At 40.2% G+C, this 72,089-nt stretch overlaps 1 protein-coding gene across 3 annotated transcripts; it reads right to left on the bottom strand.

Annotated features, from left to right (window-relative positions):
* Positions 1-7,681: 7,681 nt before the first annotated feature.
* On the bottom strand, positions 7,682-59,335 carry STK38L (serine/threonine kinase 38 like). Of its 3 annotated transcripts, none has more exons than XM_089524644.1 (14): positions 59,211-59,327; positions 28,858-29,002; positions 27,859-27,910; positions 23,676-23,798; positions 22,794-22,877; positions 21,304-21,427; positions 20,709-20,863; positions 18,673-18,775; positions 16,862-16,923; positions 15,696-15,813; positions 14,521-14,644; positions 11,413-11,508; positions 9,696-9,787; positions 7,682-8,092 (listed from the first exon to the last, which is right to left on the bottom strand). In XM_089524644.1, exons 2-14 carry the CDS (start codon positions 28,989-28,991, stop codon positions 7,965-7,967), a joined length of 1,395 nt encoding a protein of 464 aa, XP_089380770.1. In that variant the 5' UTR covers positions 28,992-29,002; positions 59,211-59,327; the 3' UTR covers positions 7,682-7,964. The 3 variants fall into 3 exon arrangements, with proteins under 3 accessions (XP_089380770.1, XP_089380771.1, XP_089380772.1); XM_089524645.1 differs by lacking the exon at positions 59,211-59,327 and adding an exon at positions 33,479-33,496; XM_089524646.1 differs by lacking the exons at positions 7,682-8,092; positions 9,696-9,787; positions 11,413-11,508; positions 14,521-14,644; positions 15,696-15,813 and adding an exon at positions 15,834-16,746 and having other exon boundaries at positions 59,211-59,335.
* Positions 59,336-72,089: the final 12,754 nt, after the last annotated feature.

Consider the following 72,089-nt stretch of genomic DNA (forward strand, 5'->3'; position numbering starts at 1 on the left):
TTGTGACTGGGAAGAGCTCCTCGCCCACCCTGGGGAGGTCTGAGTCAATTTTTGGCGGCTCAGCCGATGGCAGAGAGATGTTCAGAGTCTTAATGGTTTTTTTGATAAGGAGAGGATAGTCCTCTGGCCTAAGAAGGCGAGAAGACATGGGGACGTCCCTGGGCTCCTCCCCCTCCTCCTGGGAGAGCTCGCCTTCCTCGGATTCTGAGGCCTCGGACTCTGGGGCCCTGGGGGTCCCCCTGTCCTCCGAGGATTGGGATGGGGACCTCTTTCTTTTGGGCGACTCTCTGGCATATCTGGTTCTCTTAGCTGGCGGTCGATGGGAGTGGTCCGATTCAGAGTCTGAATCGGAGTAATCCCCCTGTCTGGATCTGGAGGAAGAGGGGCGATCCAGGGATCGGGGAACAGAGTGGTCCCTAGGGGCAATGTCGTCCCCCTCCCTCAGTACGTCTGGCTCGACTGGTGGGTCTTGGGGTTGAGAGCCACTGTAATAGGAGCGGCTGGCTGAACCTCCGCCCCGAGAATGGGGAAATCGGCGCCCCCTATGGCCGCTGCCATCACGGTCTCCCATGGTGCCCTGTCCCCCGCTGGAACCCGCTGCGCGGTCCCGTGACCCCGTTTGCAGGTCACGTGGGCCGTGGCCGCCGCCCTCCCTGAACCGTGAGCAAAGATGGCCGCCCCCATAGGAATCCACGTGGCCAAGATGGCCGCCGCCATCGCGGCCCACGTGGTAGGGATGGTGACCTCCCGCGGCCTCCGCACGTTTGTGCGGCCTGGCGCCGCGGGTCGGAGGTGGAGAGCCTGCCCCTCCGGTGGGGGGCCACCCAAGGCTGGGAGCCGCTAGCCAGGGGAAACCCCACTGAGGCCCGTAGAAACCCTCCCGGTTGTTAGCGCCTGACGGCGAACCTGAGGGAATGGGGGGGGGCTTGGAAGAAAGGCCCCGGCCAGCCAACGAAGGGGGGCAAAACGGGGGCATCAAGGGTCCGCTCCCCCACCCTGGTGTTTGTCTGGGGTCTCCCTCGTCCAGCAGTGCGTCCTGGGAGCCCCTGGGGAATGGGCCTGGGGAAGAGCGGGCCCGGCGAGACACCCGCGGGGGGCGGCTTACCTCGTCCCCCTCGGACTCGTCCAGCGACGTTGCGGGCTCACCCTGAGCCAACCCTGACCGGGTCGGCTGGGGGCCCCCGGCTCCAGCAGCGGGTCGCGAGGCAGCCGCCTCCGCCCGGTGCGGTCTCGCCTCCACCCCCTGGCCAGCTTCCGTGGCCGCGGTCCCTGGGCAGGCATCCGGCAAAGCCGGGGCAGGCCCGGACCGGGTGGAGGCTAGCTCGCCCTGTGCTCTGGCCTCTTCCCCGCTCGCCATGGGGAAGGGAAAGGAAAGCGGGAGAGAGGAAGGAGAGAGGAAAGAAGTTTTTTTTTTGTTTTTTTTTTTAGAAAGAAGAAGAAAAAGGGAGGAAAAAAGGGAAGTCAAGCCAGGCAAGTCTGGGGGAGCTACTCTGGAGAAAAATCTCCTAAAGATGTGGGAAGCGTCCTACTTGGAGCAAGGCAGGAAGCAGACTGAGGATAGCTAGGGGTCGCTCCGCCCACGATGGTGGGGTCAGGCCCCTGGCCTTTGTTTTGATTTATTTGTCCTGCCTACAGGAGCCTTTGCAGGCGGAGCTACCCAACATCAGGATGACCGGCCCCCTTCTCTGCTGGTAAAGTACCTTTGAGGCTGAAATAACAACATCTGGTAGCATAAGAAGATGAACTGAAGCACTTGGACTGGGCTCTACAGGCTAATGGTTTTTCCAGCTCAGACATCAGAGGAGTGAAGACAAGCAGCCACCCAAAGGGAAGGTATTTTTACCATACATCAAAGGAGTCACAGACAGAATAGGCAAAGTGGTGAGGAAGCACAACCTGCAAATAGTTTACAAACCGACGGGGGGGGGGGGGGCAGCAAATGCTTCGCTCAGCCAAGGACCAGAGAGACCCTCTCACAGCCGCAGGAGTTTACCGCATACCATGCAGCTGCGGACAAGTCTAGACAAGGACCACCAAACGCAGTGTGCAAATAAGAATCAAGGAACACAAGAGGCACTGCAGACTGGGTCAGCCAGAAAAATCAGAAGTAGCAGAACATGCCACAAACCATCCTGGGCATAAAAAACTGTTTGAAAACACTGAAGTTCTGGACCATGCCAACCGCTACCATGTCAGGATGCACAGTGAAGCCATTGAAATCCATAAACATCTGGATAATTTCAACCGGAAAGAAGAAACCCTTAAAGTGAACAAAATTTGGCTATCAGTCCTGAGGAATAGCAAAATGCGGACTCAGCAAATGCAAATGGAAAACCACTCAGAGTCAGGGGCTTTCCCAGCAGATAATGATCACCAATTAGCAGACACTAATCCTCTTTTGCATTAGCCTCCCAGCCTGAGGCCTGCCATCAGCAACAGAATACACATGCAAATCACTCCTGCTCACACAGTATATATGTATACCCAACTTTTTGCAGGAAGGATTCTCTGAAGATGCCAGCCACAGATGCTGGCAAAACATCAGGAAGAAAATCTTCTACAACATGGCCACATAGCCCCAAAAACCCACAAAAAATTGGTAGCATAAGTTTTCATAAGAGTTTATCACATGGGGGAAATCCCATGCAGAAATGGGATTTAAAAGATAGGGAAAAAAACCACAAAAGCAGGTTGATTTTCACACACGTCATTGTCAAACTTGTGTTAATCCAAACAGAAAGTAAACTCCATAGACCTATGCTCCACACTCTGATACTTGCTAGATGAAATGCCCAGAGTGCATGAGATGTCCAAAGTGCTTGGTGGTGTAGAAATAATGCAGTTTGACACCACTTTAACTGCCATCGCTGCATCCTACTATTTGTAGTTTTGTGAGGCACCAGCACTCTTCTCAAAGAATCTCCAGCAATGTTTTGCTCACTGCAAAGGACTGGGTCATGTTCTAGGGCAGTGGTCCCAAACTGTACCCTTTAAGAGATTTTGAACTTCAGCTCCCAGGAGCCTCAACCATGTTGGCCAATAGTCTGGGATTCGGGGAGCTGAAAACTCAAGTCTCTTTGGGGATCACTTAAACTTTGGCAGTACAGTACCCTGGCCCCTTGGTATCTGCTGGGATTTGGTTCCAGGACTCACAGTGGATACCAAAATCTGATCAAGTCCCATTACATACAATACTGTAGTAAAATGGTGTCCCTTATATAAAATGGTAAAATCAAGGTTTGCTTTTTGGATTTTATTCTTTTAAAAAATAATTTTTAAAGCCATGGAAGATCAAATCCATAGATAAAAGGAGTTGACTGCATTTTTATTACATTAATTAACCCAAACAATTTGTTTATTGCTTTTAATATACTGGGGGAAATATGTTGTGAACTATGCTGGAGTCCTGATAAAAGTTGAAAAGTGAGCTATAAATATTTTAATAAAATAAGTATCATAGCAGATTGGGCCCCAATTGGACTCATACAACCCTCAATGTTTTTATTCAGTTTAACAGGATCTCCTTGATCAGAAACCTGATAATGGCATAAAAACTGCCCAGGATAATAAGCTGGTTTTTTTTATTATAAAACTTTCCCTAAAGATATTGTGGGCCTGGGGGGGGGGAGGTACTGTTAGCTGCTATGCAAAATGATTAACCCCCAAACTGAGCTAATCCTTTGATTAGGAAGCAACATTAAATGCAATTTACAACTATCAATATTCTTCAGTTAAAGTAGTAGGTGTGTTCCTGGCCATTACTTTTTTAACAGAAACAATGGCAACTGAGGCACAAATAACATGGAAAAAAATAGGGATAGGGTCTTATAAAAAGGGAGAAACTAACAATATGCACACATGAAATGGAACAACTCGTTCAGGTAAGACTTAAGAGAAATATTCTGAAACTTAAGGGACCACTTGAAGGCTTTTCCCAAAGGGTATCCAGGAATGACTGTTTCTTTCACAAGCATCTGCTTTTCTTTTACTCACCAAACTTGTGTGTGTGTGTGTGTGTATAGATGTATGTATATATGTGTGTGTGTGTGTGTGTGTATTGAAACACACCGAGCGTAACTGGTGAGACAGGATTATCTGCTCTTCCGTTTTCTGTCGTTCACGAATGCTAATATGAGATTCTGGAGCAGCTGCTGTTTATTTTGCTTGTTGTAGGCAAGCGGACACCACTACAATATCAGTTCAAGTAGAATCCTATAGAATTACTATATGACGTGAATGAGCTTGATGTACCCAGCTCCTAACTATACCATCTGACTATTGGTAGAATTCTTCCGTTTCCTATTGCTCTCCATTCTGGCTCAGGTATGTTCTTAAACAGGTCCTCAGGAGCACCTGAATTTATTGTCACATCTTCAGTTGAAAAGTTCAATAAAAGCTATACCATTTCATATGGACTGCTTCATATTTATCTCTAGTAATAATCATGGGCGTTATCTAGTTTCAGACAACAAAATGTAGTTTAGACAGAGTAGAATTTTCACTGCATTACACCGAACAGTCTGGGAGGTGGGATATTGAGCAAAAATGAATGCTATTTGGGCAGAGAAGGAACTCCTTCTTCAATCTTTAATTGGAAGGCGACATGGTAAAGGTGTGCTTCAGGTGCCAAGTATTACCAACCCATGACCAAGTTAGAACTTACCTTTCAAAAGTACTGTACAATTTTAAAAAGGCTAAGTAGTGTTACTGCCAGAAGCAATGAAAGAGTATGCTTTCAAAGGCTCTTCCATGAAAAAGTGCACTGGGTACACAAAACATACATGTATGGTTGTAATTTAACTCCTTTTCTACAATCAGGAAGTTATGTTTTTGTGTATTTCTAGGTAGGACAGTAGACAGTCATGTAATCCTTGAACTGGCATTCTAAAGCTCTTATAAGAAGGCACTTTTGGAAAAGCAGCTTCAAACATTTGCACCACCATAATTTGAAGAATTTCTTTTCAGGAAAACAGTATTGCTGTGGCAATTTCACATTAAAAGATCCAGGCAATTTCATCCAGACTATTCAGTAGAGAAGAATAAGCCATTGCACATTGTGGTTATGCCCACTGATGGGAACGATACATACACAGGAACATAAGAGTATAAATCTCTTAGTATAAAACTCTATTATATGTGGATTGACCAAAAGGCTAAACAATTAGTGAATCAATCAAATTATAATTTTAAGAACCTATGTCACTGTGAACTTCAGTTATATATCGATCTATTATTTTTTAAAAAATATTTAACTGAAGAGTCTGTTTTCAGGATAGGAAGGCTTTTTGAAGAACATAGAAGGAACACACACAACAGGAACCTTTAAATCTGACAACACAAAAGAAAAGACATTCTCTGAGCATTAACATACTTTACAAATATAACTTTACAAAACAATGCCATGTTTATTTAATATGCTGTAAAAAGCCTTATATAAATCTTTATAATGCTTTCTATTGTAATTTCCCCCCAAACCACAACTACTGAATTTGTCTATTTTTTTAAAAAAAATTGTAATAGTTGCCATTCCATTCTTAAAAGTGAACTCTGAAATGTAATCAACATTAAATAAGGTCAGGGTACAAACTGTTTAAAATCAGAGGATTTTTGAAGCACTGCCTATTTTTATGGGGATGGAAATGTGTAAAACTGAAGGAGGAAAAAAATTAATCAAAGACCAAAAACCAGAAGCCTATTACAAGATTTTCTACATCCCTTCAGAGTGCTGCAGAGCTTTACAGCGTTGTGAATGCTTGTTTTGTAAAAAACCAAAGAGGGAGACTTTAACCATTAGATTAGCCAGTAGAACCAAGTACGCCAGATTTGGTCTATATAGGCCCACTTTCCTGCAATCTGTTGCTAGTTCAAAAGCAGGAGGAGAAGTGTATGAAAGGAATTGTGGCTATACCAGAACTTTCATTTGAAATGACAGCAGCGGCCACTCTCTTGTCCCTTCCACAAAATGGCTTCTCAGTAAAACTAGTTGCTGATCAAGACTGTGACATGGAGTTCAGGAACCTAAATTATAGACATGCTAGCCAGCTTATGAATCTGAAATCAAACTGTGACCAACCAGGGTGTGTATTCTTTTACAATCCACTCTCAATTTTAACCTGAGTTAATACCATTATCTTATCTCTCATCTTGGATCCAACGACTGATACTGAGTAATCAACCTACAGAATTTTTTTTAAAAGGTTACTTAACTCTTTAGCAAAACAAAATTAGCAGTGCAACTGTTCTAATATTCCATTCTGAATGCTAGCAATACTGATTGGTTTAAGATCTCCTCCATGTATAAAACCCTGCCTAATTTTTGTCCAGTTCCCTTGGGATTTTACCTTGTCATAAGGCAGATAGGAAATTAGATGTGGGCACTTGTACACTTGAAGGTATTCCCATATGAAGATACCTTGCCAGTAGAAAGCTAGCATGCAAGGGGGGGGGATTCCAGTCTTCTGTCCCACATGCTAATCAATTATATGCCAGAGCTTTCCTTGTATTCCCATCCCCTTTTAAACCAAGATGCTGTTGCTCCTTACAGCTTACCTTCTGAAGTGGTACAATGACCAGCAAGATATGTTGCATAATACTTCCAATTTTGCAGTTCACTTCTAATTCATGGCTATTTAAAATTAGGGAAATGAAAGCCCTGGAAAAAAAAAATACAGAAAAAATAGGGACTATCCAGCCTTGCAGAGTGGGCATGGAAAAATGTTGTAGAGGCATTCAGATTTCTCTTTAAAATATATTCCATATTCAGAAGTACAGATACACCATATCCAATCCTAACCTCAGTAACTTAGCAATCACATCCAAGAGTTCATTTCAGAAGGATTAATCCAATGTGGTTCAAAGCTTGTGAGTAAAAGCTTTTATCCTACTCAACGCCCCATTTTGAAAAGACGTGAAGCATATATATTTCTGGAAAACAGAACTGCATAAAATTTGCAATCAAGCCATCTCAGGATCTTTGGTACTCAGAAGGGGGGGGGGGGGGAGGGAATGGCACAAGAAACCATCACAGAAAAAAATGATTCAGGAGGACGAAATAAAAGAAACACTCAAAAGATATGCTATATATTGATTTTCAAAATCTGCTATTTCGTTTATCATTGTCCCAGCTTTTTTTTCTTGCTGTCCAGCTGGAAGGCAGAATTTAATCATGTTCTTAATTGACAACAGTGCCATCCCTCCCCCGGAAAATAAAAGAATTACAGTCCTCTCAATGGAGGTTTATTATGCTAAGTACACTGCGTCACAAGTCCCTGTTCTACACCAGCTGGACTCAGCTGCAGCCTGATGTACAGCTTCTCTTTACTGTTATATCTAGGAGCCCTGAGCTAGCATAAGCCATTTTAAGCACAAAAAATAACCTTGAAAAATTAGCTAGTGCGGACCAGGATATCCAAGTTGCTCCATGATTTCTTTTGTGTCACCACACTTCATTGGTAGGGAACAACATTACAAAGAGTGACCCCCAGATTTCATACTGTTATGTCTAAAACCTTACCCAGACTAACACACATGGGGCAATATTATTAAGAAATGGACATTGCCTCTTACATACTCAATTTTTTCCAACCCCTGGGCAAACTAGACATATTACAGTACAAACAGAGCCGTAACTGACCTTTGCACACGCACACGCACACACACACACAGGCAGTGTAGATACAAAGAAGATATCCATTCCTTTTTTTATTCCAGTACCTTTGTTATAATAAAGTTAACAAAAATATTTACTATTAAAAAAAAAGAAAAGGAAGAAGCCAGCTGGCACTGCCAACTAATTCTTGTAGTAGTCTTAGAAATCCTAATCCGGTAGAATTTCCTAATTTCTTGGTGAAGTCAATGTGCACCAGTCCATGTGAAAGTTTCAGTGTATCATGATCTATGCCAAGCGCATTGTGGTGATGCAGCAGCTACCTGAGTTCTTATTTATGTTTTACTTCTGCTGAGTTTCACAACTTCCCGGCTTTCATATAAGATGGGATGGAGCCACGCTGAGTGAGCCCTTCAAACCTCTTATAGGTGTAGTTAAGAAAAACCCAGTCTTTGGATTTGTAGTCAGGTTCTGTGGTGTTTGGCACTGGAATGAAAAAAAAAATTAAAATACATAAAAATGCCATCTAACACCAAGCAACATCAAGTTAATGTCAAAATATGGTGATAAATTTCAACTTCGGTAATTAGTGAGATGTCAAAGGATTATGGACATTTAAATCACAAAGAATAGAACATACTTTACCTGGGATATCCAAGGCAACAGCGACTTCTAACAGAAACAAAAGTCGGGAATCTTTCATAATGCTTTGAATACACTATTTCCCCCTCCATATTGTTCTATTCCCAGAATTCTTTATTTATCAACTGTCCACATTATTCAGCTGGAAACCCCTAGACCAAGCCTGGTCTTCTCAAGGATACCACCTCTACCTCACCTCCCATAAAATAAAATAAAAATTGAATTCTAAAAGGATAAATCAAGAAGCAAGAAACAGACAATGTACTAGTAAAAGCCTTGCTCTGTAAGCAATTACCTTAAAACTGACTTCTTTCTTAAAACCTAACTCTCAGGACAAAACATTTTGTCTGGAAGCCTGGATTATGGGTTAAAACTTCCCATTTTTTCAGTCTACTACACCAAGATCTTTCCTTGCATCATCTCTTGTTCAAAATGTTAAGATGATTATCCCACCTTCCCTGATCCCATTTGTCTCTCAAAAATCTAAGGGCTTTTCCTATGTTGCTCTGGGGGCCTAGAAACAGTTCTCTTTTAGCCATTCCCATATTTCCTTTACTCCACCTTCCCATATGATTTGACTGTTCCAAGTACAGCAGTATGATGGCTTCACTAGGCAGTCTGCTAGTAGTCTCAACTCTCCAGCATCCCATCTAGGTTATTGTTCTATCCAACTGTTTTGTTTTCCTCATTCTTTTCTCTGTTACATGATTCACAAGCATACCAGACTGGAACTTTATTGCTTTGGTGAAGCATCCTACACAATGCCAGATAAGTCCAATTCTTGCTAAGGACACTTCCTAAAATAAATATCTGGCTGGTGGATTAAAACTTCACGCTTCCTCTCTAGTTGTTCTCTCTCACACAGTTGTTTTCCTTTTCTTTCCTCTGGAACATGTTCTCTCTTTTGCTAAGTACTTCTGCTTCATTTATCCAGTTAGCTCAGTTCCTTTTCTAGGCTGCTCTCCCTCTCCCTTATCTTTTTTTAAAAAAATAATTGGTTTACAAATTTACAAACCAAAGTAATTCTGCTTTGTAGGATGTTCTCAGGTCATGGCATAAGAATCCCTTTGCCAGTCTGTGAAATAAGGGCCACACAACTAGTCACTGACAATTCTAAGTCACAGCATATTATGACACTGTCTTTCAGACTTCCCCAGCCAGTGACCATGGTGGCCACAAAGCTAATTTTTCCAAGGTTTGTTTTACATTCTTTAGACCATTACAGCAGAGACTGCTCTGAGTTATACAAAATTCACACTGTACACTAGTCAGGGGATCTGAATGCATTATATTCTTTCTCGAGTAGTGCAGAGACACAAGTAGGTGACTAAAATATAAGATGGAAAGTGGCCATCAAGATAACAGATACATTATCTTTAAAAACAAACTTGGGGGAAAAACATTACTCTCAAACTTAATGAGCATGACATCTTTAATACATTCTCACCTGGCTGTAAAATATCAGATTCTGGGAATTCATCGAAATTAGAAGTGTCATCGATGCTTTTGATTTCTATAGTGATTGCAGCCGGCCTCTCTCTAAAACACACACACACAAAGGTCAGAATAGTCAGCATAATTTAATCTTGCTTTCAAATAAATACAATAGTTGTACTGCAAGATTAAATTACTTTGGTTTGTAAATTTGTAAACCAAAGTAATTCCCTTTTGTAGGATGTTCTCAGTTATGAATCTCACTCATTACATGCAGCTAGAAGCAGAACTGTGGAAAGCCACTGACATTATAATTGCCAAATTTATTTTTATCATAGTTTGTGTGTTTTGACAGCACAAAACACACATCATCCAGGTCACATCCTTGTAAAGCAACATGAGACATGAGAAAGAACATGTTTCTTTGCCCGTGTCCTTGCAAGGCTTACAGAGGAAGGGACAGGAAAACGGGAAGGAAGACATCCTTTTTTAACCTTGATCAGCAGGATGCCAGCAAAATGTGCTAGGCTCACATCCATCAATAAACATTGGAAATTCATAATGTTCACCTCTTCTTTAAACGACAAACAATGTAATGCAACTCCCTTAAATCTTTTCTTTCTAGGATTAAAGGCACACCCAGAGAAAAATTCTCAGTGTAAGCCCATCATATGACAACACTTTCTGGATAGAAGCAGCAGTCCAACCTCTCTGGAGCCATCAGTGCTAGTCTTTACTGAATGAAGTTTGTTAAAAGAAACACTGGAAGAAGTCACAAGGGACCCATCAGCAAAAAGGTCCTGTGTATGAAGGGTTTTTGACCAGTATCAACCCTCTGTTTACATATAATGGCAAATACACACACACACACACACACCCCACTTGAGGGTGATGAAAGGTTGTTAAGTCTGTTGCTCCAAAAACATTAATTTGACATGTTTACAGTCCATAAATACCTATGCCAAACAAAGTCCCGGTACAGACCAGCACCATAGCACGTCCTGGCGATGTGCTAGGGTTGCCTCGGGGAGTCTTATAGACGCCCCACAACCCTAGCATGTCTTCCGTACATCAAAATGGCGATGCCATGTAGAGATGGGCGCCGCCATTTTGATGCGAAGGATGCCTAGCGTCCGCACGTCACAGCGCCATAATGACGTCACGAGTGTGACATTGTTGCACTGCAGCATTATGGCGCCACAAGAAGAACCCACTTTGGGGGGTTCTTTTTGCTCCGCGGGGAAGTCTTGCGGCCTGGAAGTTGTGGCTTCCCCATGGAGCAAAACTAGGCACTGGCAGACCGCCCTTTTTGGGCGGTCTGTACCGGGCCAAAACTTATTATCTTTAAGGCACTTGATCGCTTTAAATATGTTGTTTCCCTACTAATATGGAGATTATTTTCTTCCTACTGTGTTTTATAGTTACTAACATCCTGTTTTTCTCTATTCACCATCTGAAAACAGTAGCTTGTTTTTAAAAAATAATTTTCCAGTTTCCCCCATACTACTTGGAGTTTAGTTACTAGAAGGCTCTATTTATTCTTGGTCTATTTATGACTTAACATGAGTTTTTAAAAGATGTGTGTACATGTTTATATATTTGCACGTAGAAAGAACTGGTTCTCTTGCTACTCCAACATCAAAGATAAAGCTATCTATTAAGAATTTTGAGATCGAACAGAGTGATATCCACTTTCTTTCTGCTGTGGCTATATCTTTCACCACCTTTACCTGATATGTCCCCAATCAACACCTTCAAAGAACGGGTGAGATTTGATTTCCTCTACTCCATTGCTACCAACTCTGTTTTCTGCATCAGTGCAGAATCTGAAAGAAAGAGAAGATTAAAGAGTGGTCAACAATGATAAGCAAGTGTTTCAAGAATACAATGATGCTTTTCAAAAATGAATACAATACACAGTCTGGAATCCACAGGTCTTCCTGCCATTGGAGATCACCACCCTCATCAGGTGACTGACTGGTTCTTATCCATGCCTGGCATTTTTTTAAATATCTGTTCTTACAAGTTGTTACGAAACTGGGAAAACACAGACAGCTTGCAAGACTCTACCATGCTTTCTGAACTTCAACCATGCAGCCATAAAGGTCAAGGCCTTATGAATCCACTTAAACAAAAAATACAAAAAGGACTAGCAGAAGAAATACAATTGGGTAATCATAGTTCATAGATGGGTAACTGTCGGGGGTGGGTGCTGGATAGTCACTTGCCACATTTTAAAAAGTGGACCCAAAAGGACCTCCATGGGGCCTCCCTGTATTTCAGGCCCAGGCAAAACCTTTTTCGAAAACATAAAGACAACTGGAAAAGTGCCTCTCATGAGTTGAGGTCAGAATGTGAAGAAACTGGAGACATTTGGAGCCAATTTTATTCATTTCTGTTCTGAGGGGGGTGTTGGGAGGCCTTGGGTGTGCATGCAGCACTTCCCTCATTCCTGCTATGGCTAAATGCCTAATCCCAGGTCCAGAACCTTCAGTTAAAAAATTCTACCGGATGGCTGTGCAGCCAACTAGTTCAAGACAATACTGAGCTAGAAGGGCATTGATCCAACTTTATCTTAAGGCAGTAGAGATGTGATGGGTTTCTATCCATGCCTGGGGACTTCACTGTACCTTATATACCCTTTCTAAACATTAACAAATGAGTTATAAGGGGTTGTCTGGTTTTAGCAACCTGCAGGCATGAAATGCTTTGTACAAAACAAAAAACAGACTCAGTTTTTAGAATCTCAAAATACAGACTATTAACACACTGTAAATTTCCAGTAATATCTCTTATATGCCAAATTCTCTTGTATGCTACCCTACAGCAAGTTCAGACGAGTAATCCAAGTGTCTGACAGGACAGAAGCCTTTGTGACTGAGTTTTTAATACACCAATAAACTAAAGCAATTTTCTGCTAGCAGCTAGATAAAAGAGGGGTGGAAACACTTGGCAGTATGTTGCTCCAGAAGGGTGGGGCTCTTAAGTCTTGCCTTCACCATCACCACCTCAAGGGGAGGATGCACATGAAATGACAGGTGAAAGGAGGAGTGCACAACACACTTTTTGTTCTTTTTTTTTGGCAAACCTCACCTACTATCATCAGCCACTAGTGAATAAGAGACTGCAGTGCACACGGAAATGGTAGGGAAATCCTCTGTAAGTCAAGTATGCATGCAGGGGAACATAAGTAGTGATAGCCCAGGCTACAAACAGCATTAACCAACACAAAAATGTGAAAAATGGGTGAACGCCTTTGGATAAGTTTTTTAGCCCACCCTGACATCTAGTTTTCAAAACACATCAAAATTCAACATGGCACTTGTATTTAATCATCAAACTTGGGCATAGTGTTGTTTTCATAACACAGCCTTTTATCATTATGAAACTGTATGCATTTTAGTGGGTGGTGAAGGTGAGAAGAAACATATTTTCTAAGTGGGGAAATATTGACAAGGTTGTCATGTCTGACCACAGGGGGTGGTGCTCATCTACGTTACTAAGCCAGTGCTGTCAGACTACTCTGTGATCATGTGGCCAGCATGGTTGCACAGAATGCTGTTTATCTTCCCACTGGGGTGGTACTTATTTATCTACTTGCATTTTGCATGCTTTCAAACTGCTAGGCCAGCAGAAGCTGGGACTAATGACAGGAGCTCGCTCTGACATGTGGCACCCGGGCCTCAAACTGCCAACCTGCCGATCTTGCAATCAACAAAGTCAGCGTCTTAACCACCTGAGGCACCACATCTCCTGTCTTACAGAAGACCATTTTGTCCAGGCTGTCCAAGCTGAATCAGACCAAAGTTAGCCAGTATTTTTCTGAATATAATTAACAGGTTCATACAGTTATCTTGTGCAAAACATGAATTTCAGAACAGGTTCTAAAAATGTGTTTATTCTCAAAAAATATGAACAGCAAATTTCCAGGTGTTTTGAACCACAACTCTCCGTTTCCTGGCTTTTAGTCATATTGGCTGCAACTGAGACTGTAAGTGGAACAGAAAACATATGGAGGCCATCAGGTTGCCCACTCCTACTATTGAAACTCTTCAGTATCACACACCAGGGATGTCTGGCTATTTTTGTTGGACTTACACAACAATGGGCAACTGAATGTCCTTACAAAGCTCACAAAAAGAGGAAAATGGGGGCAAACAATTCCCCTCACCTGCCTGCAGTGAGAATGACAGGGAATGATCTAGCTACAGGAAATAGATGAGATTCCACGAATTCTACAGAGAAAGCAGCTCAGTTTAGTTTTTCCACTTCTTCAACAGCTATTGTATGCTGCCCTGATATCTCCTGATATAGGACAGGATGTAAATATTTTAACAAATAAATAAATAACTGAAATCTTATAATTATAACTACTTTGTAACTTGGCACTCATGCCCAAGATTACTTGGTTGCTTTCTCCTCCTCCTCTGGACTGATACCAGTACATGAGTCATCAACTGCTAATGCCAGTGGGTTTCCAAGAAAGAAAGAAACAATGGCAGCTAATGGGCACAAATATGGTGCTGGTTCTTGAGGATGCTGGAAAAAATAATAATTGCTCATCTCCCATTGGATAGCTTGGGCCGGAGGTTTTCACACCAGTGGTTTTCAACATTCAGACCTCCAGATGTTTTAGACTTTAGCTCCCAGAATCCTACTTAACTGGCCATGCTGACAGACGCTTCTGGGAATTGAGGGACAAAGGATCAAAGTCTGAGAACTTCTGTTCTAGATTGTAAGCCTCTAGGCAGACAATGTAAACAAGCATCCACGTTTCCTCCACATGAAGAAAAGGGTAGTAGAAAAAGCATTTTCAGTATTCAGAAGCATCTACTCACTTTAGAATCAAGTCCTTGGCTTTTTCTGAAATGGGCACCTCAGGTGGAAATACCAGTGTCTCTTTCCAATTCATAACTTTCCTATATGTTTCTTGCGGTGTTTCAGAGCAGAAAGGGGGATAGCCTGTAGGAATATTTTTTAAAAAATAAAAATGTAAGAGCTATTTGGACATCAAGCTTAGACTTACAGAAGAGGGTATAAACTTGGCACAAAAGCTAATATTAATTCTCTAATTCCTTCCTTGGCTCTCTCACCAACATTCTCAATAACAAAAAATGAAGATATTTTCTTCAAAATTAAAATTAAAAATGAAGAATGCTTCTAAGAATCATAAATACCAAAGATGGGCAGATGTCAAGCAAAAGGTTCCCCCTCCCACTGAACCCTGAAATTTACCAACTGGAGCCATGCACAAAATATTGGCATTGAAAGGGGGTAGTCAAACACAGAATGAAATAATATGACACTGCAGAGAGGATCTTAGCCTAGAAATTTGTTTTCAGTAGCAGTTTGAGTGTTGTACTATGAGTTTGGAGACCAGAGTTCAGTTCCCCACATGGCCATGAAGCTCACTGGGTGGTCATGGACAAGTCATATTATCTCAGCCTCAGGGGACGGCAACATCCCCTGAACAAATTGTTCCAAGAAAAACCCATGATAGGTTCACCTTAGGGTCACCATGAGTCAGGAAAAACGTGAAGGCTCACAACAACAACAAACCAGTACTGAACTCACAGTGCTCACATAAAAAATCCATTCTTGCTTTCTATGCAAGCTTTTTTTTTTAGCCAGCAGCCTAACTAAAGGCAAAATCTATTTATATTATGTAATAATCAGGAGTAAGACATCTCTGGAGATCTTTGCCCTGGATCCAGATACACTTTCTATTCATACATAATATATATACTAGCTAGCTATTTCATCAAAGTGATATCTTTGATCTACTCTCTCAACACATGCAAAAGAGGGAGGCATCTGCATGTTTGGGAGATGCTGAAGTTTTCAGAAAGGAACTCAAGAAAACAAAAGGAAAGGGAAGGAAAACCTCAGGAAGCAAGGCTCCATCCAATTGAACATGCTCAACAAGCTGATTGAATTTTGGGAGCCAAAAATTGGGGAATACTGAACTGAGTGACTCAAACCTAGGAACGAATAAATCGACTATGCAACTTACCTATAAGCATTTCATACATAATCACCCCCAATGACCACCAGTCACATAACTTGTTGTAACCTGTTTGCATAAAAACTTCTGGTGCAATATAATCTGGGGTCCCAACAGTAGAATAAGCCTAAAAATAAAGTGATTTGAACAGTGATAAAGGAACTGCTTAGTGTGTGTGTGTGTGTGTGTGTGTATCTTTATTTCAATTAAACACATATCAACTTAACACACTGACATAATCAACATACATCAAACCAATTCATAACAAGAAGAACTAAAAAAACCCAAAGCAAATTTAACATCTAACGTATCACAAAATCCCTATAAACAAACTTCTATCAAACTCAGCTTACCCACATAGGTTTTTATATTTCCAAGTACTGCATATCAACATTTTGTTTATCTGTTGCTTCTTCCTAGAGCATCATTTCTTAGGAGAATCTGAAGTGCAACCCAAAGCCAACCCAGTACCTGGTAGAGCCTTATCTGCAGCCGCTTCAAGACAGTAGCTAAATGAAAACTCCATGGTTTGCCCTCACCCCTGCAACATTTTGTCTACCATATTTGCCTAAAGAAGAGCCCTGAAACTGAAAGTTTGCACAGTATTTTTGACCTCTCAGAGGTATTTGGCAAACAGCTGAGTACTTCAACAAACTTTATAACTGGTGGCAAACTGGCAGATAATTTTTTACCCGACATCCAACTGCACCCTTTATTCATTGACTAAGGCCCAGTACAGACAGGCAAAATGTGGCGTGGTGATGGTGGTAGTAGGGTTAGGGAGCGCGCACCATGCAGACACTTCCCTAACCCTAGTACGTACTGGCGGTGTCAAAATGGTGGCATCCTGTCTACACAGGCACACATTTTGACGCGATGGATGCTTAGCTTCCCCATGTCGTGGCACACTTGTGACTTCACGAGTGCACCAGAAAAAGAACACGCTTTTTGCGGGTTCTTTTTTGGCTGGCGAGAAACCCCGCGGTTTATCCGCTGCGGCTTCCCACTGGCGGAAAAGGAGGTGCCGGCAGACCGCCCTTTTTGGGGGTCTGTATCCCACCTAAGACATGAAAAGGTAGAAAGTACATATATAAGAAGCATTCAAAAAATACTTATTCTGTAGACCGACAGAAATAACTCAAGAAAGTTAGAAGAATTCATAAAAAAGTACTTACCAGCTGACGCCTATTCTTTTTCCACGTTTCTGCTTTTCTCTTGGAGTTCATATTCTGAAATGCTGATTCAGAAAGCAAATTAATGCCTTCAGTGTTAAGAGCACAAAAAAAACTCAGCAATGACTTGATTTTAATGTTACATCTATAGGAAGGGAGCTGTTTTGGCATGGTTTAGTCTCAAATTGCACAGATAATATGTAAACAAGCTTAACGTTTAGAGAACAAGGAATTCTGTGGTTACTTCTATGCAAACTCCACAATGAGGACATGAAAAACAACCCAATCATCCACCTCCTACTCTTTCATGGCACTTCTTTAAACATGCTACTAGAACAACCTGTCATTATGATTATTCTGAAGTAGATCCACATAAAAAACTGGATTTTAAAAATGTAAGGACCCAGAGCAAAGCAAACCTCTTAGCACTGGGAATGATTGGTTCCAAAACATCATTAATGCCAAAACATTTGCATGCTAAAGTCCTATAAAAATAAATAAATGAGAAAATGTATTTATACGAACAATAATACATCCAATTTTATTTGCTGTAAATCTTGGCCTCATCTACATATGCAGCAAAATGAAGTGGCAATACTTCAGTAGTCAAGGATGTCATTTTAATGTTACTCCAAGTTTAAAGAAAAACTCTCTAAAAACAGGAAATCAGTATATAATGGAAAGACGAATGGGTAGACCAAGGATGAACCTATGGCCATTTTTAACTTGTAAGAATATTTATGAACAATATGAAATTGAATATTCAGAACTGAGATCTCCCATCTGTAATTTTAAGTGATATAGTCTATTTCAGGAGTGAGAAATCTTGATTATCCCCTCTAGATGTTCTGGACTATAATTCTCAGTCCTTTACCATTGGCCAAGTTGGAAAGAGCTTCTGGAAATTGATGTTCAATCTGGAAGAACAAAGGTTCTCCAACTCTAGTCTACTCTACCACCTATCATCCTTCTACCACATGCAAACCAGGCCTAACTCACATGAGTTCAATTCAGAATTTTATTTTTTTCAGGGTGGAATAAGCAAAGTTATCATTATCTTATCATCGAATCTCTGGGACAGTTAGCTGGGCAGGCAAAATATGGGGGTCTAATTGGTTCACCATGATACATGCTTAGAGAGAGGGAGAAAGACTGAAAAACTACTACAGTCAACCCACATCAGATCATTTTCTTCAGCTGTGGCTATACTTTCCATGAAGGCACATGTTATGGTTTGCAGTAGTAGTCAATTTCATCTAGTTATGTAGAGGTCACTGCTGCTGAAGCAACATACAAAAGTTTTTTTTTAAAGAAATCCAGTCACACCTGAGAAGTATGACTTAAACATGAGTTTAAATACATGCAATGACAAAACAACCACCTTTGGGCACCCATGATGCTGAAGTCAGAATATTGCGCCAAGTCCTAGATCAAAAGGGAAGAACTGAACTGAAACTCTTTTTCTAGAGATTCTGCACTGACTTTGGTTTCTTCTGAAAAGTTCTAACATGTTAATCATGTTTATATTCCTAACCTGTAGAGCCAGCATGATATAGTGGCTTGAGTGTTGGAGTATGACATTGGGAGACTAGGGTTCAAATCCCCACTAAGTCATGGAAACCCATGGATAACAAAGGCAAACCACTTGTGAAGAAACATGCCATGAAAATCCCATGATAGGTTCAGTGTTGCTGTAAGTCGTAACACAACATAACATAACATAAGAAGTCCTAACCTGTAGAAGGATAATAACCAAGGCTTCTATGGAAGAATAGAGTAACCTAAAGCTGTAAGAAAGAACATGCTATACTTACAGAAGTCACTTGGTGGATTGTGTGTAAGATTTCTGTAGAATTCAGTTCGGTGGGCTTTCTTTAAACCTGTGCATAGTCCAAAATCAGAGAGTTTTACATGGCCCTACAGAAAAAAAACATTACTTGGGCTTAACTAGTTGAAATTCTTACCAGATGTGAAATGCATGTTTATACTGAAATTGCCCAATTCAAAAGAAGAGATAAAAGATAATACAAAATATGTCACACAGAAAAAAGCATGGTTTTCATTCAAAAGACTAATTTCCAACCACAGTAAATGAGCCAACATTAAATTTCCATTGGAAGAAATTATTTTACTGCTTGAGACATAGAGCATTAAGAAAGAGGATGCTATCTATAAGTGCCTTCAAAATGGGGTGGGATCCAAAGACTGTGGAAACTAATGATTTTACTCTTCTAACTTCAGTCTTGGTATTCCAGCAAATTCTCTACCCCAACCTGCTTTAAACACAAAACCCAGAGCAACTTTCATTAATCAGTATGTATTTTAATTATGATTTTAATGTATGAGTGTTAATATCACTTTTCTTTAACTCAGATGAATTTACTTCAGGGTAAACATGTGTGGGATTGCCTGTCCTTTTAGCAATTACTGTGGCACCTGCAACATATATATTTTATAATGAAGCCATATATTTTAAGTAATATGCTTCCTGAGCTCTTCTATAATTGTTTAAAACAGTAAATTCTTAAGCCACAAATGGGAAATTGTGACCTTCCAAATGTTTTTGAACTGCATCTCCTAAAATTCTTTACCACTGGCTATGCTGGCTTGACAGTTGTCAATCAAAAAGATCTGGAGGACCATGGTTGCCCAGTTCTGTCTTGAACCTGCTCATCTAAAGCCTTCCATCAGGAAATATATAGCAGCCTTTAAGGCTATTATGGTCAATGCTAACTGTAGTAGTGCTATGAACACTCCTGGCAAATACTCCTAAAATGATATACGCCTTTAGTTACCTGTGATAGGACAGTTAAGATCCAAAATATCTTCTGTTGAGGACTGTGTTTCAGACCTATAAGCTGTTTAAGAAAGTGTATTTGGTTGCACTGGTGTCATGAACTGACAGTGGTCATGATGCTGGAACAGTGTTGAGAAAAATGCCATATTGACTTCTCAGCCATATTGGTAAATCCTTCTGAGTTAAAGAAAAGTAATACTAACATTCATAAAATAGACATTAAGTGTAAGCAAGCTATACTCCAATAAGACAGGAATTAAAAATGGTATGCCTTCCACATTTGTTGTACATTATGAAAATACAGAGCACAATTCTGCCTGTGTCAAGCTTTGAGATCCAATTGCTAGAGAATACATGGTAAGGGGTATATGCACACCTGAGCACTTATATGATCAACAACCAATATATGGTCAGGTATGCACAGTAAACATATTATGAATGCTTTTTGTGGCTCAAACTCTTGCCCTTTCAGTTCACCTTTAGTCAAATTGAAAAATTAAGAAACATCGATTAAGTATCTGCAGATGTACACAGGTAAGTACCATAAAACATGGTAACTTGTTATACGTGCGTAATTTGTAGTCAATGCTCATAAAACCATTTAAATACACATATAATTTCCTAACTAAAAATAATGCTTGCAAAAATAAGATTTATTAGTTTTCAGTTGGTGCAAAGTTTTAAAAGTTGCTGATTTTGGTTGTTTTTTCATCACTCTCCATCTCTGGAGGACTTTAAGCAGAGGTTGGATCGGCATCTTTCAGGACTGTTTTAACTGTATAGTCCTGCACAGCAGGGGGCTGGCCCTTGTGGTCCCTTCTGACATTAAGATTCTTTGATTAATTTCTACATAACAAAATTTAAAATTAATTCAGATTACTAAGGGTGAAAGGAACTTGTTCTTCCAAGTGCTTTTTCCTCCTTCCAACACCCTCTGTTTTGGCAAAAATGTATGGGTGGCTTTCTAAGCTGCCCCATCCAATCTCACCAGCCTTTAAGTGCTACAAATATCTAAAATCAGAAAGAAACCACAAAATACAGGACATTATATACCTTTGCATCCAGTAGTAGGTTATCCGGCTTAATATCTCTGTGAATAAATCCTAGCTGATGAATGGCATCAATGGCCAGCACTGTTTCAGATATATAGAACTGTGTTTCTTCCTCCGACAAGGTGTCCTTCTTCATTAGTAAAGTCATCATATCACCTGAATGAAGAAAACAATGTATTGAAACATTTTATACTTCAGTTAGTCTTGATAATCAAAATGGTAAAATGACTTGTTCCACTTAGTATCAATGAAACACAGTTGTGTCAACTATTAATCAAATAGATTAATAGCACTGCTTCATTAGGCACACAGAGCCCCACCCCATAAAACTTACTTTATGCTGTCCTTTCTATTAATATATTTATTTTCTCTAGCACCCACTTTTTTTGTCTTTCAGAAATCATTTTAACAGTTGATTTGTTTTTGTCTTGCTATGTCACTGACCCATGGTCATTTCAAATGAATCATGCTTAAGAGACTGGAAATAGATTACATGAAGCCCCCAATCCCCCATTCAGCACTGCTTCATCAGCCAAACTCTCTGCCCAGACAGAATGATTCTGGTTTCCACCACCCATTATCAATTCTTTGTTTACCTCCTGGTAGAAATTCCATGATCAGGTAAAGATTACGTTTGTCCTGAAAACTATAAAACATTTTCACCACCCAGGCACCATCTGCTTCAACCAGGATATCTCTTTCTGCTCGTATATGAGCCACCTATAGTAGAAATATTTCAAAGCAAAATGTTCATATTAACAGATGCTTATCTACATAAATGATCAGCAGACCAATTTTGAATCTGACACTATTGCTCAGTACAGTGAGAGAACATTTCTGAATCTGATCACTGGCAAAGGTGTCTAGAAATATGGGAACACTTTCTTCTGGACAAATACTTGTCAGTGATATCAGACACGTTCCATCATTTGGCAAGTTTAACTCTGCCTCACAAGAGAAAGTTTTTATACAGCAAGATGCAGCCATTATATCTCACATGTTCCACAGTATGTGAACTTGCTTACTATTTAATGAAACAAAGCCACAAGGTCATTGGTTGCATCTTATCCTATAACTTTCCAATAGATGCTTGACAGCATTCAAGTGATTGGTTCTACCATTTCCAGGAGTTATTCCAAGCGCCTGCCAGAGGAGCTGCACTAAGACAACAGGGATAGTTTGCATATTACACTATTTAGATTTTGAAGGACAAAGTTGTTTATATGTTAATCAACAATGCTGAATCAAAGACTGGCAATTTTATAGCAGGCTGTTGGCCTGTAATGTTCATCAACACATTATTGTAATCAATTATGAAAGATGCTAGGAGCTGTAGTAGTCATACACTTGGCCGACCCCAGTTTATACTGTCACTGCGGCCAGGATATTGTCAAAGGTTTTTTCCCCCCAGCCCAGGGATAAACTTAAGTCTGACAATATTTATACAGAAACCAACTAAAGACATGTTGTTAAATTATTCACAAGACTTATTTAAGATTTGCACACCTTCTTTCCCCAAGAACACAGAAGAGGGAGGGGGGGGAAACTGCAGAAATACCACACAAATAAAAACTCCCAGTGTTTCTCAAAAGCACTTAAGAAAAGTTCAGCACCTCTTTCTCTCCTTCAAAAAAAATCTTCTAGTGATCAACTTTACATACAATGACACACAGTGTATCCTACTGGCAACCAACAGGCTGCAGGAACACGCCAAATTTTTTAGGGGCTGAGTGCCCAAACTAAAAGGTCTTCTGGCACCGAGCGTTACCCTGCACCAGGGGCGGGACTTCCTGAACAGGACTTCTCCTCCCCCCCCACACAGCTGAAGGCCCAGGGTGGGGAGGGGAGAAGAGGACAAAGAGGCACACACTTTTCCTCCTCCTCCTCCCCCGTGTTGTCCCCAAGCTTGAGGTTGGGGAGGATTGGGAAGGAGGAGGAAGCGGCATATGCCTCTTCCTCCTCCTTCCCAATCCATTCTAAATAATATGGATCTACTTTTAGCAGCATGGGTACCAAGATATATTTCACTACAAGTATTATTATTGGTTTTGAAGTGCCTAAGGGTATACTAAAAAGAAAGATGTACCTGCTCTTTCTCCAGCATGTCAGCTTTTCGGAGTATCTTCATTGCATAAATATGACCCGTATCTTTTTTCTGAACGAGGCGTACCTATGGATTAATATATTTTTAAAGAAAGCTATTATGGAAGTGTACTTGAATAATGCATTACCAAGCGGATTGGCTCTTCAAGAGAAATTTCTTATTCTTATTCTTATGAGATTTATTCAAAATATATCATACAAAATCTCACAATCATAAGACAATGGTATAAAGAATTTCAAATCACTGAAAATCCTTCCTTATTAAAATTAATAAGGTATTCCTTATTAAGGTTTTACACAATTCAAATTATTTAAAATAAATGTGACCATAGAGAACAGTGGCTAGATGGAGGAGAAACTGATATAAAATGTGTATTAATATAATCTATAAGGGGAGACCATTTTTCCTGAAAGGGTCTTTGATTTTGTTGTTTTGAGATATATTTCATATTTTCTGGTAATTTCTCCATAAGCCATTGATCCCAAACTCTTTTCCACCAGCTATCCAGGGATACAAAATTTCTAAAACTGAAGGACAGATGAGCATAGTTTAGGCAGGCAGAATGGAAACTACTTCTCTGTTCTTGAAGATTAGAAGTGGACTCCAAGGTGACTTAAGGAAACAAGTGGTAAAGGGGACAAGAATGGTCTGATTAAATATATAACAAAGGTTTTTAAATGCTCTCAAATAGATGTTTTGAAAATCTGAGGGAAAAGGTTTTGAAAATGAAGGCTTCTGAATTTATTGCAGTATATCCACCCACAACAATCCATCATCAACATAAAAATACTGAGGAGCATGTCTATAGAGACAAAGACCGATGGCAAGATAGGTTGAAAGAGAAATATTTATCAAATTACAAACCTCTCCAAATGCACCCCTTCCAATAACTTTCAGAGATTCAAAGTCATCCAGGCCTAGCCTCGTTCTCTTCAGCCGTAAAAATTCTGTTTCTTTACGGGCATGCTGAGATCTTCGTAGTTTTTTCTGAAGGAAAGAATTATGCACTACATGTGGGAGAGCTTTTAACAGTCATAATGCTAAGACAACAATCTATAACCTATATAACAATTTGTATTTTTTTAAAAATCGGATAGATCTAGTACCCAGAGACCCGAAGGCAACACATTCTTGAAAGACAGCCAGACACAGAGGAATATTTGACTATTTGGTTGAAGCGCTTGTGGATTCCCAGAACAGTTAACTCACTAAGAAGTGATCTTTCATCTGCCAGTACCCAACCCTTTCCCTGGAACATGGAGGAGCAATGAGACAACACGGACTACAGCTAGAGTCCAAATGAGAGAGAACTCACTGTGAATATAATCATTTGGATAGCTGCTCTATGACAGCAATAGTGTTCATGATGTTAGCAAGTTCCATCCAGCAGAGCTTTCTGAAAAAGTGAGGCTACTGCTTCCACTAGCTATCATTCACCTAGATTTCACACTGCAGCAACTGGTTTAAAATCCAGGAGTATTCCGAACAGGACAAAGTTCTCAACATTAGGAGGAACTTCCTGACAGTAAGGGCTGTTCAACAGTGGAACAAACTCCCTCGGAGTGTAGTGGAGTCTCCCTCCTTGGAGGTCTTCAAACGGAGGCTGGATGGCCATCTGTCGGGGATGCTTTGATTGTGATTTCCTGCATGGCAGGGGGTTGGACTGGATGGCCCTTGCAGTTTCTTCCAACTCTATGATTCTATGATTCTAAAGTCTACAAGTACCAGGTTAAGATGTTTCCCAGCCTTTTAAGTGACATTAGGCCAATTGATTATCCTTACAGTTATTTATTCTTAGCAGCCTTAGTAGGAAGTGTCATTTTATATTGCAGGATTTTTATTATTGGTTTTAACTTTTGTATAGTTTAATCTTGAATGACTCCTTCCCCCCCAGAAAAAGAATCTAGTAAATTGGAATATCAGTAACAACAACAAAATAACAATACATGCAGGGTCTCCTCTTATTCAACTGTATAAGATAAAGTTAATTTAACATTGCTCATTTTGGTCAGCAAGAATTCAATGAGAGATTTTGCTAAATGAAATTATGGCTGTTGTGAACCATTACTAAGAAGTCTCCCCTTAATCTTTTTTTCCTGTATGTGTGATTCAAGACCTGCTTCAAAATATTACATTCCATGTTGGAGGCATCAACCAGGCAATGACATTTCAGTTCTGATTTGACCCTGGAGAGCTGCTGCTATTGAGAGTGGAGAAGCACTGAGTTAGCAAGAATGATGCTCTGACTTTGGATAAGCCAACTTCATGTCTCAAATATGACTACATATTAAAACCCAGCGTGTCTTGCCCTGTGCTCACCAGGAAGAAAAAGTGAACAACTGAGGCCCTGGTCTACTACTAGAAAAGCAGGCAAATAACAGATCATGGTTTTTCACTCACAAAATCACTATGAAATAATCTGAAACTAATACTGCCTCCAAAAAAAGTAAAAAAGGGAAAGGAAAAAATGGTACATATTATCCTGTATCAATTAGTGCCACAAGGTGGCATTATATACCCACTTCTTTCAACACAAAACTTCTACTTTTATTTACCCCGGCTAGAAACATGCTGTGTGTTATGATTCAATCACAAGTAGTTTATTTAATTGTAAAACAAACAAACAAGACAGGAATGGCACAGGACTGCCACTCCTCTACATGCCTATTTGAAAGCATACATAAAGATGAGGTTTCTCAAGGGTTATGCTCAAGCTCTGAAATTCCTAACTGCTCCCTTTAATGTGTAGTGAAGACATCTTTACTCAGAAAAGCCTCTGGTAACTGATATTTTTTACTGCAGGTGGATATATAATAATAATATAATAATAATATATTTTGGTTTATTTTGAATTACATTCTTAGTTCTTATGACTACACTTGTATATCTCATATTCAATTTTACCGTTAATCACCTAGTTAGTTCTTTAAGGAGAAAGGTAGACTATAAATTCAATAGATAAATAAATACAAGAATCTGGAGCTTTTTTCCCCTGTTAAGTGTTAAAATACCGTCGCCAAAATGCTGGGAGGCTAGAAATAAGGAAACCAAATTGAAATGGCCCAAATTCGTTATGCAGTAGAACAGTGGTACACATTACCACACTACCAAAAAAAGGATATGTGTGTGTGTGTGTATGTATGTATAGGACCTTTCTTCTTGTTCTTTTATTCTCAATAATTTCAGCTGCCTTTGGTATCCAAGTAATGTGGCATAGTGGTTTGAGCCTTAGGACATTTCAGAGACACTAGAGAGCCAGTGTGGTGTAGTGGTTTGAGTGTTGGACTATGACTCTGGAGGCCAGGATTTGATTCCCCACAGGAGCCATGAAACCCATTCTGAATAAATCTTGCCAAGAAAAACCCATTATAGATTCGCCATAGGGTCACCATAAGTTGGAAACAACTTGAAAGTGCACAGAAACAACAACTGTGTCTACTACAGAAGAATGATTAAGACAAAGAAAAAAGACAGACTGACAGACTGTAAGGTACTTGCCGTGGTAATATTAATATAATTGTTAAACATCTCATTCCAAGATTATTTCATTTCATATGAGTTGGGAAGATGTGTATGCATATTCCTCTCCACTAAAGAAATGGAACAGGTTAACATATGTAAGGCTACCTGCATTCTACCCCCCAGGAAGGGCAATTTTAACAGAATAGCCATTGCCAGTCACTTCATTAGGTCTTAATCCATTTGCTGATCCCAACTAGAATAGACCCATTGAATCAATTAATGAATGGTAAATTGACATTCATTTTAATCCTACTGATTCAATGAATCAACTCTAACTATCAACTGGATTTTTGGCCTGGTGTGGAAATCATAGGGCCCAGAAGTGCCACGAAACCTTCAGGGGTTCTTTGCGATCCTTGGTCTTCTCGGCTTCCCAGTGATTCTCCCAAACCTTGAGGGGGAAAAGGCGGGGGGGGGGGGGGTGTTCTGTTTGGGACTCAAAAATGATCCCAGGGGTGTAGTTTTGTCCTTACACACAATTTTGAGGCCCTCAACTCACAAGCTGCCTCAAATCAAGGGGAAAAGTGAATGGAACAAACTGCAATGTCACTTCCAGTTTTGAGGAATGGCAGTGGTACTGCCCACATTGGGCTGAGAGGACCTAAAAGTTATTTTTTGGTCTCTCGTGTTGTCCTACTCTGATCAAGTGCTGTAAATTCAAAGCATAATACCTCCTAGGAACAGAAATAAGAATAATATAGGAGAATATCTTCTTTTTTTTTTGTCCTTAAAGTTAACACTTTGCCAGAGTTTCTTATATTCCACTTTGCTCTCTACTGAATATAACAATCTAATTTCCCCCTAAATGAGAAGATCAAATTAATACTTCCTGTATTCTCTTCTGCTGGCTTCCTTCTTCCTCTTATTTCTCTGGGCTTTTCCTGGTCAATTTGGACACCAGGGTAATTTTTTAAAAACAAAAAACAACTCCTGTACGTTGAGTGGTATGTTTAGAGAAATGTACTAAGGGTAAAACTCAGGGTTTTTATGTAGATTTCTTGTACATCCTAGTCCCAATAGAAAAGCTTATGCCTTTCTACAAAAAACGGGATAGCCTACTGACTACCAGAGCCTGTCACTTCTTTGGTCTATCATGCCTTCTGGAAAATATCATAATTCATTCCCCCCTTTAAGTTACATTAGCTGGGACAAAAAAGATAAATAAAAATAAAAGATTTTCAAAAAGAGAAAAGTTATCAATCACCCAAACCAAAAAGATATCAAATTAATAAATTTATGGAGACTTGTCCTAGCTGTTTTTTGTTTGTTAAAAAAGTAAACAAAGCAATTGGCTGAATCTGAAGAAACTGTTTACAACTGTTCCAGTGACAATGCCACAAAATGTCTACACTGATAGGTATAGTTCTGAATGGATTTTGCAAAAAGACATGCCCCTGGATGATTACAATGTGTGGTGTATGATGATTAAAGAAGAAATGCTTATGTGCATGCCCTTGAATCATTAAAACACCAAACCTGAACAATAAAACATAAATGCATTTAAGTTTACTTGCATCCATCTTACCTCTTCATCTGCTAAACCTTCTTCCTCCATGGCAGCTTCTAGTTTCTTCTGCCTATGGTGGTACAAAAAAAGACACATTAAAAAACAACCTGTGTTTTACAACAGAAAAGTCATTTCATTTTGTCTAAATCAGATCAGTAAGAGTAGTTAAAATACAGAAATCTTGCTTGTTGGTTTAGGAGTCTACTGCTTTTTCCACAGAACCCCTCATCATTCTCTTGTTAAGATCCTATTTTTGGTGTGTGGGGGGCAGTGGGAATGACAGTACCAATGCAACAACCAACTTGGCTAAATCCCTGAGAAGCATTCACTTGGTTGCTAATTTGGACAGAACAAACCATGTTTAATGGCAGATACATCACAAATTGCAATACATCACAAGAATCTGGGGAATTACTACAACGTGGGTAATTGTGGCACAAGATCATTTTGCCACATGCACGAGAAAATTCTGCTAGCGCCTTTTTTGCTATTCACACAGAGGATTAACAGGGCAATCCTATGTAAACCACTCAAAAGTAAACTCCCCTGAGTTCAGTAGGCCTTTTTTCCTAGGTAAACAATTTGGGATTGCAGCCTAAAGACCCCTTGTCTCTGTCAGTCTTTGTATGAGTCTTCAAGTGCAGCCGGTCTACTCAACTGCCTTAAGTCTTATTCAAGTCAAAGGCTTCTGAATTGAAAGTCCAAACGGTATTTTGAAAATTCATTGAAAGTGATTAGTTAATTTTTATAGAGTTGTATAACTTTTTGAGAAAAAAATTAATTACAAAAATCCCAAAAGCATCTAGAGAAGGAGTGGGAATTATGCTGTTTCCCAGATGCTGTTGTACTGCAAACCCCATATTCCTCACCACTGAGTATGCTGACCAGGGTTAATGCTGACAAGGGTTGCAGTCCCAAAATATCTGGAGGGTCTTATTATTCCAACCCCTAATCAGGAGAAGTGGGGATGGGGGAAGAGAGGGAAGAGAGAGTAGAGAGAAACCCAACACCCTGTACCTGGTTTCTCTTTCTTCATGCTGCAAAATTAAGTTACTATAAAAGTTCTCCAGTGTGAGCTTGGCCACCGTCACTCTCTCCCGGGTGTGGTTGCTCATGGGAAAGGATGTTGGAGTCCCAGCAGTCATTGCCATAGTAACATGTACTGAAACAGAGTGCATAAAATAATAATTACTCAACAGAAGAAAATCTGTTTTCCCCTCACCAAAAAATAGAAAACCCACAATGAGGAACACAGAGTCCCTTACAGTATTAACTCTGTCTGGACTGATTTACTGATATAAGATCTTCTATGACTGGTACACCTTTAAACATCTCAAGTGAATGAATATGGACTATATCACAAGAGAAGAAAAATCCTCTTTGGTACAGACAACCAATGCTGATATTTTTATCTGGAGTTCCAAGAAGTAACAATTAGTGCAGTTTGTTGTTGTTGTTAGTGCCTTCAAGTCCGCTTTGACTTATGGCAACCCTGTGGATGAGAAACCTCCATATCCCCCTGTCCTCAACTTCTCTACTCAGTCCTGCAGGCTCAAGCCTGTGTTTTCCTTGATAGAGTTTAACCATCTGTCATGCAGTCCTCCTCTCTTTCTACTTCCTTCCACCTTTCCTAGCACTGCAGTCTTTTCTAATGATTCACTTTTCCTCATGATGTGGTCAAAGTACAGCAGCCACAATTTAGTCATCTTGGCTTCCAGAAAGTGTTCCCTCTTGATATTTTCTAGATCAGTGCAGTTCATGCTATCAAGTACATAGAAAGCAAATGAACAAAATAGGAAAAGCAGATCAGAATGTATTTAATACACTGTGGCACAGAAATTTAATTAATTAATTAATTTTATTTACATGCCACATTTCTCCCAAATTGGACCCATGGCAACTCACAAAAGAAATGACAGTTCCAACTCAATCACTACCCATCTAGGTTGTTGGAAATATCAGGTGTCAGACAAAAAGCTGCCATGCTCTAGATCGAGAGCAGCATTGCTGAGATTACAGGCAAGTATCTCTACTCATACTCTTGTGTCATGATAAAAGCAGGGGTTAATATAAACACAATGTATGTAAGACAGATGTGGCATGCTGGACATAAGTTATTTACACTTTAAAACAAAAAAGAAGAACTCAATTCTGACTGAAGGCAAAAAGCTAACTGAGATTTTCTTTGAGAGGAATGGGAAATATATGCTGGGATCATACTCTCTATTCCTTAAAAAAAAGTGGGGGAGGACAACACAGTCATTGGCAATAGTCATGAATATATAGAGAGAGCGCCAGTGTGATAGCAGCTTGAGCGCTGAAGTACAACTCCCCTCTGAACAACTTGTGTCAACAAAACCCTTTGATGGCTTTACGGTCACCCTAAGTCAGAAACGAATTGAAGGCAACAACAAAAAGAATACATATATAATCTAATACAATAGATGTTTGGTTGGAGGCACACACAGGTGTCAAGTGTTCCATTATATGCAAGACATTACTGTAATGCTAAGAATGCAAGTCAGATGGAAAAATAACTCCTGTATTTCAAGCAAAGAGCACTTCATAAAATGTTGCTAAATTGTAAGCAATAAAGGAAAAAGCTTGTCCTAGTCCTGCAATTAGGTCCTCTCTTGCATGTGTGTTTAATGCTTTTTAAAAAAAGGTTACCATGTGCTACTATGGCAAACATTGCAATCTGGTGCCAGAACAAATTTTACTCAGAGACAGCGAGATAATGAGAGTATCCATAAACTGAGTTAAAGCCTAAGTAGGAACTGGGCACAGTTTTAAAAGAAAGTACTATAGCTCAATCTATAAATGCAAAGAAGGCATATATTCTATAAAACATGATCTTGCTAGCATTTTAACTCACTGTCAGATTCAAGTGTTACCAACAAGACATTATACAATGATATACTACATACAGTTAAATTGCTCATGAGCCAAACAGCTTTAAAATTGTTATGATAATAGCATACACTAGTACAGTATTTCAGCATTATACTACTTTTTGGAATTTAGTAACATGTTTCCAACAGAAAGACATAGCATTAAGATGTTACCCTCTCAATGCAACTATTAACACCATGTATTTTCAGAAATCGCACAGAATACAGTAATATTGGCTGTGAATGGGGTACATGTTTTTTTTTAAAAAGGCCAATTATTTGTCTTAAGAGAGTCTATGGTGCAAATGTTTCAGATCTCTGTTTGGACAGCATCTGAATTCTGTTTTCTGTTTATGCCCCCAACTTGAAGTCTAGAAACCTAAAAACTCAATATTTCTGGTGTGTCAATGATACTAATCATAAAAGTCTTTCAGACCAAACTTTCCCATTGATTTTAATATATGTGGAGTCGAAGGCTTTCGTGGCCGGCATCCATAGTTTTTTGTGGGTTTTTCAGGCTATGCGGCCATGTTCTAGAAGAGTTTCTTCCTGACATTTTGCCAGCATCTGTGGCTGGCATCTTGAGAGAAATTTTAATATAGTTTACGCTTTATAGTTTAAGAGTCAATATCAGAACACAAATATGGCCACAAAAGTAGTTTCATCTTTTAATGAATTTTAATATGTTAATGCTTTAACCCGATAAACTATTTAATTGCTTTTTAGATAACTTCATATTTACACTTTTACCAACATTTTGTATAGTTTCTAATCTGTGTTGTATTAAGTACTGTATGTTGTTAGCTACCCTGAGTCCCACTGTTGAGAGGAAGGTGGGATATAAAAGAATTAAATAATAAGAACAACAAATACACTCAATTTAGGATGAACAACTACTATATGAAATAAACAGGCTCTATAACAAATATACAGTATTACAGAACTAAAAAAAAAGGGTCTGCAGTACCAGTTAGAACTGAATGGGGGAAAAAACCTTTGCTAAAACAGTCTCCATTATAAATTATGAGCACTGGCCACAGAAGAAGGCATTTTGATTGTTTCCAGTGTTTAGTACCTAACTGACTGTTTCAGGGTAAAATGAGGAGGGAGTGGATGAGATAATCTCTATAATTGTGTGACAGGACTTCTTTTCTTTCTTTCAGTCTTAAATGTACCAAGTCCGTCCCAATTTAAAAAGCCAACATAAATGTGTTTCCCTGCAGTTTTTCCTAAACTTCCTAACACAGGCACCACCAAAACCAGAACATTTGGGGTTTTATTAAGCCTGCAAAGAGCAGATAACAATTCTGGAATGAAACTACAAAGCTATAAATAGGGTGGTTGATTCTAACTCAGGAGGAGGAAAATGACAGAAGAGTTCCCATCTGATGAAATAGTAAAACCTTGCAGTTTATACAAAGGGATTCACACTGCTTTGTTCCACCCTTGTTACAAGATACATTGGGCCCTGGGGATGCTGGGGTTTGGTTCCAGGACCTCCTGTAGATACCAAAATCCATGGATGTTCAAGTTCCATTACATAAATGGATAGTAAAATGGTGCTCCGTATATAAAATGGCAAAATCAAGGTTTTCTTTTTGGATTCCCCCCTCCCCCAATATTTTCAAGCTGTGGGTAATTGAATCCATGGATAAAGAATCTGTGGATATGGAGGGCTGACTGTACACTGATCCATACCTCTTCTTTAGTCTTTGCTCTCTCCTGTAGCTGTCATGATGTTATGGGAATTTATCTCCTGCCTGAACTGGCACATAGCACAATGGCAAGGATAAAGCAGTAAAGCTTTTGCCTTCCATCAGAGATCCAGGTGCAAGTATATGCTCAGCTCACCAGATGACCTTAACAGAGTTGCAGTTTCTCAGCACTGCCCATCTCAGAGGTCTATGAGAATAAACTGGGAAACTGAATACCCAGACACACTAATTTATACACCTTACAAGACATAAATGATTGAGATATATGTGAGTATAAACATGCAAACTTCTGACTTTTGGACAGAACATAGAGAACAGTAGCCATACTGCCACTGATATAACTGATACATAATGCTGATTCCGTGAAATGGGATAGCCCAGAGACCAACTGACTAATTGTGTAAGAGATAAAGATACAGGTTCTCTTTCTGGCATATTTAGGAACAGTGCCAGCAAAGGCTGGATCATAAAATGGCTAAGAACCTATGCCAGTCCACAAATTTGATTCTATACAAGCAAAGTAATAAAACCAAATAAAACTGAAACTCTGCACCCGGATAAGTTACAAGTTCTGTGCCAGGAAAAGCTGGATTCTGTGATCTGTATTAAACCAATTGTTTCTCTTATTTTGCTTACTACACACAGCAATATAACTATATATTTTGGGTACTACTAGCCACAGTTTCAAGGAGTCCAGCCTTAAACAGTGGAAAGCATGCAGCCACTTCTCTCGATTACACAAATCCTCAGACACCATTCATTCATTTTCAAACAGGAAAAAAAGAATGAGTTTTCTAGGAAAGTGAACACTACATTTAGTATTACGTTGTGTTTTTTCTGTGCTCTGCCTATATTGCAGCATGCATATAGCATTCCCATTATGCAAGTCATGTTCTCATGCTGGTCTCTTTAATGGTCTCTAATCTTTAAAATGAACTGATGACTTAATGCCTTTGTTAACTCAGTATTTGAAATAAAAAAGTAGGGAAAATGCAGCAAAAGCTTCCATTCTTTTCCTTCCAAAAACCTTACCAGCTACCCACAACTGCTTCTTCCTGGCAGCAATGTTCCAGTACAGAATGCCATCTGAACACTGTGTTTCCTTGCCCCACCCTATTAGCCCTGAATGTTTTGAAAAGGGGCCACCCACATTTCCTGGAAGGGCCCATAAAGGAGCCGTTATTCCATCTCCAGATCATGCCATTTACATAATGGAATCATTCTATTCCTGGCACAAGATAAACAAGACGGCTGAAATGTTTTAAAAGGGCATTTAACCAGCCAGTATTATTTGGCTGCAGACCTTCAAGTCAAGTGCCAAAGAGCCCCCAAATCCACCAAAAACAAAGTAAAACAAAAAAACCCTGCTGCTTGGGAAGGAAAAAGAAAAGACATGACTGTGGTTTCTTCAACAAGCCTTCTTTATATCTAATATTACTGGAAAATAATACCACTACATTCACCTTGAAATGGAAATCATCTTTAATAATTCTCTATTCAAATAGGTGATTTATAAGGTTCCTTAATCAAGAACAACTAATTTTTTTTGAACCAGAAAAGAACTTCTGACCACTTCTGGTTTTCTTTGTGGGGAGGGGGAGTCTTTGGTAATCTATGTGGCCCACAGAGGAGCCCAAAAGCAAAAAAGTGCCCCCCCCTCCAGCCAACCACCATTGTCAACCTTGGAGACTCATGTTGTCTAAGGAAGATGGGAATTCAAGCCAATACATCTGGCAAAGCTGTTATAGATAACCAGGCTGTTAAGAAGCCTCACTGGATGCTTGATGTGCAGAGCAGTATGCATACTGCATGCCTTCTGACAAAAGAAATCAGTACTGCAACAAATCCTGTATATATGTTCTGTTCATTTTCTTATATTTTGATTGACACAAAATGTGGGTTAAAGAAAGATAACTGGAGGTTTAGTGTGACTAATGTGATTTTTATTCAACTCTCAAGCCTGTTGCATCTATATGTCAAAGGACAATTTCCAGGAAGAAAATAATTTCCCAGCGTTCCCTGGATTTATGCTACAGTACTATGAGGCAAGTTTCTTTCTGCATACTGTATTTCCAAACTAGAGATTAAGATCCACTAACATTGCTCAAGTATAAAATGCTCAGTTTTCACTGACAGATGTTAATGCCATTGAGAGATAAAAATGGGAGGGGGGATTTTGGTTTGGTTGGCCTTTTTATCTGAATCCACATCTTTCAATGTTGTTGTTAACTACCCTTGAGTTGATTTCAACCCATGGTGACCCTGTAGATGAGACATCTCCAAGACCCCCTGTCCTCCACTGCTCTGTCCATATCCTGCAGGCTCATACCGGTGACCTCTGATTGAATCTTACCATTTGGTATGTGGTCTTCCTCTCTTTCTACTGCCCTATACCTTTTGTATCATCATTGTCTTTTCTAATATTCATGCATTCTCATAATGTGACGAAAGTATGACAACCTCAATTTAGTCATCCTGGTTGCCAGCAAAAGCTCAGACTTAATTTGTTCTAGAATCCATTTGTCTGTATTTTTGGACATCCATGGCATTCTCAGCACTCTTCTCCCATACCACATCTCAAACAAATTGATTTACTTTCTATTGGCTTTCTCCACTGTCCAGCATTCACTTCTGCACATAGTCACGAGGAATACAATGACCTGAACAATCCTCACTTTGGTGTTCAGAATTATATCTTTACACTTTAGGATCCTGTCCAGTTCCTTCACAGCTGCCCTTCCCATTTCTTGGCTGCAGTCTTCGTTTTGATCAATATTTGATTCAAGAAATGAGAATTCCTTTACTATTTCAATTTCCTCATTATATAGATGAATTCTCATAGATCTTCACTGGTCATTATTTTTGTTTTCTTAATTTTCAGTGTTACTTGCACATTCCTCCTTTATCTTATTCAGTAACTGTTCCAGGTCTTTGATGGTTTCTGCTAGTAATATTGTGTTGTCTGCATATCTTAGCTTGTTCCATTAGGTCTTCCTCAGGAAAATGGGACTTTTGTTAATAATATTTCACCACAGTTATAATACTGTATAAGTTGTCTGCATCCACTTTATGAAAGAAAGAATGGCAAAAAGGATTATCTTCCTCTTAAATGAAAAAAAAAACAACTTTAAATAATTTAAAACCATGAAGTCAATGGATATTTGAGGGTATTTGTATTAACCTCTATTAGCGGAAAAATTCCAAATAAAAGAATAAAAGTGTTAGGGAACAGTCCAATTAATATTAAAACATTTTCGCAACTACACTTGTCCCTCCACATTTGCAGCTTTGACTTTTGCGGATTTGATTATTCACAGATTTTATTAATATTTTCTCTCTAGTAGTATGTAGGTCCTCCAGTGCAACTCTATGGTCAGCTTAAACCAAAAGTCACACTGAAAGACCTAGAGATTCCTAGAGTGAACACTCCACTAGGCATTTGTAGATCCTCCAGCACAATTCTATGGTCAATGTCTGGCAGATGTTGACCACAGAGTCACCCTGGAGGACCTAGAGAGGTGTTCTCTCAGGTAACAACATAGTGTTTTTATGTGCGGTTTCCCCACGTTCACGGAATCTTGTGCCGCTAACCCCAGTGAATGTGGAAGGATGAGTGTACATTCTATTGTCTTCATTTACAAGCAACTTCTATTGAACTGAATAAGACTTTTGGCAATTACATTAGTTTTATGTTCCATTCATTTCAATGGGAAATTGAAGCATAACCTTAAATTTTCAATGAAATCTCTGAGACAAAGTGCTTAGGGTTAACAAAGATACAAATGCCAGTGCACAAGCATTGTTTTAGGGCTACAAATCCAATACTCATTTATCTGAGAGTAAGTCTGTTTGAACTCACTCTAATTTCTGGGTATAAAAGTATAAGAATTTGCATAAGAATTTAGAGTATGTTTTTATATTTGAATTGTGAAAGCCAATACTTACTAGCAGATGAGGGTACAATCTTAAATTTAAAACAATGCAATAAACATAATAGAATAAAGTTAGTTTTTCTTAATACAGCCATGCCTGTTCTTAAATGGGGAGCACATAAGTGTTTCATCCATTAAAGCAATTCTGCTTTGCTCTGTAGAATGCCTGTAGCAAAGGAAAAGTAGAGACAGTCGCATCACTTATCTGGTCCGAACTAACTGAATACAAGAACAGATTGGAATTGTGAGAAAATATGCTAGAGCTATTCACAGCATGGGAATGAACAAGCAAATTGTACTGTCAGTTAATGGCATCTTAATAGACTGGGAGAAAGAAGCTTCTCAGAATACTTCAAGGCCAAAGAGACTTGGGGGCCACTAGTGACATGAGCCATAGATTTTACTTGATTTTTAAACACAAGTTCACAGAAACTGCTTTTTAAAAAAAGAGTATTACTAGTCCACAGGATGCCTATGTGAATGATTCTATATAGAAACCACTCTATTATGAGGTTTCAAAACAGCAAAAACAAAACAGTATAGTAAAAATTAGTTAGGTTCCATCTACTTCAATGACATTTCCCCTCCACCTTCTGCCTAAGAAAAAAATCCTGAATACAAAGGCCAGCCTGAATATGTCCATATTACACTGCTTGCAAAGGATGCTGAAACTTAGAAAAAACTAACAGGAAGATGTTCTAGAACTAGTGAGTTTGACAGGTGGTTAGGAACAGCCTTTCCCCCTTTATCTGAAACATTTATTTCACGGTGAGGAAAACTTGGCCCTCCATATAATTTGAGCTAAAACTTCCACATTCCTTCTAAATGACCATGCTAGTTGAGACACTGAACAATTAAAATCCAATACATATGGAAAACCAAATTTTCCTCATCTGTGATTTCTATACCACTTCTCCATAGCTTGAGGCAGAATTAATTTTTTTAAAATACCCAATAATCAATACAATTTCACTAACAGTAGCAGCCCATACAGAGAGCCCAATGTTCTCTCAGTAGTCTGGAAGAAACAAATTTGGCATCCTTTCCAGAAAGCCATTGGATCAGAAAATAACCTCACCAGAGAAGTGGATCCAAAGTGGAAGAGGCCCTGCTCCTTGCCAATGATATACTTACTTTGCCTGCATCCACTTGAACCCTGAACTGGACCTTGTAGATGCCCATTTAATAAATCAATTTTCTCTGTTATTTCATAGCTCTAACACAGACATGGGCAAGTGCAATGGATCCACAGACCAATTCTCTATCCTTGAAATTCTGTGGAGGCTGCAGAGACTGCCCTCCGTCTGGTTTTGGATCATTAAATTCTAAAGCATTCTAGTAGAAGCACATAATCCTTTTTTTTGGCAGGAAAAAAGGTGGTCCAGGGAATCTGAAAGTGTCAGGAATTGCAAAAACAGCCTTGAAGGCTGCATGTAATCCCAGGGCTTTGTCCATTCCAGTTCTAAAGTATGTTGGGCTGGCTGCTTAGGAATATGCAGATCCCGAATCAGCAATTTGACTTCTGACAGAAAACACTGAATCTGACAAAGTTGACCTCAAAGCACCAGTGATCCACTCTGGAAATGGTCTGCCATCCTCTTCATTAAATTCACCACATGCTATACAAGCTGAAACTTTGCAAGTTTGAGGCATACAAGTTACAAATGCCTCCTTGCATTTTCTCAACAGGTGATCATGCTGGTAGCTGCTTACAAGCCATTTCCAAAGAGGTTTTATAACAGATGAATCTAACTTTATCTTACATGAAAAACTCTGTACTTACAAGTTCACCAGCTCAAACTGTTGATGTTTCTCAACAATAACAACTGATTCTTCAGCCAGCAAGCAGCATCACTGGCAAGTACGTTTATATGCTATTCTGTGAACATAGAGTGCAAGGCAAAAGCTAAAGTAAGCCTTGTACAGATGGTTATTTGGAAGAAAGGAATGTTATCATTTCCTCTCTAAGGACTGTAACAAAATTCTTAGCATTGTCAGTGTATCAGTCATGTATGTTTGTAAAGCACACTTTATTCGTGAAAGCTTTTTTTTCTAAAATGGAAGAATTAGATGACATGAGGATCAAGGTTAGATCAGCCACAAAGAGGCACAGGAATTGAATCATCATGGTCTGAGAACTACTTTTATAGAGATACTGCCTCTCCCCAGATGTAGCTTGTATTTATGTCTTGCAGAGCAGATTCTACCTGTCTTCCTCAACCTGATGTCCTTCAAATGTACTGCATTATAAATTTCATTATCTTGTTTTAAAAAACCATGATGGCTACAGCTAGTAGGGGCTGTAGTTGAGCATCTCTAAAGGGCACTACATTGAGAAAGCCTCCCACATTAAAGGTGTTTCTAAAGAAAAAAGTAAGGATAACTGAGCAACCAGTAGAACCTTTTCTGCAATTGCTCTGAGTGTGGAGTACAATGCTGGAGAACCTGGAGTCCACCAGAAATTGAGGAACTGGTATCATGCCTTATTATTAAACAGCCTGGCTAGATAGTAGGGACCTACATCCAACATCACCTGACTCTATGACTCTAAAGAAAATGACTATTTTGTTATTCTTAAATGTGCCAAAGTGTATTTTTCCTTCCATTTCATTTCTCTTTACTGTTATTCTGTCAATTTTCAAGCATATACAAAACAGACATTATGTAAAATAAGCAAGGACACAATTTTACTTTAATTTGCATTATGTACACTCTGGGTCATCTTAGATGCTGAACCTCTGTGGAATTATGTCAGAGTGTGTGGGTGGAGAAGAATTAGCTAAGCTAGAAACCCTATGGAAGAGCAGCATTAATGGTTTTATGTCATTAAAACTTTCTGCACAAACATTCAAGTGTTCAGAAGTACCTACAAAGAGAGATCAAAAACGCACAAGCACCGTAGTCTCAGATTTAGCTGTCATCCTCTTCCTCAGGAAACCACTGGGACTAGCTTTTTGTGAAGAGATGGGAAATTAGATACTCCAATAGTATTTTAAAAATTCCACCAGAACATTATTCCCATGTATCTTTGTTAGCTGGATAAAAGAATTTCACACTGCTGTGTAGACATACTACAAAACAAACTGAATATTAACAGACTGTTAACTGAGGTATGCCAAACAAAGACTGACCAAAAAAGTGCCATTTTACACCTGCCTAGCCTCCAATTTTTCCTCCACATCCTCTGTATAGATGGCCATTTTACAGCAGCACCAACATTGGGAAGATGGTGAAAGACAGCCAGAGAATCACAGGCTCAAAAAGTTTTTCTTTAGATATTCAAGGCTTGCCCAACTTGCTTGCATCATTTCACATGTGCATATAGTTGGTTCTGAATAAAAGGTTTGCTGAAAACTTGTTGAATGACTCCTCTTTTTTGTGGTGTGGGAACCTGCTCCTGTTCTTTCCACATGTTTTCTGCCTCTGCTACCAAATTTTCTATGAAAGAAATGATGCCCAGAGCACACTTAATAATTTATTCTGGGAAGGCCTGCCAGAAGAGATGTTATTGTGGCTGCAGTACCAGCATTGCATCACCAGGGCTTGTAAGTCAGGTATTCCTTAACTCAGGTATATGTGTACCAGATTAATGGTCATGGGTTTCCCTCAAAGAATCCCTGGCACCCCACACAGAACTACTTCTCCCAAGGTTTCCTATAGAGGGAGTAACCATTAAACCAATATATGTTTGTAATTTTAACAGATCTTTATATAGGAAGTAGCTCGTCCTGGTTTAAAATCAGCTTGCTGTATGTTAATAAGGCTGTACTTCATATCCAACTAAGCAAAGTCTCATCCACTGGTAGTGTGAGAAAATAAATAAAGTCAAGGTAGACTCAATTATTTTGGTATCACCACCTCCTTCCAGAACTAATGACATACCTTCATATGACACTTGCCTAACTGGTCAACAATTCTGAAATCTCTCTCTCAAATAGGCAGAGAAATACAGAGAAAATGTCTCTTTCCTTACCCTGCTTCTTAGGGGAAAGGCAAAGATAAAGTTGCAGGCAGAAAAAGTAGTGAGTTACTCCATCCACTCTGTGCAATCCTTAAAAAATATGCATCCAGTATTTTCTGACTCTTTGGCGGGGAGGTTTAAATTTTTTTTTAACAGGAACAGCTTTCAAGGGGAAGTTAAAATAACAAATGAGCTGAGGTCAATGTCTGGACCATTGGGAGAGGTGAAGAGAGATTTCACAGGTCAAGTGTTTCCACGATCTTATGGAAAGACCATTTCCTTTGAAGGAAAGACAGTGAACATGCAAAGAAGCACAGTTTCTTTTCCATATCACAGGCTGCTTAAAGTGGCTAAGAGGGGGAAGAAACACCTCAATCACTTAAAAAACAACATAGGGCCCTAGAGGTCAAATCTAAACACAGTTAAATCAAAGCAGTATTGGCATAACAGTACAAATTTTTAAAAATAATCGCAGCTATTGAACCTGAAAAGTACATCTTGGCGCAGCCATTCTTATTACTGCTGTTCTGATTATCAGCTGCTTAGAGCATTGTGTACTGAGGAGCCCACTATCTTTCTTGCAAGCAGAACTGGGGGGGGGGGGGGGACATTTTTTTGTACTACAATCCAGGAATCTGCCATGGTCATTGGGAGCACTGCTCATGCCTAGTAATCATCATCATAAATAACCCTTAGTGAATTGACAGAGTGCTGGATTTAAAGATCAGCAAACCTTGACAAGCACCTGAAGAAACCCACAAGAACAGTTGGAAGCCCATCACTGGAACTGCGATTCGCTAGAAACTCCTACAGATGAGGGGTCCCAAAGTTCAGTTTGTTTTAGAAGCATTTAAGGCATGGCTGCCATGGAATTTGAAGATTACAACGATTTCCATTGTGTTAGGACAAACCTGCACAACTTGGCAGTATGTAGGGGCCAACATTAAAATAGGCTAAAACTCTTCGGGCCACAAGACAGGTTTTTAGTGGCTCATTTTCCAAGTGAAGCTATAATTAATGGCCATGTCCTTGGGAGAAGGTCAAGCAGCAGGGGAGGCTCAGGAAGCATGCATTTGCCCATCCTCCCTCCTCTGCTGCCTAGCCTTCTCCCCAGGAGAAAACCAGATGCAGAGGAGGCTTGATGGCATCCATTCGCCCCTCCTCCTCCTCCACAGCGCAGCTCTTTCCTGGGAGAAAGCTGGTTAGTGGAGGGGGCTTGAAGTACTTGCGGGCCACCCAAAATCCTATAATGGGTCACAAGCGGCCTAGGAGCCACATACTATGCCCGTGTGTTACGAGATTTGGACTAAAGCTGGATCTAGACATGGTGAAGATTGGTAGTTGTGAAGAAGAAGGGACTGTGCCATTTTAGACTACATGTGTAAAAAATTGCTTTTTCAAATACTGTAGGTACAAAAATAATTATAATCTTTACTTATATCGCATCTTTCCCCAAAAAATTGAGTCCCAAGGCATCTTACAAATTAAAGTAATTACAATGCCAGTAAATGCTAAAAGAGCAGGGAGCAGGTCAGACTACAGCATTCTCTTCTCCAAAGGTTTTTTTTTTAATTTGAAGGGGCTGTTGTATATGATTGAACCTTCAAAAATCAATGTGCTTCCAGTCTTACTCTGAAGTGAAAAGGCAGTGGAGAAGTCACTCGCTCTCAGTATAACCCACAGACAACTCCCCAGAGTGATACAAATATAAAATCAGAAATAGATTCAAATGCCCATAAAGCTATGAAGCTCATTAGGGCCACTCACAGGGTGATTGGGATAAGAACAAAGATATACACTTCGCTGAGATCTATGAAGGAATGGTGGAATAAAAATGATAAGCACAATCTGAAATGTGAGAATCCAACAGAAAGCCACAAGTAAATCACATTCTCTCATAATCCTAAACTATTGTTGCAGATCAGTAACCACTGGCCTGACAGCTGCCTCAAATACATAATATTTTAACTTTAAAACGTAATGGTAGCAAAAAAAGAATGACAGATGGATTCCTTTTGAACAGCTTTCCCAGGGAACAACCTGGCATTCATAAACCCATGGGACTAACTGTATGTTAAGGACTGTCCCAAAAGAAAATGTTAGCTTGGCTTTGTTTTGGACAAATGAGCCTTGCTTTAAAAAACAACAACAACAACAACAATCACCTCTTTTTAAGATTAGGGTGCAACTAGTAAAAATGGTAGCAGCTACCATTCTAAATACAAGAACGTTCATACAAGAATAAAAGATATCCGCCCCAGCACAACATCTTTGTTAAATGTCCAACACAGCTATTTCTGCATGTTTTCAACGCTCATGCAGTTTATCAGATATAAAAAGATTTTTAACAATATTCTTGCCATTTCATCAGTTCTACATATTTTATTTTAGTTTGGTGGTTTATGAATAACCACCAGGCTGAAGTGTGTTAAGAGACAGTAATCTGGGGATATGAAATTACGCAAACAAGCCCTGGAAGTTATTGAAGTCAAATGACACCTGAGAAAGGCACAGATATTAAATTCACCGAAATATTAACTGTTTCATCATACCATTTTTCCTTCAAAAAACACTGGACAAATAAAATGTGCACAATTCAAAAGAAATTTTAGAAAATGCCAACCTCTACTTAATTTTTGTCCTTGGATGAAGCAGGTGCTCCGTATTATCCGCAGCAGAATAAAAACTATGAATGAAAACCAAATGTGGGCTTGAAAAGCAATGGTGGTGAATAAAACAAGAATGGTTTGATTATATATGAGTTTAGCTTGCAAGTCAGGTCCTTTCCTGACAACATGGTTAACACCCTTGAATACAAGGAAACTGCACCCAAACTACCAGTTCAGTTGCTCCAGACAGAAGCGTCACCATCTATCCAAGATAAATATGGAATTTATTTATTACAGCCTATTACTATGCAATATCCTGGCAAGATCATTTTATGACTAAAGGGTGGTAAAGAAGTGCCTTAAAATAACCTTTCCAGTAAAAGCAAGCCCTGCCTTGGCTGCCAAAACAACTTCAGAAAACCCACAGGTGTAAAACTGACCAAAGGAATCACACCATGAAACTAAAATCAGTCATCTCAGTTTAGGGAGTTGGTGCAGAGGAAGGAAGGATAATGATAGGAAGAACAGCAGAATATTTGCACCGTCTCAAAAGCAGCATACAGACATTAGCTCACTAACAGAAAAGTATCTCAGGGGAGGAACAGACCACCGTGAAAGGGCAGCTTCAAGCACTACTTGTGAAAGCCAGATTTGGGCCACAGCAACTGCATGGCATGGCCATCATCAGTTTTTTTTGTCAATCCAAAAAGAAGTGGCAAAATGCAGCTCCTTTTTGAGCTGGCAAAAAGCCACCTTTTCGCACATCACCGTGGCTTTAGAGTACTCCAGCAGCGTGTAAATACCACGCCACCAGAGCACTGTGAAGCTGGCCCATGTGTGGGTGGGCAGGCAGGCAGTTTGATGCCGGCTTCCACGTAGCTTCAGAAAGTGCAGCTTCAAAACGTCACACTCTGAAGCCGCCTAGAAGCCGGCGCAAAGGGGCAGTTTGTTTCGCCCCTCACAAGACTTTTCATTTTTGTCCTAAAGCCCCTGAGCTCTCAGAGATGACATGCAAGTGTACCAGCATGTTAAGCCATTGTGTGACAATGTGAGGCAATCAGACCTGTGATTTTACTTATGTTTCTTATGCTCTAAGGTTTGATTGCCTCAGTATTGTCTCTTCAGGACACTTAAAGGCACTCTAGGACCTTCAGCATCTTCAAGGCCATGGCTGGAAAAAGTCACCAGCAGCTATTGCTGCCACATCCTGCCCTAGATCCAATGTAAAACAAGAACATTTTCATTCAGGAAATAATTTCTTCAAAGTACACTTTCAAGAAAAAGCTGCTCTGACCTCAGAGTAAGCCAGTGTCAACAGCCAGGCATTTTTTTAAAAAGCCTTCAGTGACAGATAAGCATTTTTAAGAATGGTGTTAATACAAGTAGAGCATATCTGTGGATTAAAAGGAATAATTTCCACCAAAATGAACAGACAGTTTCCACCTGCCCCTTCGTACATGATCATTTGATGACCAACAATAGAATAACAAGAGCAGACACCAAAAGTTGGGTTAAATAAGGCCACTTTATTTGACCTATATCCTATTTAAGCTAATTGGACTTGAAAGGAACAAAGGGGGGGGGGGGAAACAACCCAAAGCAGCTCCAGCTGAGGCCAAGACAATCTCTTCAGATTTCCTTTGGAGGAAACACCTGATCCCAGAGGGCAATTCAATTGTGGGATTGCTCCCCAGTCAGCCACTTACTGGAAGGTAAACCCAGGGTACTACCACCCAAATCACAGGATCTTATAAGTGAGAGCACAACCCCCAGGTCAGCCTCAAGGGTAGACTCCTTCCCCATCTCCCAGGACCTGTAGAGGTTGTTCCAGAGCCCTACCCTTCACCAAAAGGATGCCAATGTGTACAATGAACCCAGGTAAAGGGGAGAAAGTTACTACCCAGCACCAAAGAGACCATTAAACTCACACTGTACTGAGGACTGGAGGGTAAGCTGCAATGATCAAAAGAGAATATAAGGGATAGGAAGGCCTTAAATAGACTACCACCCTGCTCCCATCATGTGCTGCATTCAGGCACCCTGTGTCCCATGTGAAGACTCATGATCTCTGACCATGGAGGTCATCAAAAGAGTACCCTCCTCTGTAGTGTCTATCACCACACTTGCAAATATACAAGTGCACTTTTATATTATATATTAGGTGGTTAGGGCAAAACCACCCATTTGGCCTATGCACAACTCTCTATATTTCTTTTTCCCCACTGAAAACCTGGAGGAAGGAGAGTCCAATCCTATATGGAATTCCCTCTCTAAGCAAGCTTATACGTTTTCAGTTGGGGTTTATTTCATCTTATGGGAAGTCAGAAGGGTCAGTTGGGAGATGGCTATTTCAGCTGAGGCTTTTTTTGCATTAGCAAACCAAAGGCAAAAGTAGTAAAAGACTAATGTTGCACACTGTCTCTTTTCTTCAGTTTCTGAAGGTCTATTTTAGTGTGAATTTTAATCTGTTCTGCATTATATTTTTATTTTGTCAACTGCATTGGCAGACACCACTGGAGGTTTAAGAAGGGCTCATAGCTGAATAATAATAAATATCCCCAGTTACATTACAGTGGTTGTCAACTAGCCACAATTTTAGGGATGTCTTCCCAATGCTTTTTCAGTAACTTGACATTTTATTCCTGAAATTACTGTTTTATCTGCCAAGATTTAAAGCCAGAATAATAAAGCAAGAAGTTTCTTTTAAGGCAATTCTGACGAGGCTGTTAACCTAAATCATTTTCAATTCAAGAATATGGTTGCTTGCTTGGATCCTAGTTACTGAAGAAGGCAGCATTGCTTTTAGTTTGTTCATACTCTTCTCATTACAATCAAGCTGCCCCACAATGAATTTCAAGCTGCCCCACAACAAATCATAAACCACCACATTTTACACAGAAATGCAGGAACACAACATTTAAACATTCTAGGTGTTACACAATGAATACTGAACAACTATAACTAAAACTGTCAAGGTATGAGCACAGCCCTCAATTCTAACATCTTGAAATACATTTACTGATCTACAGCAACTAGCTCTAGCTGCTTAACTGATTAACACACATAAATTCCTATGCGCACCTCAGACAGAAAAATTCCTCCATTAATTAGTTCCACCAGTCCCAGTGAGATACACCATCAGTGATTTCACCCTGGTGCTTATATCAGGTTAGCATTTGTTACAATATCTACCATTCAGATTTAGCTGCTACTCAATCATAGGACATGGATGAAAAACAAACTGCTAGCAGCAAAGTTCAAGAAAACCACCTGCATTTAGACAAGGCTAAATGGACAAGAAGGGAACGTGGGAACACAGCAAAAGTGGTGCAGGCAGGCATGCATCTCACCCGTAGATTAAAATACTGAGGTTTAGGGGGTGTATAATGCAAAAAACTTTTGAGCCACATTGACCAAACACTACAATTATGTTTCACTCACTGCTATGTGGTTTGAGGCAAGTTAATTCTGCTCCCCTAAAAGAAGGCAGATAAAAACTATATGTAACAGATGTTAAGAAGACCATTACTTCCCTTAGTAGGCCTAATATTCAACCATTAAAAAAACAACTTTCCATCCCATTTATTTACTTCTATTATTTCCACAAATACTAGTGACAGGGACATACACCATTTTTTCTTCCTTGTCCCTCCTCTTCATGGCTCTGGTGGCTCCCTCAAAGAGATTGTTGTGGAGAGAGAAAAACAGAGGATAAGTAGACATCTACCATGGAAGCCTGAGCTGGTCATTTATCTATGTCACCACACAGACAAATAATAGACCACCAATTAATTCCATCATGTACATACGTTCACCCCAGCTCTTGCACAAAGTTGTATTAAATTGTTTATTTAAAATTATTTATTTATATAAACATAAATTTATATAAAATAATTAGTTGTACTAAATTAATTTGAAAACAGTCAATTTAATTCACAAATAAAGTAATAAATATTCCAAAGAAATGAAACATTAAAAGGAAAACTACAAAAAGACAGAGTTGGTTCTTCATATCTGTGGGAGTTTTCTTCTGAACCTCAGTCCCCCGTTACCAAATATCACAGACCTCAAGTCCCATTCTTCTCCATGGTAGCATGCGCATATTGCCTTCGAGAACAGGATGGGGAAGTGGCATCACTAGGGTCGGTGTCACCCGGTGCGGTAACACATGGTGTCTCCCCCTAACCTCCTCCCATAACTCACCATACAGAATCCTTAGTACAAATGACCTTCCATATCCAGGGATTCTTTATCCATGGATTCAACAAGCCGCAGCTTGAAAATATATTTTTTAAAATACAGTTGTTCCTCCATATTCGCTAGGGTTAGGGCAGTACTTCTCAAATAGTGGAGCGGGCCCCCCGGGGGGGCGCGACTCTCCATAAAGGGGGGCGCGAGGCTCTGTTATGCAGAGGTGTACTTATAACAATTTTATAGACAAATGATACTATTTACAGTCGCGCGGGGGGTGCGAAATGTTTTCTTCTTCCTAGGGGGGGCATGACAGAAAATAATTGAGAAGCACTGGGTTAGGGGAACAAGACCCCCGTGAATATGGAAAAACCGCAAATAACAAAAACACTGTTTTTACCTGAGAGGAACCTCTCTAGGAATCTCTAGGTCCTCCAGTGCAACTCTGTGGTCAATGTCCAACATACACTGACCATAGAATGGGACTGGAGTAGCTACAAATGGTCTTTCAGTGCAACTTTTAGTTAAAGTTGACCACAGAGGTGCACTGGAGGACCTAGACAGTCCTAGAAAGAACATATTAATGAAATCCGTGAATAATCAAATCCACAAATATCAAAGCCACAAATATGGAGGGATGACTGTATATAAATTCAAAAAAGCAATCCTTGATCTTGCTGTTTTATATAAGGGACACAATTTCACTATGCCATTCTATTTAATAGGACTTGAGCATCCACAGATTTTGGTATCAATGGGAGACCCTGGAACCAAGCCAAAGCAGGAGGACCAGAAGCTTGAATCTCATTAAATCATAATAAAACCAAGATTTTATTCTGAACGTAAGGACTAGGAACTTAACTCTTCTGTACTAACTTCCTCCAAACATAAAAAATAAGACTTCCTTGCTGTGTGTTCTACTCATTTCCCCCTTCTCCATATTCCTTCCTTCCCAACTATACAGAGTCTTCCTGCTTCCACAGCTCCCTCCAAATTCCCAAAAGTAAAAAATAAAAAATCAAGGGATTAGCCCTAGTATCCAGGGTGACCAGATGCCCCAACTGCAAAGGAGAATAAAGCACCACAAAATGTTGGACCTTTAAGAAAAATGGTGGACATGACAAAAGAAAAGTTAAAAACACTAATTTAAATGTAAATCCCTGCTTCTTAGTCCTGCTCCAAATGGAGGACATTTTGGAATTTCTCCTGTATAAGTTTATCCTCTGTAACCACACATTCTGCATCTCTTAAGTCATGAGAGGTGCTTTTCAAGGAACGCAAAGATCTTAATTGATTTGCTTATATGCAATTTAAGGAGAGATTTAATCAGGATAAGAGATGTAGCCGCAGAGGTCAGAAATAAGGAGTTCTTAGAATTGTGTAAAAATGATGATCATGTAAATTTAAAAGTCTATAAATACCTTTTGAAAACTAGAGACAGAAGATGAACCTGTAAAACATTATTTGATAAAGTTGGTCAAAAATTTTGAGCATAATATTCAAATTGATGTAAAAGGGGGGGATGTGCACTAAAAGCATAAAACTTGCTTTGTGCAATAATTGGGGGGAAAAACATGCAGAGATAGTATTTTACTCCAAATAAGCTGTCGAAAATGTCTAAGAATGCTTCAAATTAGTGTTGTTAGTATAAGGAGGCTTCCTTTTTTCATATATGCTTGACTTGTAATAAAATGATATGTTATTGGTCATGTTTATGTGTACATGTTTGTTTTAAAAAATTAAAGTTTGATTTTGCTGTGCTTTCCTAAATGTTTTTGCTGGGTGTTATGGATAAACAACTGGATGATAAATATGAGTCAGGCATGCCTGCCTTCTATCACCCTGCTTGTTCAACTTGTATGCAGAAAACAGAATACGAAGAGCAGGCTTAGACGCAGGAGGAGTTGGAGTGAAAGTAGGAGGAAGGAATATCAACAATGTAAGATATGCAGATGACACTATATTACTAGCAGAAAACATCATACACCTGGAACACCAAGGAAGGTGAAGGAAGAAAATGCAAAGGCAAGCTTGCTGCTGAATATAAAGAAAACAACAACAACCAGTCACCACAGAAAACCTACATAAATTCAGCCCTCAATGAGCGAATCAAAAGGGTTGGAGATTTCTCATACCTCGGATCAAACATGGATCAGAATGTCCTCAAGATATAGGAAGAATACTAGGAATGGGAAGGTGATCAAAGAACTATGGTATTCAATTGAGCACTAACATTAGAATCATCTAATCCATGGTATTCATCATCATTATGTATGGATGTGAGAGCTGGACAGTGAAAAAAGTGGATAAAAAGAAAACGCATTTCAGATGTGGTGCTGGAGAAGAGTATTGAGGATACCATGGGCAGCCAAAAAGACAAACAAATGGATCCTGAAGCCTGAAATATGTACTCCTAGAAGCAAGATGATCAAATTAAAACTGTCATACTTTGTCCATATCATGAGAAGGCATGAAACTGTCTTGTTCCAAATACAAAAGATCATCACAAAACAACCATCTCTGATTTTTAACCCATTCTTTCCTTTAAAAAAAGGAAAAGTTTCTGCTTGTATTTGTACCAAACTTGCAGATAAAATTTCAAATACAATTATTTTAAAATTCAGTATATAAAATTGGAAAGAGCGGTCAATTTATTTTCCTCTTCTGCAGTCATATTTTAGTGAAATATGTTTTTTCCTAGTTCACTTCAAACCCAGAACATGCCCCAAACCAAATACCTTATTTTCCCCTAATAGTAACTGAGTCCAATGGATTTTGTATTATTATCACAAGATCATCCGCATAAGCTCTCAATTTATACTCTTCTTTTTTATTTTCCATCTAATGGATTCTGTAATATTGTCTAATATTTCTCAATAAATTATAAAACACCAAAATAAAAAGCAAAGGTGAAAGGGGGTATCCTTGCCTGGCTCTCCTTTGTATCTCAATCAATGTTGTGTTATTGCCAATTACCAAAATCTGGGGGTTTTGTCAGAATATATTGTCTTTATATGCCACATAATATTTTCTCCAAAGCCCATTTTCTCTAATCCTTGAAAATAAGTAATTCAAGGAAATATTATCCAAGGCTTTCTAAAAAGATTAAAGCAGCCTTTTTGTCATTATGATATTACAAATATTTGATATTCATTACTCCTTACATTTTTTGGCAGACTCCATTCTGGTCCTTGATGGATATATTTCCTCAGTATGTTTGCCCAAATAGTAAGAAATATCTTATAGGCCCAAAACAGATTGGCAGGAAAGAGTGGCTTTCAACCGCTTTGGGGGCAGGGTGTGTAGATGATGTACATGTCTGCAGTGGCTGGAAGCCATGCCCAGGCTAGGCTGCCTACGCCGGCCCAAAGCAGACAAGAAAAGCAGGGGGAAAAGCTGCTCCTTGCTAGCAGTCAGTTCAGGACCATGGCAACAGCTAGCTTTGGGATCTCAGCATCTGGTCACCATGGTGCTGCACCAATTGAGTGGGGGGTCACTCATAGCTGGAGAGGCTAGAAGCCACTCCAATCTGCCCATCTGCTTGACTCCATAGTCACTGTTTAATAATGAAATAGGTATGTAATTCTTTGTTAATGTCTCACCTGCGTATTCTTTATGTAATATAGGCATTTCTCTAAGAATCTGGTCCTGGTCATTTTCCTAATACTCATTACACCTCATACGGAGCATTTGAAGTAACTCATCTTCAAATTTTTTACAATATACTGCCAATGGTCCATCTGGATTTGGAACTTTTTCAACTTTAATCTTTTTAATTGCGTTAACAAGCTCCATAGTTGTCATGGATCCATTCAAACTTTGCTTTTGTTCCAAATACTGTTTATCTAATTGCGTACATCCAAAAAGTCTTCCATATCTGAGACTTTCTCTTCTCATATAAAAATCTTGGTAATATTTTCCAAAGGCTTTTAGTAGTTTCATACTGTCTGTTACAAACTGCTCTTTGTAATAAATTTCCTTGTCTCAACTTATTGAGAGCCACTTCCCAGGTTTCTTTGCAAATCTGAAATTCTTTTAAGTTTAAGTTTGGCATTCATTTTTTGAACTGTGAACAGTGCAAAATGTTGCTGAAGTAGCTTAAAGCTTTGTTAAACTTCAATAAAAATTTTCCTTCAATTTCATTTCTAGATGCTGTGTCTCCTCCAACAGTTTACCATATTTTATAAATGATCTTCTCATATAAGCTTTGCCTGCATCCCGAAATTGTATTAAATATAGTGTTGTTACTGCAATGTGCAACTTTTGACTTACAAAACGTGATACATATTTATATTTCTTTTCCAAAGGATTGGGTTAAGAGCATGTGTATTCTGTTGATTTATTGGGATTTTAACGGGGTTTTCATAGGTCAAGAATATTCAGAGGTGGTTTTGCCAGTTCCTTCCTCTGAAATATAGCCTACAGAACCTGGTATTTGGTGGTCTCCCATCCAAATACTAACCAGAGCTGACCTTGCTTAGTTTCCAGGATCAGATGGGATCTGGTGTCTTTAGGGTCCTTCTCTTGTCTGCTAATCATGGTCAAGAGATTGCCAATGTTAGATTTACCTTTAGTATGATCATTTTTATTCCCATTTTTCTGTTATAAACTATTGCCCTGAGATGCTCAATCTTGGAAGGCCATCCCAATGAACTACTGATAAAGAAGAACTCTATATATTGGGCCTCATTGTTTCTCACCAGTCAGTTCATTGCACCCCAAAACAACCTCATTCACTAGGAGATTCTCTTTTATAGAACAGCCTTCTCCAACCTAGTACCCTACAGAAGGGTTGGACTACAACCCATCAACCCAACCAAAGGCCATAATTTATGACCATGATGAGATTTGTAGCCTAACACACTGAGGGAGGGGGAAGTGTGAGCTTGAGGAAGGCTACTCTAGATTATAAGGGAAAAAATGTGTTTTCAGTATTAGGTTGCAATCCTAACCAAACTGGTTAAAATTACTCTGAAAAAAGCTTGAACACATTTTTTCAGCCCAGTGTTTGAGCTGCTACCAATGGAATTTCAGTCTTGGAGCATCATTCAAGCTTTAGGTGCATGCCAGTAATTGTGCTTGTGTAACCAACCGCGGTACCAGATGGCTATGCACATCCCATATGCATCAAAAGACATAACCAGATGGCAAGTGGGTCATCATGATGATAGATAGCTTCATGCAGATGTCCATTCAGTAATACAGTATACATGGACATCCCTTGTGATATCAGGGTATATGTTTGGAGAGTGGCTGCAAATTCATTTCAACCCCAAGGTCCCACAATGCACAGGAGTATAAGTTCACCTGGAACCATGTGAGCACACAGTCAACATTTCAGGGCCAACCCACCTCCTATATTGGACACTCTGCTTTTTAAGATCAGGAGTGTCCTTGCTCCAGATGCAGTATATTTATAGATGCAGTACTTGTACAAAGTATAAGAAGGCCTAGGTATTTGACAGAGCCTTCTAAGTGTCGGCAGCACCATGCTTTTGTTTGGCAGCACTTCAGCTAGCAGCACTTTAGCTCAAAGCCAGGTGAGTGCATAATTTGAGAGCATTTGCTTTCACTTTGATATACTTATAACCAACAGTTCTTTTAAAACTCAATTTTACAGTTTCTGTAATACTGTGAACTATTCTGAAGACTTGTCACAGACAGCTAAATTACCATGTTTCATAAACACTCTTCCCAACTCAGAACACAGCAACAACTTCCATGCAGGGAGCCGAAAACCACCAAGCACCTCATATATAGGTTGTTGGTGTTGTGTGCCTTCAAATTGTTTTCAACTTGTGGCAACCTACAGCAAACCTATCACAGGGCTTTGTTGGCAAGATTTATTCAGAGAGGGTTTGCCTTTGCCTTCATCTAAGCTGAGAGTGTGACTTGCCCAAGGTTACCCAAGGTTTTCCATAGCTGAGCAAAGAATCAACCCCTAGTCTCCAGCATCAACCACTACATTGTCCTCATTCTCTTCATATATAGGTACCACTTCAGTATTGCATTAGCCAGTAATATCACTATCGATAAATTTCAAACTTTATAATCATGGACTTAATATTCTGGACAGAAATATGGCATACGATTGTTAATAACTATATTTCAAATATAAGAAATTGAAGGAGTAAAGCCTCTGAGGTACTCTGCTTGCTTGACTATGCTTTTTGTTTTCAGTTACTCTCACAAAAAAGTGCCCTTTTGTTTGCTCCCTTGCTTCTGCAGATGGGAGGACACCACAACTGCCAAAAGGCATTCAGATTCCATGGATACACATATTTGCTTAGTTGGGCCAGACCAATCTAAATTGATACTCTCCCCCTGGGAAAGGCCAACCCTCCCCACACACTTCACACTGAGGCCAAAATGTAAAGAACTGAAATGCAGGTGGCAGTGACTACCAGTCATGACCCAGGTCTTTGTTATTTTCTCCCCAAACAATCTGATTTTTAAAAGGGTCTTGGATCTTAACTTTTTTTATGTACAATTAAAAGATTCCTTTAACATGCATTTAGCATGCTTTTCAGAAAACCTGACAAATGTTTCTTAGGCGATTGAACTTTAGTGGTATAGTAAGTTTACAGAACTCATACTCTGATGAATGCAGTAATGCAATTACGTCTGATACCAGATCTTTTAATGTATAAACTAAACGAACAGGGAGTGAGAGATGATTAAATAATTTTGTTTTCAATAGGAAGTTTGATTTGTGCCAGTCATCATTATCCAAGATATGAAAAGCCTTCACAAGATCAACAAAACTGAGCAATTTACTACATAATACCAGTTTACTCTTTACATCCGAGTGATGAATATTGCATTTAAAGTCATTCCTTTTTGTCCTAACAGATGAGCTTGCTGCAGATCTCTCAGGATATACTTTCAGATTAAGCTGTTTCACGTTTTTAATTCCTCTCTTTGCATTTGAGAGAATATAAAAACATGCCCATTAACAGGATAAAACAGAGGGGATGAGTTCGGGGGATAAAATCTCACACATTCACTTACACACACACACACACACACAAACATATAAACACGCAATAGCCAACTTCAGTATTATAGGTCAGGTAAAGCCAGACCACAAGCTTTATGTATGGCTCTGAAAAGGCTTGAAACTTCCTTACAAAGCTAAATTTAAGATGATGTAAAGAGCCAAATCAGAATGTTTAACCTACAGCAGAGATAGGCAAACTAAAAATCTGCAAGCTGGATTTGGACACAAAATAATGTTATCTGGCTGCCAAAAGCAGCAGGAACCACTACTGCTGCCGCCATCCATAGTTTGACTTACACTGAATACATTTTGAGTTTAGCATGAAGTACCTGAGCATATGCACCACATAACTTTCAACCTCTCACTGACAAAGGATGTTGACTTACTAACAAGGCTGACCATACATCTGCTCCCAAGCAACTCCTTCTACAGCAGTGGTTCCCAACCTGTGGGTCGGTACCCCTTTCGGGGTAGAATGACCCTTTCACAGGAGTCACCTAAGACCATTTGAAAACACATATTTGCATATAGCAATGAAAATAATTGTATGGTTGGGGGTTGCCACAACATGAGGAACTGTATTAAAGGGTCACAGCATTAGAAAGGTTGGGAACCACTGTTCTACAGGCAAGAGTAACCACTGAGGATACAAAAACTGGCAATTCCTAATCTAGAAGAAAGGGGAAAAAACAGTTACTATGAGCACACTACAATGACATTCCCCACCCCTCAGGAAGTACATCATCACATTTTCACTCCCTCCTGGAATGACAGAACAGAAAGTAAGTGGCCCTAAATGACAGAGATGCTGAATATTTGAAAACATAAAAGCACCAGAAGCAGTACCTTAAGAAAACAGCATGAAGAGAGTTGAAGCAACTTCTGTTGGAAGTCTTTTATGAATGCACTGCCTAATGCCAAAGGTGTTTACTGATTTCATTCCAGTAATAACTGTACATGTACAATGATCTTCATTGGATGTTTATTCCTGAAAGAGGGTGGTTGAACCTGTGCTTCAGGATTCATACCCATTTCATGAAAAAAAAAACCTTCTCTCACTATCTTGAGATTTGATGGCTTAGTTAACACTAAAATATTATCAGATATCTTTATGGAGGACAGTTCTGTTTCTGGTGCTTTGCCACAAAAGCAAAATGCATTCCCTGTGCCAGTGGCACTATGCTTCAAAATAGTAACTGCAAGAGAGCAAGTGTCTGTTAGCTTCATCCTTGCTTCCCAGAATCATTTAACTTAATACAGTAAAAAAAGATGCCAGAATAGATTCAGAAGAGCTGCTGCTATTACATATATCTTTTAAATGAATGGATATTACTGGACTACATTGTTGTTGTTTTTCCAGTTTACCTTACTACATAATGCAAAGATCTTTGGTTTGAAAGCTCATGGAAGTCAGTAAGACGCCACTGTTTCTGGACTGGTTTCCAAAACTGTAATTGGAAGATAAGATGTCCTGATATTTGATTTACAGTAATAATATCCTTTCTACTATAGAAAGCAGGTGTTTTGGGGAAATTCATGAACACATCAAACGCCAGCATCAAAAGCAGAGTCTCACATTATCAAAGTGATCTCATTAAAAACATTGCACAGTAAAAACACCCCTATGACTGCATGCCATGCGCAAGTACAAAGCCCCTTACAGCAATGTTTTCATATTTAACTAGTCTCCACCAAGTTCACTGACAGGTTAATGAATACTACAGTAGATGTGCAACAGGTGCAAACGCTTTTAATGAAATTCATATTTACAGTTTTCTTCATGTCTCAGCAAAACCCAACACATATCATGCTCTATGTCCACCCGCAACCTGTATGCTATACAATCTATGCAGAAGTTCAAACATCCTGATTCTAACTACAGAAAGTGACTTTCTGCAGTCTGCATCACGGCAGGACAGCTGGGATAAAAACAAACAACCCAGTATAGCAAACTACACCTTTATATGGAACAAGTACAAAAGGGAATATGAATATGAGTTCAGCACATGCTTTACAACAATGGAGTATCTGGGTTCAATGGGTTCAGAGCATTTAAAAATTAACTCAACTCTCAAGAAAACAAACCAACTCATTCATTTCCATGTGTCTTTTTGTTAAATATGTGCATCTGAAGGGTTCATCCTAAAGGAACAGGTGGCTTTACTTTTTCAAAGTGTGAGTTCAACAGCATGACTGAAAACATGCTATTTTTATGCACTCTTAACCCTCACTCAACTGAAACTGATTGGCAATGCACACATTTGGCGATCAAACTGCAGAGTGAATCAAGAAGCCAGTTTAACCATTCCATTAACTTTGAAAGACCACCACATTGTCTAGTTTGCTGCCTTATCTTTTAAAATAAGACTCAATATTTCAGATTTAAAACTTTAAAGCAGTAAGGAGCACACGCTTCTGAAACAGACATTAGATTTGTATCACACCTGGAAAATATAAAAAGTGTAACGAAAGCTGTAATGAAAGGGAGGCATACACTTGACAAAATGTGTGGGTCACAAAGATACAGTAGGAGATGTTAAAGAGTGGGTACTAGGGAGGGGAAATGAGGGCAATTTAAACATATGAAACCTCTCAAAAAGTTTGGAAACTGCCAGACAAAAAAGGCCTAAAAGGATAAATCCTTATTTAGGAATAAATCCCATGGAGCTCAGTGGGGCTTCTTTTCAGTCAAGTGTGCAAAAGACTGGCAGCCCAAAAGATATTTATACCTTCGCTTGTCAGCAGGAAGGCACACCTGCAGAAATGCATTTCAAGACTTCCCACTGGCAAAACTGGGAGTCCTGCGTATTTTGAGACCACAACTTGGTTCGAATGTGCACATCACGCACTTGTAATCCAAAGCAACTGCTTATGCACAGCCATGAGGCTTTGAGGGTGAAAGCGAAGGTGACTTAGCACATGTGCCAAATTTTAAAACGGGGCCTCTGGCTCCCAGTTCAGCAACCACCTTTTTTTACCAGGTTAGGCAGACTCCAATGATCTCACCCACATTGGGACACAGATGTCTGTAGTAACTCAAAGCTCTCTTCCTTTAACTTTACACTTCTTCAGGTAAGAGCAGGCCCTTCCCAGAGCTTAGACATCCCCCATGCAGGTTGCAGATGGATGGAAGCACCCATATTTCCACCCACTGAGCCTTAGACTTCATTCCTGCACCAAGATGGGAAGGAGTGAGAGAAAGAGGGAGAAAATTGGATGGAAAAATGCAGAAGGGGGGGGGGATTCCCTTTTTGATCGGCAGAGAATCCTTCATATTACATACATATTATATTATATGTTATGAAACCCACTGAGTGACCTTGGGCAAGTCATAGGCCTGTTACAGACTGCCAAAATAAAACTGCTTCAGGTCTCTTTGGAGGTATGCTGTTTAAATGATGCATGCATCCGAAGAATCCAGAAGCAGCACCAAAGCTGCACTCCGGTGCTTAGGAATGGAGTGTGGCTTTGGTGCGACCTCTGGACACTTAGGACCCATGCATCATTTAAATTGCATACCTCCGAAGAGACCCGAAGCAGCTTTATTTTGGCAGTCTGTAACAGGCCATAGTCTCTCAGCCTCAGAGGATGGCAATAGCAAACCCCGTCTGAAAGAATCCTGCCATAAAAAACCCCATCATAGGTTCACCTTAGGGCCATCATAAATCAGAAATGGCTTGAAGGCACACAACAACAACATTATATATAGTTTGTGTGTGTGTGTGTGTGTAAAATACAGAGAGGGTATCCCTTTCTGCTCTGCAGAGAGGATCTTTCATATCAGATATTATATACTATTATATACATAGAGAGACTGTGTGTTGGAGGTATATATAAACACACACAGAGACATATACTGTATGGGAAGAAGAAGCCCTTTTTGCTCTGCAGAGAGGATCCTTCCCATTATATGCATACTATCTTAAATATTAAATACTATACACTATTTTATATATATATAGTGTGTGTGTAGAGAGAGAGAGTACATATACAATATGAAGGCTCCTCTCTGCAAAGCAAAAAGAGCATCCCCCTCCCTGTGTTATTCCATCTAATTTCTCCTCCTTCCTCTCACTGCTGCTTACATTATACACTATTATACACATAGTGTATTAATATATGTATTAATACAGGGAAGAAGATGCCCTTTTTGCCCTGCAGAGGATCCTTCCCATTATATACTGTACACACTATCTTATATCCTACATACATACATATAGTGTGTGTGTATATGTATACACACACACACAGTACATATACAATATGAAAGCTCCTCTCTGCAGAGCAAAAAGGGCAGCCTCCCTCCCTGTATTATTCCAGCTAATTTCCCCCCTCGCCCTCCTCTCACTGTTTCCCATCTTGGTGCAGGGATGAAGTCTATACTATACATATGTGTGTGTGTAATATATATATATATATACATACATACATATACATATACATATACACACGTATAGTATAGACTTCATTCCTGCACCAAGATGGGAAGCAGCGAGAGGAATATATAGACTTTCGTATATGTTTGTATATATGATCTGTTAGTACAAATATACGGTAGTAACAATCATATATACAAACATATATATACACACACATATATATAGAGAGAGGGGGGATGTATATATTCCTTTCACTGCTTCCCATTTTGGTGCAGGAATGAAGTCTATACTATACGTGTGTATACACACACACACAGGTGTGTGTAGGGGATATATATGTGTGTGTGTGATATATAGCTGTGTATATATATTATATATATATATATGATTTGAGGCTGTTAACATATAAACACACTATATATGCACACGTCTAACATGCACACTCTCCCTCTCTCTTGTCTGGGTCTCCTTAGAGAAGCCCCTAGAGAAGCTCTTTCCTCCCTCCTTGCCTTGGGCCTCCTCCCTCCAGGGCCCGGGTGTCTGGAGGCCAGAGAGCCAGGAGGGCTTCAGGAGGAGGAGGAGGAGACGACCTCCCTGTCCCTCTCCTTCTCCATCTCTGGAGGCGTGACGGTGCACCAAAGCAGAGTGAGTCCGTCCTCCTTCCCTTCCTTTCCCTCCGCTGCCACACTCACTTCAGGGAGCCTCCTCTCCTCCTCCTCCGCCGTCTAATCCTGCTTCCTCCTCTTCTTCTCCGCAGCGCGAGAAGCGTCCGTCCCCTTCCCCTCCGCTGCCTCTTAATGGAGGGCGGGCAGACGCAGAGCAGGACAGACTAGCGAGAGACGTGTTTACTAGCCAAATCTCGCGAGAGGAGGAGGAGGAGGAGGAGGAGGCGCGAGGAAAGGGAGGAGAGATAGAGAGAGTGGGGAGGGAGGGAGGGAGGCGCCGCTTCTGATTGGCTCCTGAGATGAACGTTTTCCAAAGGGGAGGGGCGAGATTGAGGGGGGTAGAGGCTCAGTCAGAATAAACTCACTCTGGCTCTTCCTCTCAGGGAATATTGAGGGGAGCCTTCTCAGTGCTGTAATAATAGTCCAAGAAAGAAACACTGTAATACACTTTGACCCCTGCCATGGCTCCATCCAGAAGAACCCTGGGATATGTAGTTTGGGAGACCAGGGTTTGATTCTTCCCCCCCCCCCCCACTTCAGCCATGGAAGCCCACACTGGGTGACCTTGGGCCAGTCACACTCTCTCAGCCTCAGAGCCTCATGGCAACCCCCCCCCCTGAAGAAACTTGCCACAAATAAATAAATACCACATGATAAGTTCGCCTCATGGCACACAACAACAAGAACAACAAGGCACACCAGCACTCTTTGGCAGAGAAGGCTTAAAGGCTTTGTAAAACTACAAATCCCAGGATTCCATAGGATGGAGCCACTGCAGCACTTAAAGTGGAGCCGACCTGCGTTATTTCTACAGTGGAGGTGCACCACAAACTTGGGCTGCATCTGCACTGGAGAAATAACCCAGCTTGGCTTGGGTTTAACTCTTTGTCTGGCTCAAGGCTATGGAATTCTGGGAGTCAGAGTTTGTTGCGGGGCCCAGAGCAGAGCATGATTTTGCCGCTTTACTCATGGGATACTTACGCAATAATGACATCACACGACGTGTGAACAGCATCACGTTATTGCACAATATTGATGGGATATTGATAGGAGCATAGCACTAATATCCCATGTCTTTTTCCAGTGTCATAAACTCCTCTGTTCCCTGTATGAGAACTGTTCAGTTACTGTCCTTGTGCTGGCAAGGAGCGGCATAACTGAACTATAAGATCCCTTTCAGCTCTATAATTCAATTATTGTACTGTATAGGATCGCAATGTAATGATTACAGTGGCCTCATACAGACAGGCCAAAATAGAGCTGCTTTGGGTCACTTTGGAGGTATGCTGTTTAAATGATGCATGCATACTAAGAGTCCGAAAGCTGCACCAAAACTGTGCGCCAGTCCTTAGGACTGGATCATGGCTTTGATGTGGCTTCTGGCCTTTTAGAACGCATGCATCATTTAAACAGCATACCTCCAAAGTGACCCGAAGCAGCTTTATTTTGGCCTGTCTGTATGAGACCTATATCAAGAATCTTGTACAGTACCACCTTTGATACTGAGAGGAAGGAGCTTGTTGCCTTCTTTCTCCTGGTTTGTCTCAAAGCTTCTTCGAGTCTCCTTTGTGCTATGATACAGACTAACATGAGTGTGTTTTTGAGTAATGTCATGTGTTTTGTGCTTGCTTATCCATACCTGGAAGGTGTGTCATGCTTTGAGTGCTATGATGATGTGCGTGTGTGTGTGTGTGTGTGTATCCTTTGTACTGTATTAATTTTGTTGAAATGTTGATTTCATACAAAGAAAACTGGACTCTAAAACAATTCTGATTCTTTCTTTTTTTTAGACTCTTAAAAGCTCTTGGTTGAGCGCTTGTACGAGGAGTTGCTAGCATACGTAAAATGGGTCCCATGCTCATTTGGAGAGTTTCTCCCATCAAGTATGTCAATATAATTTTCCACAATTGGTTGTGTAGTTGGGGGGGGGGGGGGGTTCTCATTGAAACAGCCAAACTTGGTCCTGTTCTTTCCTTCCTTCTGCAGTAATGCTTGAGAAGAGGATATTAACTTTGTAACTTGTCATGGTGCTTTGCTAAGAATACTCACAAAGGAAAATAACTCATTTATCAAGATGTGAAGTACTGGGCTAAATTACTTTGTCCTCTCTCTGAAAAGCTATATATATAGGAGAGAATTAAGTGGGAATTTGGCAATAAGGAATTCCACTTTATTGATCTGGCATGTTGCAGTGGTTTGAGAGGATTAGGACCCAAAAAGACCAGGGCACAAACCCCCACTCAGCCATGGAAACGCATTGGGTAATGTTAGGTAACTCACACACAGCCTTAAAAGAAGGTACTTAGAACCCCCTCTCCAAACAAATCCTGCCAAGAAAACCCTATGAAAGGGTTGCCATAATTTGAAAACAACTTGACAACACACAGTTTTTCATGATATGGAACAAAAGAAGCTTCCTTCATACAAAGTTGGCTATTGGCTCAACTAATTCAGTAACATATGACCTCCAGAAATTCTCCAGGACTTCATATAGGAGTCTGGCCTATCCTTACCCGGATGATGCCAAGGCTGATCCAAGGATCTTTTCCATACAAATCATGTGCTCAACCACTGAGCTAGCCCCCTTTCCCACCAAACCACTTACTGGGCCCATGTTATATTTACCACTTCAGCTAGCACTCAAACATTACTGCTGTGTAGGGTCCTCAGAGGTTTAATAACTATGTTGACATAATCTGCAGGAATGCTGGAAGCTTGTCCTAAAACACGGCAGTGAAGACCAGCTGCAAGTGGAAGCAAACAATACTCTCAAAGTGAGATCAGGGAGCTTGACTTGCTGCTGTTTTTCAGTGGGCTCTGCCAGAACAGCAGATGGCAGCCACAAAAGAAAATTATTATTCCAATAGAAAATTGCACAGAGCTTTTTGGTCATGCCCTTCTTTTCCCAGATACACTATCCTTTAAATGGCCTAGTGATGTCGAAATGGCTATATAAATCTGAATTAAACTTTATTTGATAAATAACAGATGCATTATATGTTACTATAAACACTTAAAACTTTAGCCTAGCTTTCCTGTTGTTTAAACCTCTGAACCAGTTGCCAGAATTTTAATGTGATTGCCCAACTATTTTGATAGAAGTTGGAATTATTATTGATGTTCAGCCCTATTATTTTCACTCTGTGTGCATGTTTGAACAGTAAACGTTTTACTCAAGTCCATTTAATGAGGCTGCTAGTTCAGCTCAACCCAAACACATTGTTTCATATGCCACTCCTATACTCTCTAACCCTGCCTACCTTTTATTCATCATGATTGTGATTGTGATTATATTTTGTCTTTCCTCCAGCCCTGGGACTCAAGGCTTACAAAGCTTGAAACAGATAGATAAAAACTCTCAACAATAAAATTATTTTTTATTTAAGGCATTTATTTATTGCCTCTTGACCCACCAGGACCTCTGAAACGATGCACAATAGGTTAAAAACATTTTAATACATGAAACAGACAGTTCTCCCCAAACTGTCAGTTCCCTAAGGGCCTGTCAAAATAAAAATGTCTTCGATCTGCCACTAGAAGCTCATTGTAGGGGGCGGTTCTGAAAATCTTTGAGTAATGGCAGAATATTATGCTAATATGGCACTAGCAGGTTGTTCTTACACACTTTGCTGTGTGAATCTGCTCAGCCCATCATTTTCTTTCAGCTTAATTCTGTCCTATTCCAATCTTCCAGATCCTTCTGCAAGTAGAATGCAAAAAAATGACAAAACAGAAAAACAAGCAGAACACCACACTAGATTTCTTTAGTCGTGGAGAAAGGAAAAACCTGGTTCTTTCTCCACTGACTTTCCAAGCTTCTGGTTTTCAAATTGCACAGTGAGGCTCTTTGGAAGCCTAGCCATGGCTCTTCCGGGGATAGGGAACTTTTCTTTTTAGACTACAAATCACATTAACTGACTGTGCTGCTGGGGTGAAGTTGGAGTCCTTCAAATAAAAATCTAAGCAGAGAGGTAGGACGTTATCACACGGGGGAAATTGGAAGGTCAGTGCAGTGTGATCCCGGATGCAAGCATGGGGTTTCACATTTTTGCATATCACTTGTAATCGAAGTCAATGCTAAGCCAGTCCAGGGTCAACTAAGAGATGTGTAAGTTCAGGGAAATATAGAATTTACAAATCCTGTTCCACTCCAAAGTTGCATTCAGTTCGAATTTGGCAAGTATGGAATGCATGTCTCGGTTGCCATTGGATTGCCTTCGAATTAGACTAGAATTCCCAAGTTCCTTTGCCCAGAGGGCGGGGAATGCTCTGTCCTCCCCAAAAAGTTAAAAGACTGGCATCAAAGTCTGCCTTTTCTCCCTCCCTCCCGGAGGGTTGGGGGGGCTTTTCTCTCGTCTCAGAGTTCTTGAATTGTTTTGGGGGTGAAGCAGCCCTCCTCACAGAGACACACACATATTGCCTCCCTCCTTCCTCCTCTCAACCCTTTCTGACTCTTTCCCGTTGCGAACTCAGCCACTCCAATTGGAGGGAAGCAATTGGCCAGGGTTCTCTTTTTCTCTCTCTCAATCCTGTCACAGGGTTTTCTTGGCAGATTTATTCAGATGGGGTTTGCCATTGCCATTTTCTGAGGAGGTTGAGAGAGTGTGACTTGCACCAGGTCATCCAGTGGGATTCGATCTCTGCTTTCTAGAGTCATAGTCTAATGCTCAAACCAAGTACAAGGTTGCTTCAGACTGTTTTTGCATTGGTGAATTGCCTAAATAACATGAATAAGGGATAATGAATGAACAAATAACGTGAAATAACGGGTAATTAATGGACAAATAACGTGAATTGCCTAAATAGCGTGAAATAATGAATGAACAAATAATGTGAAACAAGGCAAACCATGGGAACTGGAAGCAAACCCCGACAGAACTGTAAATTTGAACTAATTCAAATTCTAGACGATGAAGGGTATGTACTCATATGATAATTTCTTTTGCATGCGCACCACTTTGGCTTTGGGATGGGCGCTGTGTTCTTCTGTGGTGTGATAACCATTCATGTACTTGCGTTCATTTCCGAATTGGCCCTACTTTCTTTCTTTCGAATTGAGAGACATTCCTCCCGTGTCATAACGTCTATAGAGAGCTGTTGCTGCTTCTGCTTCTGTTATCTTTATTTATATCTTGCCCTTCTCCAAGACTGGAATTCATTGCAGTTAATACATTAAAAAAATTACAATTGACACATTTGAAAAGTCAACATTAAAGCCAAATTAAACTATTAACCATCTTAAAAACATACACTCTAAAAAGACAGAGGGACAGCAATGAGGAGACATATTCTAGCCACCCTAGAGAGGGAGTTCCAAGTTTATGCAGCCATGGAAAAGGCCCTGTCTCAAGATCCCACCGGTGAAGACGGTGGGGTTGAGAGTCGGGCATATCCTATGGATCTCAAGGACTGGGCAAAATCATATGGGGAGATAGTCTGCCAGATAGTTTGGTCCTCAGCTGTATAGGGTTTTATAGATTCACTATATTGGCCTGTTACAGACAGCCAAAATAAAGCTGCTTCGAGTCACAGTGGAGGTATGGTGTTTCAATGATGCATGCATCCTAAGAGTCCAGAAGTTGCACCAAAGCCACGCTCCAGCCCTAAGGACTGGAGCGTGGCTTTGGTGTGGCTTCTAGACTCTTAGGACGCATGCATCATTGAAACACTATACCCCCACTGTGACTCGAAGCAGCTTTATTTTGGCTGTCTGTAACAGGCCATAGTGTTTAGAGTGATAGACTAGGGCAGCATCTGCACTGCAAAAATAATTCAGGTTGATACCACTTTAACTACCATGGCCCAATGCCATGGAATTCTGGGAATTGTAGTTTCATGAAATGTTTAGCTTTCTCTGTCAGAGAGCTCTGGTGTCACAACAAACTATAATTCCATAGCAGTGAGCCATGGTAGTTAAAGTGGTATCAGCCTGGATTATTTCTGCAGTGTGGATGCAGCCCAGGACTCCAGAAGACCAGGGTTGGAATCCCTGCTATGGCCTAGCAAACCCTTGCACAAGTTACACTGTCTCAGCTCCAGAGGAAGGTAATGATAAACCTCCAAATAAATCTTGCTAAGAAAATTTAATAATAATAATAATAATAATAATAATAATTTATATTCCGTCTTTTTCCAGGGGAATCAAGGTGGATTACAACACAAGTATAACAATAAAATGTCATAAAAATAAAAATTCACAATTAAGAACAATCCCGCATCCCAACCCTTCCCCCAGAACATAAAAAATAAACTAAGGAGCAATAAAATATAAATTAAACCACAAATAGATTAAAATTAAATTAAATTAAAATTTCAAATACAGATTTGCTAAACATTTCAAGTAGATTTGAGGCGGGACAAGTATCTTCTTCTAGGGGGGAATGGGGGCAATGATATCGGTGAGGAGGAGGCTAGTCTAGAAGGGCTAATCTGGAAAGGCGCCTGCAGGAAGAGATCTGTTTTAATTGCCCTTTTAAAGGCTTCTAGAGTGGTAATGTGATGGCTCTCGTCTGGCAGGTCGTTCCAGAGCCTAGGAGCAGCAGATGAAAAGGTCCTCTGGGTCACCGCAGCCAATCTGCAACAGATTTTTCCCAGAGGATCTAAGTGTGCAGGGTAGATTATGTGGAGGAAGGAGTTCCCACAAGTAGTCTGGACCTAGGCCATGTAGGGCTTTAAAGGTAATAACAAACACCTTGTACCTTGCCTGGAAACTGACTGACAGCCAATGATGAGACTTCAGAACTGGTGTTATGTGGTCAGTTCTTGATGTACATGCAACCAACCTGGCCGCCATAAAGGGTAGCCCCATATAGAGCGCGTTGCAGAAGTCTAGTCAAGAGGTTACCAGCGCATATAATATGGTCACCATAAGTCAGAGTTGAGTTAAAGTCACAGAACAACAACAAATATACTTTAATATCACTTTACAGCAACAAGATGTAAATGAGAGGGTAAACATTTGTTTCTTCTTTTTAAAAAAACCATTTTAATAGAAACTGCTCCCAATGGTATTTGTGTCTAGAATCTGACATCTCAGGCTCACTCAGCTTGGGTGTGTTCCTGGATTTAGATCTGGGTCTAAATGCCCAGATTTCAGCTGTTGCCAGGAGCGCATTTCCACAATTTGCATGGATCTGGCTACGGTGACACATCCCTTGGTTATATCCTGCTTAGACTATCGTAATGCACTCTATATGGGGCTGCCTTTGGAGACTGTTCCAAAACTTCATTGGGTCCAAAATGCCACAGCCGGGCTGTTGACTGGGACTAGGTACAGGGATCATGTGGTTCCTCTGCTGAAACAGCTGTACTAGCTACCTGTCAATTTCTGGGCAGACTTCAAATTCTGGTTTTGACCTTTAAAGCCTAAATGGCTTGGGTTCAGACAATCTGAAGGGCTGTAGCTCTCTCTATACAAACCAGCCCACATGTTAAGGTTGCAGGGGAGGGCTACCTCTCAGTCTCACCACCTTTGCAGGCATGTTTGGTGCGCAGCCTTCTCTGTGGCTGCTCCCAGACTGTGGAACTCCTTCCCATGGGAGCTCAGGTTGGCCCCCTCCCTGTTCTCCATTCACTGGCAGCTGAAGGCATTCTTGTTTAGGCAAACTTTGGGTGGGTGAATATCCTATATGTACCTGTAGAATGGTCTGCTGCTTTTAATGCTTTAATATTTTTTTACCTTTTTAAGATGGTTTTAACTACGGCATGTTTTTAGCTGTTCCCCCCCCCCCCAATTATCAGTATGATTTAATTATTTTTTAACTTTTGTAATTAATCTTTTAGTTTCATCCTTTTTAGATTATTCTAAGCTACCTTGAATCCTGTTTTCAGAGAAAGGCGGGACATAAATTCAGTATATAAATAAATGAATGGTGGCAATGGTTCTATAGCTGTCTTGAATTGCAGACATGCCCAGTGATGGGCTTTCTACAGGCAAACAGATTTTTTAAAAGGACACACATTTGACCACTATTTTTATGTCATGCAGTATCATGCCATCTTGCCACACAACAGATCCCTTAGGAATGTAAGTTAAAGCTGCAAGTAATGTGGGAAGCAGGCGTCAAGTTAGAGGGGCTATTGTTTTGCTAGTCAGCCAAGATATTAAAAAGGTCCATGTGTGGGGTTGGCTAAAGATGACATTTGCTGTTCAGTATCACAATTGGGCTGTTCTTGAATCTATCGGTTAGCATCAGTGAAACATTTGGAAGTTTGAGGACAATGAGTTTGAAATAGTTCTCCATGTTGTCACAAATCCTTGCCTCTTCTTGCTTTTCCTTAAAATCTTTCTTTCATTTCCCCTCAAGGCCTAGCTAGTCTTACAAACATCCAAGTACAAGGATCTAACTTTGGTTGCCCTAGCAAGCAGAAATAAGAAGGCTGGCAGGGGGCATTTTGGGAGAAGACATCTGTCCACAGCAGCGGCAAGACAAAAGAAAGGAGAACAGAAGGAGGAAGGTTACTTAGGGGTAAAGTTTTTGTTTGCACTTTCTTGGTAATCCAATATTTATTAAAAGCAAGCGAAGCATGGCATTTCCAGGGCCAAGCAAGCAGCAGGGAATTTAAACTGATCATTTTTTTGTGTAGCAGAAATCTACAGGCCAGATCTGGTTTTGCCTTGCGAAGTATCTTGTAGCCGGTGCAGCATACAAACGCCAATATTTCAAAGAATCATCTGTGCTAGTCTATGACTGTAATGATAAAGATTCTTGAGATTCGTGTGACTTGCCCAAGATCACCCAGTGTGTTGTTTCCATAGCTGAATGGAGAACTGAACTCTGGTCTCTAGAGATGCAGCCCAACACCCAAACTCTGGCTGTCTCTTCTAGTTACAGTAGGAGAGTTTTAAGAACTTATCAAACATACCCTTTTAAAAATATTTTATTTTATTCACAGGGGGTTTGCCATAGCCATCCCCTTGAGGCTGAGAGAGTGTTACTTGCCCAATGTCACCCACTGGGTTTCCATGGCCAAGCAGGGATTTGAACCCTATCCAGAGTCATGTTGTAACTCGCCTTGGGCCGTGGTTATTATTTCAGTCCAGTGCTCAAACCACTACATTATTATTATTATAACCCAGTGCTCAAAATTATTACAGTCCAGTGCTCAAACCACTACACCACACTGCCTCAGCTCCTGCACACAATTCATAAATGTGCATAGTATAGTATTGTGTGTGTGTGTATGTGCATACATATACATGCACACATACACAGATATGGGGAGAAGGAAGGACCCCTGTAAGCAAGTTTGTGGTGCATCTCCACTGTGGAAATAATGCACTTTGACCTCACTTTAAAGTGCTGCAGTGGCTCCATCCTATGAAACCTTTGGATTTGTAGTTTTACAAGGCCTTTAACCTTCTCTGCTAACGAGTGCTGGTGTGCCTAGTTGTTGTTGTTGTTGTGTGCCTTGGAGTCATTCCCCACTCATGGCTGCCATGAGGCGAACTTATCATGTCGTATTTATTTATTTATTTATGGCAAGTTTCTTCAGAGGGGGGGGGTTGCTATGAGGCTGAGAGAGTGTGACTGGCCCAGTGTGGGCTTCCATGGCTGAAGGGGGGGGGGAGAATCAAGCCCTGGCCTCCCAAACTACATATCCCAGGGTTCTGTGGGGATGGAGCCATGGCAGGGGTCAAAGTGTATTACAGTGTTTTTAACTCTTATGAATCTCTGGCTCAAGGCTATGGAATTCTGGGAGTTGGAGATTTTTTTGTGGGGCCCTCTCCCTTTGGAAAATAAGCTCAGTCAGCAGCCAATCAGAAGCGGCACCTCCCTCTCCTCCTCCTCCTCTTCTCATAAACCTGTCTCTGGCTGGTTCCTGGCATTAAAAGAACTGGAGGGTAAAGGGGATGGACTTGTTTCCTGCAGCTGGGAAAGGGCCATTTCCTCCTGGTGCCATTTGGTTATGTCAAAAGCTAGAACAGGAGCAAGAGGGTCAATTCAGGGCAGGTCAAGGGGGGCTGAGCAAGGCAAACCTCTGATTGTAGGTCTGTTGTTTTTGAAACCCAGATTAAGCACCTTATAGATGGAAATTTGAGACTGCGTGAAAAAGTCCGGGATCTTGAGGACAAACTGAAGCATCTGGAGAAAAAGAGCTGACATCCCAAATAAAAATCAAAAATTTAGAGGACAAACTGAGGCAGTCTGGAGAAAAACACCTGAAATCTCAAATGAAAATCCACAATTTAGAGAAGAGAGACCATATTCATGTTCAAACTATTAAGTATCTACTCGAGCAATTGGGAAGAAGTGCTGTTTGGCAGTAAGTGTGGCCATCTGTCAATGGTGGTTTAATTTAGATTTCCTGGCCGAATGGGGTTGGTCTAGAAAGGCAGCTGTGAGCAGATAAAAATGTATCTTCCAGCTATGAAGATCTGGGTGATGCTGCAAGCCAGTGTTTTCAATTTCCAGGAGCTGGGGAAGAGAGCCTCCCAGTCCCAAGCAAAACACAACAATGCTGCTCTCACTCAGTCTCCTCCAAAGGGCATGGAGGGAGAAGGCTCAGGCTGCGAAAAAGGCGGCTCGGGGTGGCAAGCCTCTCCCTGAGGCGAACCGAAATGGCAGCCAAAGCAGGGCGAAGAAGGGAAAGGGAAGCAAAAACAGGGAGCCGAGGCGCGTCCTCCTTTCCACAGGACAAGACCTCCATCCACGCTGGATCAATAATGACATGGACCAAAATATGCGCACTACATGCTAAGTGCTGTCCTCAGAATCTCAGCTAGGCACCAGGCTCAGCTACAGAAGAACCAGCGTGCTCTACCATCTCTTCTAATGCTCATTGCAAATGTTGTTTCTGTGCTTCTAGCGATCACTCAACTTCTGGTGAAACAGATTCATGGGAAAAACCCACACCATTTCATGCACTGAAACAGGAAAATTTGAATTATTTTTACTGATTTGCATCCTAACTATTATTGCGCTCAATCTCATGGATTTGCAATAACCATTGCATTATGGCTCACTCGGTATGTTGGAACTTTTAACGGAATCGAAGGATCATAGAATCGTAAAGTTGGAAGAGACCACAAAGGCCATCCAGTCCAACCCCAGCCATGCAGGAAATCACAATCAAAGCATCCCCAACAGATGGCCGTTAAGCCTTTGTTTGAAGACCTCTAAGGAAGGAGACTCCACCACACTCCAAGGGAGTGTATTCCACTGTCGGACAGCCCTTACTGTCAGGAAGTTCTTCCTAATGTTGAGGTGGAATCTCTTTTCCTGGAGCTTGCATCCATTGCTCCAGGTCCTAGTCTCTGGAGCAGCAGAAAACAAGCTGGCTCCCTCCTCAGTATGACATCCCTTCAAATATTTAAACAGGGCTATCATATCACCTCTTAACCTCTCTTCTCCAGGTGATGCAAGCCATTGTAAGTAAGGGGACCCTCTTTGTGAAGAGCAGGGACTCTAGTGCTCACAAAAATTGGCTACAAGGGGACTTCACATAAACTCAGGGGAGTACCATATATACTCATGTATAAGCTGACCTCATGTATCATTCGAGGGAAGGTTTTGGGGCCAAAATTTTGATATGACTCGTGGATAAGTCAAGGGCAAAACTTAGCGGAGGAGAAGGGTTTAACATCAGACTGAGAAGTAAGGAATTGGAGGAAAATGTGGTGTTTGGTGGGCAGGGAAGATCCAGAGGGAGAAGGAAGGATGGAAGAGAAGGGTTTAACAGCAGATTGAGAAGTGAATCACCTTACACACACACTCCTACCTCAGCAGCTCTTTCAGAGATCATTGCTGAGACACAGTGGAGCAATGGGGTGGTGTTTCTTTTGTAGCTTTTTGAGCTATATTACTGTGTTGACCCATATATAAGTTGACCCAGGATTTTACGGTCAGTTTTTGGGCATAATTTTTTTGACTTATAGTTGAGTATATATGGCAGACTGTGTGTGTGTGTGTATAACCTTTCTTAAAGGAGAATGGCCACTCCTGCAATGTTCCACAAAAGGCTATTCGCCTCTTCCTTTGGCCAGAGCTACAAAAAGAGCCCTGGGACCACACTTTGCCTATCTGTTTTTCATACCCCACAACATTTCATAGGTGAAAACCAGTACACATGAGAGCGGTCCAGACGGCAAAAGATACTGAGGAAGAACGCATACACCTAGGCTACGTCTACACTGCAAAAACAATCCGCTTTGTGACTGCTTTAACCGCTACGGCTCAGTGCTAGGGAATTCTGGGGACAGTAGCATTTGTGAGACATTCTAGCCTTCTCTTCCAGAAAGAGGTCTGATGCCACCTCAAACTAGAATTCACAGGATTCCCTAGCACTGAGCCAGGACAGTTAAAGCGGTCTCAAACTGGATTATTTCAGTCCTCCTTTAAAATGCTGAAGCAAAACTGTGAGGGAGGTTCAGTGGGAGGAGAAAGAAGAGGCGCTAGATTTTTTATTTATTAAATTAAATTATTTACTAATTAATATACATTAATAAATATTTTATTTATTAAAATTAAATTATTTTAAAATAATATTTTAACATTAATTTTTAAAAATTCTTTTAACATTTTCTTTACATCTGTCCAGTCTTAAATTTTACCACATGAAAGTATGTACATGCAAATCCATTTTGTGGTATGGGTGAGGTGGACTATTCCCTTAGTGGTAGAAATATATGAATTAAAGGTGAAACAAAAATAAAACTGGCCTAATAAGGACTGAATATGTTCAGGGACCATCAGGATCTACATAATGTTAGACATATCAGTTGAAAGAAGGATGGGAAAATGAAGTGAGGAGAGGGAAAGGCCTGCTTGAGAGCCTCTCAAAGCTTATGGGGCTCTGGAGGTGGCCCAAATGTTGGGCAGATGTGTTCTAAAACTTCTCTTCTTTTGCTATACAGGGAACTCAAGAAGAAGGAACAGAAAATAGTACCTCCTTTGCCATCACCGT

Source organism: Sceloporus occidentalis, unplaced genomic scaffold, assembly GCF_023333645.1.
Source record: "Sceloporus occidentalis isolate IW3139 unplaced genomic scaffold, rSceOcc1.0.p SCAF_5, whole genome shotgun sequence".
Lineage (NCBI taxonomy): Eukaryota > Metazoa > Chordata > Lepidosauria > Squamata > Phrynosomatidae > Sceloporus > Sceloporus occidentalis.

What these genes read in the sequence shown, in the direction of transcription:
- STK38L (XM_089524644.1), bottom strand. Translation starts at nt 28,991, where the DNA reads ATGGCAATGACTGCTGGGACTCCAACATCCTTTCCCATGAGCAACCAC. An exon ending in AAAAGAATAGGCGTCAGCTG is followed by an intron (nt 15,814 to 16,861) that starts GTAAGTACTTTT and finishes CTTTATTTTTAG; the next exon opens with GCTTATTCTACTGTTGGGAC. An exon ending in GCCAAGGACTTGATTCTAAA is followed by an intron (nt 11,509 to 14,520) that starts GTGAGTAGATGC and finishes TCTTTCTTTCAG; the next exon opens with ATTCTGCACTGATGCAGAAA.